General features: G+C 40.1%; 3 protein-coding genes across 3 annotated transcripts; 2 read left to right on the top strand and 1 right to left on the bottom strand.

Moving 5' to 3' along the window:
- Positions 1-31,468: 31,468 nt before the first annotated feature.
- Positions 31,469-33,170, bottom strand: tmem81 (transmembrane protein 81; the record flags this gene model as incomplete). Its single annotated transcript, XM_083895508.1, has 5 exons — positions 31,469-31,546; positions 31,672-31,871; positions 32,126-32,241; positions 32,669-32,814; positions 32,922-33,170. 5 exons carry the CDS (start codon positions 33,168-33,170, stop codon positions 31,469-31,471), a joined length of 789 nt encoding a protein of 262 aa, XP_083751634.1.
- Positions 33,171-36,886: 3,716 nt separating this feature from the next.
- On the top strand, positions 36,887-38,816 carry LOC310932214 (ras-related protein Rab-7L1-like; the record flags this gene model as incomplete). Its single annotated transcript, XM_083895506.1, has 5 exons — positions 36,887-37,004; positions 37,358-37,429; positions 37,518-37,699; positions 38,412-38,533; positions 38,684-38,816. The coding sequence occupies 5 exons, from the start codon at positions 36,887-36,889 to the stop codon at positions 38,814-38,816; spliced, it is 627 nt and encodes a 208-aa protein (XP_083751632.1).
- A 5,280-nt stretch (positions 38,817-44,096) lies between these two features.
- Positions 44,097-65,763, top strand: cry3a (cryptochrome circadian regulator 3a). Its single transcript, XM_083894689.1, has 15 exons — positions 44,097-44,173; positions 46,888-47,051; positions 53,036-53,144; positions 53,370-53,512; positions 54,033-54,217; positions 55,952-56,040; positions 56,156-56,296; positions 56,408-56,719; positions 56,923-57,074; positions 60,873-61,075; positions 61,176-61,280; positions 61,359-61,529; positions 62,658-62,738; positions 63,405-63,532; positions 65,083-65,763. The coding sequence occupies exons 2-15, from the start codon at positions 46,894-46,896 to the stop codon at positions 65,089-65,091; spliced, it is 1,986 nt and encodes a 661-aa protein (XP_083750815.1). The 5' UTR covers positions 44,097-44,173; positions 46,888-46,893; the 3' UTR covers positions 65,092-65,763.
- Positions 65,764-72,089: the final 6,326 nt, after the last annotated feature.

The following is a 72,089-nucleotide window of genomic DNA, read 5'->3' as shown; positions in this document are numbered from 1 at the left end:
CTGCTCCACTGATGATTCTGTGTGGTTCAGTGTTGGCGCGGCAGCTGTTTGGTCGTATCTTTGAAAGATAATAATGGCAGTTAAAACTATTATCTCCAAACAAGGAGGTGCTCTGCCCAGCATGGCGTGTGATATCAAATGGCTCTTCTCTCCCCAGGGGAAAAAAGCACACATTTTCTGCATTAACTAACCAGCTGTTTGGCAGTGTTAGTGGAAACAACTGGGCCACATATGGAGGCTAATATAATTTGGCCAAGGACGTGGTGTTATTTTCACATTAATGTGAACATGTCTCCGTCTCTGGGCTTTCAACACGACTTAGAGACTTGAGACTTTACAGCTGATAATTTGTAGTAGATGTGAAAACTGGGCTTGGGCGAATGTGTGAAGAAGAAAATTGTTTATGTTGTTGCATCTTCAGACGTTATGAGCTCTATCTCACACGGAGGACCCTGTACTATTAGCGTGGGGAGGGGGGGTTGCTGCTGGGGATCAGTTACATGTTGGACACTGTGTGGTGTATGAACAGTGGAAATGGCAATGGAATGGTACCATTGATGCGCAGCTGGAGGAGGACGAGATAAATGCTGAAGCTCATTTGTGAGGGAATGTGAAACTAACATTGCAACCTATACTTTCAGGGTCACAAGGAAATAAATGCAAAAAAAAAAATTTGTAACAGTCAGCTGTCATTTCAGCACTATGGTGACATTGGACAGCTCTTCTGCTCTGTCACACACAGGCGCTGTCCATGGTTCTGATCGCTTCCCTCTCTTCTCTTCTGTTACAGTATAATAACTGATGTAAAATCCACATTGTTGTTTAATATATCAATACATATACTGGATAAAATGCATGTGTGTTTGTTATTAGTAATATTGCATGTACAAGGGCCTGTCATTAAACCGTGCAAAAGCACCAGGTACAGGTGGACCCACTTTTAAGGGAATGACAAGAACATTTCTGTTTGGCTTTTTTGATTTTCCACCCGAAACACACCTTTGAATCAGACATTTCATGAAACCCTTTAGTTCCTTGAGCCCGAGATTATGCACCATGTGACTAGCACGTGCTAATGCAGTAGGGCCACGCACTTTAGACCATTGACTATAGATCATTTAAATAGGGCCCTACAACTCTCTTCAATTAAGTTTCTGTCACTTTGGTTTTACATTACATGAAAAAAACAAAATAGTAAACATATTATATTTATCTTTTTGGTGGGACAAGATCTTTCTCCTTTTGACTACAGCAGATGTGGCTTTTATGTTGACCAACTGACAAAGAAAAAATGCGTACTTCCCAATAAACTTTTCTGAATCTGAAGTTTTAATATTTATGGTCTTCTTTTGCGTGTAACTGAACAATCCACATCAAAACATCAATGTGTGTCTGAATTAATTTTTTCCAGGAGACAAAAGAGGCGTGCGACTAGACACAGCGTGGAGGGTGAACAATGGGGGAAATAGTGAGAGGGCTCAGACACGAGGCAAGAGTTGTTGCCAAGGTAACCGTACAGAAAAAATAAATAAATAAAAGATGCTGCAATGTGATAGAAGGTTGTAAACTGCTATTAACAATGAATGGTTAGCCATGGTTTTGAGTGTGTGTGTGAGTGAGTGAGTGAGAGAGAGTTAAACACAAAGTGAGAAAACATGAGTGAGGGAAGGAGAGTGGAATAGTTTCTCTTCATGGTGAAGTGACTGAAAAAGAGTGTCTAGGTTTAATTGTTTAATCAGCAGACACACAGGGAGAGAGCAAGGCATTTACCACTTATCTTCTGTGACTTTGTCTCCATCACTTCCGAAGAACAATCTGAAGACTGTGAAGGTCAATGCAGATTTCTGATGTGTACACGTGGGCATTCTTTTCATCTTATATCTGTGTGCTGCCGAATTAAATTTTCGCGAAATTGTTTCCCTTCTGTGTGTGTGTGCTGTACTATTCCTGTCAGTTTGAACTCTAGTATGGTCGTATATGTTTTTAGTCATAACCAGTCTAACCCACAGAGTGAAATATGGTGGTTCGTATTTCATTTAATGTTAAGGACAGAGGTTCCAAACGTTCCATGAACCCTGGACTGTGACGGCTGAATTACTTTTTTTTTTACATATTTTGTTTGTCACATCTATGTCTCTGTTTTTACGGAGCCCCTGAAGTGACATGAGAAAAAAAAAAAAAAAAAAATTTAAATCTCGAGTTTCAAAGTCGAGATCTCTTTAAGATCTCAAAAAATCATTTTTACATCAATTTTTTTTTTTTTTTTCAGAATTTTTTGGGAAACTCGAGATCTCGACTTTGAAACTCGAGATTTCACCTTTTTTTTTTTTTCTCCGTACTGTTTTAGTGTTTCAATTATTATCATTATTATTATTATTATTATTATCATTATGTTGTAGATGTTGCTGAGGAAGGTTACAAGCAGCAGCAGACAGCAGACGGATGAATGACTTGTTCAAATGCTCAGTCGTGTTTCTTTTCAGAATATAAAGAGCATATCTTGCCATTGTTTCTTACACGCTACAATGAAGTTTGGCTTAGCTTTTTGAAGTCATGTTTAAGTCATTTTGAATTTCATGTTTACAGTGGCAGTGTGGAAATCTCCCCTATCTGTCACTGCTCTGAACAACTGCCCATTAATTTCTCTATCCATTCAAAGTCTCTGACCTGTTTCTGCACATGTATTACAGCAAATGTGTGAAAATTGCTTGGCCCCACATGGAATGACTGTTTTATGACAATAATTGATGATAAAACAGTCAAAATGACCCAGTACTTCATGTGCACAAGTAAAATCCTTCTTTGTCTATAATTATCAGCTTTGTGCTGTATCCGCGAAACTGTGGTCCCATTATTCATAATGTCTCTATTGATGAGCAGTCAGGAATCTCTGAAGCAATGACAAAGTCAGTTTAATGAAAAAAAGAAAGGCTCTTTTGTGTCTGGGAGGAAAATGATCAAATTATAGAACCAATACCCAGAGGCCAAAGCAGGGATGATGGTTGAATGTTTGAGGGAGGAAGAGAAAGCAGCAATAAAAGTTGGGTTTTTAATACTAGGCAAACTTTTTTAAACAAATGTGAAACAAATGTGGCTGTAACATTTCTAACTCATCCAGCTCCAAACTCTTGTTTTTTTTTTCTGTGAGATGATTTTCCATCATGGCATAAGGGAATGTTGTTGATTTAATGTTTGCTACATGATAACAACACACCACAAGTGTTGAAACATTCTCTTCAAACCTCTACAGCAGGGGTCACCAACGTGGTGCCCGCGGGCACCTGGTAGCCCGCAGGCAGCCAATACGGTGCCCGCGGGCTCACTTCACTTCACCTCACTTGCATGTATCTGTATGATCGCTCAGTAAAATATCTTTGATATTGTTTATAAAAACTGGTAATCGTTAGGAGTAAGCACTGGAATGAATGTGTATGCAGTTAAATGCATAATATTAATCATTTAAATGGTAAAGAAAAAAAAAAAATGTTAATGTGGTAGCCCTCCATATTATTTTTTACCCTTAAGGTAGCTCTCTGTCTCAAAAAGGTTGGTGACCCCTGCTCTACAGCATAAATCCAGAGTAGAAACAGATTCACAATCAAAGGGATTAAAATGTCAAAGTATCTGTGCTGTGGACATCAGCCACAGGAGTGAGATGCCATATCAGTGAATCAATAATGTACATCATCAAACATTAATTGGGCCCCTCCATCTGCTTCTGTTCAGTGTTCACAGGGGGTTTGCAGAATCCCTTTTTCTATTAACTGTTCCATTTTGTTTGCTGTGCAACCCCAAGGTGGCATTCACCACCAACCATCTTACTGTGAGAACCCGTCTCTGGGTAACTGCTGAGTGGGGAAAGACACGCTCCAGACTGTGGTTCCTTCCAGTCCTTCACCACTGAGCTTCACAAGGTTTTTTGGCTTGGTTTCGTCTGGGTTTGCACCATCCAAGGGCTGATGAGTCTGTGTCAGGGAACTCAGGAACTACAGTATTTCAGAGTAATGCTGCCAGGCTAATCTCTGTGGCCTGGCCAGCCATTTTGCCATTGCCCAGTGTAAGCCAGGGCTCACCAGTAGTTTGCGAGATACTGGTGAGTGAGTAAATAAGTAAATTTCATTTCTATACCACTTTCACAGACAAAACCACAAAGTGCTCAAACAATAATATATGGCTGAGATCCCTCATGCACTTACAGACCAAAAATATCAACTTTCCCAAGGTTTTGTTTCTTTGGCTGTCAGGACTGTAGGCAGTAGTGTTGTTTTTCATTGTCATAAACACACTCATACACACACACACGGTATTGTTTTGACTCACATTCATGCCCTGAGGTCTCTTCGGTACACTTCAAACACACGCACGCCATGAGTGTGATAAAAAGCCTGCTGTCAAGAAAGGAGGCATGGTTCAATAAATTGTCCAAACAATTTGTGTGTGCTTGTAGCTTTTCCTTTTGCATGGGCCTCTCTGTGCTGTGTAGCCATGTTGCCTTGAGGCCTATGAGATGAGATGTCATTCTCCATGTCACGTACCAACACGATGAAACCCTATAAATACTAATTATTAACAAAAGTATTTGGCTTAAACTTGTCGTTGTGATGTTGTAGTGCAATCGCTCCAACAACAGGACCATCTGTGATCACATTGTCCCTCGGAGCCTTGTTTACACTTTTCCTCTTGGCCAACTGGATGGAAAACTTGGATGGACTCAATTTACAGCACAGAGTTTGTTATTCTGCACCCAAAGTGCAGTGTCTCGCTAACTACTATTGCTGTCTTTATGACAGTGACCAAACAGGATGTAGGCACATAACAGTTGCTTCCCACCACAGGGTAAAAAAAAAAAGTCCCTGTCAACAACATAGCTCAATAGATCTTCTGTTAGCGCCTCATGAACTCATCACTTATTTGATGGGGTCTGCAAAGGCTCAAATAAACACAACATCCCGTCACTTAATCCTATTTTCCTAGCAGTGCGGAGGTGAACTGTGTCCTTGCTTAGTCACTGTTTCTAATTAAGTCTCATGGATGAATGCACAGCAAGCAACAGTCATCACAGAAACACGAGAACATTTCCTTCCGTGCTTAACTGACCAGTACATCTACCTCAGTAGGTCAAGCCTTAATGGAAATGGTAAAACCAAAGACTGTATGTGCCTAAAGCAGGTTTATATGACTATAGCTAAACATAGGCTAATTGCCTGGTTGTCAAAGCTATCTTTTCATATCATCTGTGATGGTGGGAATAGCCTGTAATTACATATAAATCAGTTTTGTAAACGAATCATTGCTCGAAATGTGCCAGTACTATATAACGTTGTTCAGATAAGAAATGTAAGGGAAAGGGAAACAGACACTGCACCAGTCTGAGTCAATTTCAGTGTGACAAGACTTGAAAGCACTTTGTTGACCTCCGCCAAGAGATATATGTTTTCACCAGAGTTTGTTTGTCTGTTTGTCTGTCTGTCTGTTAGCAACGGAAAAGGACGGATTTGGATGAAATTTTGAGGAAATGTCCGCAATGGGAATAAGTGATTACATTTTAAATCTGTAGAAGCTATCACTATTTGTATCACTATTTTGTGTGGGGCTGAGCTGCCTTGTCGGAGGGCTGTGCTCTCCGAGTGATTTTCTAGTTTTATTTGTATTTGACAGATAAAAAAACAGAACTTGTGATTAAATGAGGTCAATGTGTGCATACTTCTGGGTAACATTTGCAATGTCAGCACAACACGCACACACACACAAATACACTTAAGATTACCTAGTAGAGTCACATTTGTCTTCATTTGGTAGAGGATACCTCAAGGACATTCACAACAAGTCTGCCTATTAAAGTGTATGGCAAGCTGGCTGTGTTTGCCTGTCTCTCTCTGTAGTCAATGTGTCAAGAATGAATTTCCTCTCTTATTTTAAGAGTAAACACAGCAGAAAAGATAGGGGGTGGATTTTAGTGGGACATAAACATTAAAAAAAATATTTTTTTATTCCAAGAGAATAAAATTGAAACTGGTGCGTTGTTATCCATTATGCATATTCTCAAACAAACTTTCACGCATCTGGACTCCCTCTCTTTCTTTCTCTCTCTCTCTCTCTCTTGTTTCTTCATCATTTTTACCCTAAAATAAATCAAACTGTGGCTACATTAAACAAAAATAATAAAATATCTCCAGATGAGCTTTTTAAAACCCAGTCACAAAAGGACAGACTTGAATGCAGCACCATTGTTGGCAGTATAGTCCACAGCTTGGGATCCACGCATGGATTTGTTCATGTCCCATCTGCTCGCATAAAGGAGGTACAGTTTATGATCTACACTGCTGCCATTCAAGGGGAGACAAACAGCAGTAATTTTGGAAATGCAAACATTGCTCATAGACATAAAGACCTGGATGACACATAACTTTTTTTTTTGCAGCCCTAAACACCTTAGGGAAGCTCTACCTGGACATTTAGCACCCTGCATGGATGACATTATGATGGCCTCCAGTTCTGCTCTAAGGAACCTTGGAGTTGTTATTGTCAATAAATAATGCTTGTTAATGTCTTTATTAGATCTGCTGTACTGACTGTAAAGCCTGTCAAGGTGAACTGTGTTTGTGATGTCGGGCTATATAAATACAATTGACTTAACTTTGTAAACGTGTCACTGATCAATCATCATTCATTGCTGCCTCTATTTATAAGTTTAACTGTGTTATTTTGTGCCTTAAGTATTTGAAATAGATTTTTTTAAAGCAAATAACACTGATCTTGTCAATGAATGTCATCTCTTACTGTTACTGATGTTCAGTTACTGATAAAAATCATCAGGTGGTTTGTTCATTATTATTATTTGAAATGATTGGGTTATGTAGTGTCTCGGTCTGGTTGACTGTCACTCACAGAACCTAATAACTTCACTAACGTTAAAGGTCCCATATTATACCTATTTCTCCAAGTTAAACTAGTTCCCTAGTGTCCTAAAAGAAACTTAAGGGACAGGAAATGGCATCAGCCACAGCGGCTACTGGGAGCTAACAGCAGTTAGCATTTGGAAAAGTGATCAATTGCAGGCTCTAGCAGGCACATTGTTGTTATATAACATGTATCCACTGGACAGATAAATCCTCTGAGGCTGGAAGTTGAAGTGTAGCACTCTGTGCTGCACTGTGGAACCAAGAATATAATTTTCGTGGACTTTGCGGACTTCCGGTTTTCGGATGCCATCGCCCTTGTTTTACGGACAAAGCGGAGCTCCATGAGACAACAATTCCAGGAATTAAGAGTCTTGTGACGTCCCAATGAGCGCGGAATTCAACATCGCGTGTTTTATCTCCTGTACTTAGACTGAGGAGGACCACAAAAACATGTGAGTGAGTGACAAAAGACAAAATACCTTGCAGGGACACCACACCCTGCTGTGCCTTCTGTACTGATTTTTTGCAGTCAATCTGTACCCATCATCTGTGCTTAGAAACTGCATGAGTCCCCTGACAGACAAAACATTGATTTTTTTTGTGCGCACACCTACACATGCCCACTCACAGCGCTCAGGACACTGCTTGTAAAACAAAGCATTATCCCGAACCACAACCCTAACCTTAACCAGTTAATGTCTAATCCTAATCTTAACATAACCACAATTAAAATCTCAAGCCTAAAAACCAGTTCCTTGGAAATTAGGTACTGCTTTTGGTCTCCATGAGGACTCCTGACAAGGTTTTTGGTGGAAGAAGAGGTCCAAAAAAGGTAATCGTACACACACACAAACACACACGCATGCGCGAATCACTCAGACCAGCCATTCATACATACATCACAAGCAATCAAAGCGCCCGCACTGACAATGAATTAGCCATGAATAGATTTGATCAGTGGACACAGCACAACTGCATGTAACCCTAATCAAATTTCACTGAAGCAGTGCCTATGTCTAAATGTGAAGATTAATTTCATCTTTCTCTGGGTATTAAAGGGACACTGTGTAGTATTTATGGGTTTATATAACCCAAAATCCACTTTTTTATACATATTATGTGCTCCTGCATTGTCTAGTCGCTGTATAATAGTTTTTGTTTCATTTTCGTAGTGTTTCAAAAAGTCATGTTAAATAACATGGTCGCGGGCCGCGGTTGCATAGCCACTGTTAGCAGTGAGACGCCATGTTTCTACCGGAGCCTGTAAGGACAAACGCGAGAGTACAAATCAAGCGTCTCTTTACTTGTAGCGGAACTCCCGCCTCCTCTCTCTCCGCTTCGTCTGCTACGGCCGCGGTAGCTCGCCCTCTCCCTCGCCTCACAAACCTCATCTGCTGACACGGAGAAAGATGACGAGGACGACATTTGACCAGCTGAGGATACCGTAGCGATCAGGGAAGGGAGGGGGTGAGCAGAGCAGCAGGTCTTTGTTGTAAATTTAAGCCTCTCCTCTAGATGCCACTATAAACTACTTACTTCACCTTTAAATAAATCTGAGGCAAGAAAATTACAATTTCAGGCTTCATTAAACATGTAAGTTGTTTTAATAACAATTTTAGATAGTGGAGAATCACTGCTTAAAATCCTTGGCAATCTGTTGGACAACATGAAAAGAAAACTTTGGCAGCCTTATCTTTAGAGGTTGGGCCACAATCTGCAAAATGGTAACCTTGGTGCAATTAAACAATGTATGTCATGTCTGTATCATTCTACATTGTATTTGTCACACTGAATATGATAGACCCCAGGAAGAATAGCTGCTGCTTTGCAAAAGCTAATGGGGATCTAAATAAAAAAACAAAACAAACAAACTCTAAATATCTATATTAATACTACATGATTGGCTTCTACAAGGGTGAAAAAAGAAAATATTTATCCACACTTTTCATTCAGTAAAAGATGATTTCTTCAATGCAAACAAAAGGCAAAAATCTGTGTTATTTTACAGGGTTTTTGTTATTCAGCATTGGGAGCATTAATCTACTGAATCTCCCTCTCTGGTTATGAAAAAGCCCTGACTTCTCAGTCATCCCTTTTTGCCTGGCCTATATTGGCTTGTCCTCACCCACATACCAGTGCGAAGGTGTTAATTTGAGAGCTCAGTAATTAACATCAAGGGTGATTTAAACAGTCTTTCTTAACTTAACGAGTTCATAAGCCCGATACAACAATGGTACCCTGCTGAGGCTGCCGTCAGACGAAGTTCTGACACTTTCCCGCTGAGAAGAAAATTGTCTTTTTTTTTAATAATAATAATTTTGTAAAGCACTAACAAGTTTAAGGATACTTTACACCTGATACGTGATAAATCTGAATTAGCCATTTCACGATCTTTTGCGAGTTATTGGATAGCTCGTTATGTTCACCACTGGATAGAGGGTTATGTCCTTTCACCGTCCCAATATAACAATTACTGTCACCACACGTTCCCTAGTACAGGCCTATTAGCTCACACTTCCTCTTGTCTCTGAGGACATTATATCACAAATTAAAGCACCCACATACTTGTGCTCTCTTGCTCATACTGTGTCTCATTCTGTGTCTTTCTCTGTACTCTCAAAGATGAAGCTGTTTGATGAATGGACACTACACTTTGGCTGAGCAAAACACACAAAAGTAATATATTATAGTAATAATATAGTAATAATATTTATTACTAGTAATAAATAGTAATAATATTTATATATATAAACCAAAATATTATTGGGCAGGTGGTTTTCATTTTCATTTTTATCACACTCTGCCTACTGATAGGACCTCCAAAGTCCCATATATAAGAATTTAAATGATTAAAAAGTTGATTTTGCATAATAATACCCCTTTAAACTTTTAATCAGTTTCCAATCTATGCATAAGCTTAAAACTAGACTTAAAGGTGAAGTAAGTAATTTATAGTGCCATCTAGAGGAGAGGCTGAAACTTACAACAAAGAACTGCTGCTCTGCTCACCCCCTCCCTTCCCTGAGCGCTACAGTATCAGCAGCTGGTCAAATGTCGTCCTCGTCGTCTTTCTCCGTGTCAGCAGATGAGGTTCGTGAGGTGAGGGAGAGGGCGAGCTACCGCGGCCGTAGCAGACAAAGCGGAGAGAGAGGAGGCGGGACTTCTGCTACAAGTAAAGAGACGCTTGATTTGTTCTCTCGCGTTTGTCCTTACAGGCTCCGGTAGAAACATGGCGTCTCGCTGCTAACAGTGGCTATGCAACCGCGGCCCGCGACCATGTTATTTTACATGACTTTTTGAAACACTACGAAAATGAAACAAAAACTATTATACAGCGACTAGACAATGCAGGAGCACATAATATGTATAAAAAAGTGGATTTTGGGTTATATAAACCCATAAATACTACACATTGTCCCTTTAAACTATCAAGGACAGAAACAACTAAACAAATGCAAGCACATTTTGTCCAAAGACTAAAATCTTGAGTGTTGATTTTAGTTGCTCAATTAGCCATTCTGAGCATTCTTCAGCACAGACTCCAGAATCTATTCATCTAACATTAATGTGTTGTGGATCATGACTTTAAAGTCCTTGTGAAGCATAACACAGAGCGTCTCCTCTTCACACATTATATGTTAGAAAATAGTGGCCAAACACACGTGGGGAAAAAGCGCAACTGTTGAGTAAATAATTAGATTAGATTAGATTAGATTAGATTCAACTTTTTTAACACTGAAAAGTACAGAATTAAAAATGAAATTAAGTTTAGCATTCAATCTGAAGTGTAAATCACAATACAAATGTTTGTATGTAATTATGTATACACAGTGCACATGTTATATAGACAAGGTACTGACAAATGTAAAATGAATGTGAGTGAAGAAGGAAAACTGTTGCTCTCTCGTCTTCTGTTGAGGATTTTTAAGGTGTGTCTAAAATATGAGGACACACCGTGTCCTCTGCCATAGCCGGCACTTTCTCTCTCTTTCTCCCCTTTGCCTCTGCCCTCTGTGTGATTGCAGGAGTGGAGTCAGCTGTGCAGGAGCCAGGTCACCGGCTGACAAGAATCTCAATCAAGCACAGAGCTACAAATACGTGGCTCTCCCCCTCAACATCCTGCCAGGGTGTAGACTGGACTCTGACTTAGAGTTCTGGGCTCACACTGCCTTCCCCCAGCTTAAACTTCTGGCACGCATCTCTGCTCCTGTACTTCCAATTCGGTTCATTCATTACACACACACACACAGGAGGCAGAATTAGCATAACTCAAACCTGCAAGCGCTGTAATAGTTTACACTTGACTGAGTAACTGCACCTGCTCCAACAGGAGACGCTGACAGACGTTGGTCCCCAATGAAGGGAATAGGCCAGCGTGTGTGTGTGTGTGTGTGTGTGTGTGTGTGTGTGTGTGTGTGTGTCAGTGCTTTAGGTGGAAAGCAGAGCTTCTCCAGCAAACACTGACTCACTCACACACACTCACACACGCTTTAGGCAGTGCCAAAGCAGGTGAACGTCATGTGTGTTCAACATGAAGTTTAATAATCATATTCTCTACAAACGCTGATGAACGCAGCGTTGTTCACGGACTTTCAGGTCTCCACTCACACCAGTGTTGTGTGTAAATGAAAGAGAGCAGATAATGTTTTATGAAGTTTGGATCATTTGAAAACTAATTGATAAAAAAAAAAAAAATTCTGCCAAAGAGATATTTTTGTCACTTGCGTTGTGTGTGTGTTGCATTTGATCTTCCTGTCTTAATCTGTCCTCAGTTTTAACGCTTTATTTGCTTTGTTGCTTCATGTGTCAAATATCAAACATGACTTAAGTTTAATTTGATAACAAAATATATGTTTTATCTATAATATAATCTTATTATGTTTCCAAATGAAAGTTTTAATTTGTAGGAGTTAGTTGTATTTCACTATGACATTACACATTGGAATTGTGTTTAAAAACAACCCAAATGAAGAAAAGTATTCCAGCTACAAGAGAGAAGCTGGTGGAGGGATGCAATATTCTTTTTTTTATGTGATTCTATCACAGCCATGGCCTCCGGTTTTTCTCTTGCTCTAAAATGTTCTCCCATCTGTCTCTCTCTGTATGTGTTTATGTGTCTGTGTTGGGGGCGTTGTGCTTCTCTCACGTTTCCCACTGCTCACTGATTGCTGAGCAGACTGCAGGTCTGTAGTCTATCTTCTCATCAACTTATGCAGTAAATCATATCTGGATTTTTGTCCCCACATTGTTGTGTTAGCTGTGTTGTGGATCAAGATCTCAAGCCAGGTCACGCGCATCCTTTTGTCTTTTCACGCTTGTCTCTCTGGCATTCAATCAGCCTTCCAGCTTAGCCCCTCTCTACCCTGCTTATACATCACCCTGCTTCCTGCCGTCTCTTGCCACAGTCCTCAACTTCATCCACTCTTGCTCCCCAAGAAAAGACTTCATCTTTTTTTTTTCTTCCTGAGTTCTGCATGTTCAGCTCCCAGCTGAATGAAACATATTCCCCGCATTTTGTATGTAAAAATATTCCGTTTCTTTGATTATGCTTGAAATATCTTTAGGCTGTGCTCTCATGAATGAGTCACTACATCGTATGTGGACGAGAGCTACCAAGCGGAGACCGAGCAAGTGATGAAAGTTTACAAAAAAACGAGGAGTGGAAATCAAAAGTGATGTCTTCAGTTCTCTCATGCTGAAATGAAAGTCTCCATTTTTTCGAAAAACGTGGGAGTTTCTCGCAGCAAAGTGTCAGTTCACGAAATTGTAAAAAATAATGCTTAAGGAAAAAGTTGCGATGAAGTCAAAGTGAAATACTTTCCGCTTTGCAGTGAAAATCTTTCCTCAACCATCAGTGGATCGTTAGCAATGCATATTTTGATCTTTAGGGCATGATATACAGTATATAGTAAAGACAAGTATTGTATCTGGTGCATGTTAATTTCACTGGAGGGAACAACTTTTTCCAAAGCAATTGTAAATCTTCAAAATTATATCCTGGAGTAGATCAAGATGATAAGTACTTCCAATCGTGAGGGGCATTATCCTCACAAAGCAGACGTTAAAATCACATTTATGGACTATTAGGCCATTATTGAATTTCCTTCTGCAATATTGTATAATTTGATTGCATGAGCAAAGGCCGGCTGTTTAAAGGTCCCATATTATGGAAAATCCACTTTTTAATCATTTAAATCCTTATATTTGTGACTCTGGAGGTTTTACCCTATCAGTCGGCAAAGTGTGAAAAAAGATGACTCACTCGTGTTTCTGTGGTCCTTTTACACGGACGTCATCCAGAGATTTGACCATAGGGGGCTGGCAGGAGATGTTCCTGGAAAATGTCTGGGGAGAAAAATGGCATAACATGTTTGAAAGCAGCTTACATCATACATTCGGTAAATGAAAATTAGCATTTTCATATGCTGCTGTAAGGCTGATTATTTTTTAGTGAGTTCAGTGAGATAAGCAGTGGATGGCTCATAATTCTGGGTGACCGCAGAGGAATAAGATTGTGCAACTTGACAACGTAAATTAAGAGTGCTAATAGATTTTGAAACATGGTTCTTTGATTCCCCTGTTTGTCTTGTTGTAATATTTGCTTATTTTCCGTTGCACTCAATTGTATCTACATTTGATCAATATGCCGGTTATTCCTCTGCCATCAATCATTTTCTTATGTGATATTTCAAGACTTGCATTTCCAACCCCATATTTTATCCACACATACAAAAAAAAAGGCTGATGAAAACTCACCTATTGACAAAAAAACATGAAACATTCATGTTTTTTTGACACAATGAAACATTCAAAAACAATATACAGTACCAGTACCATTTCAATATAATCCCTCTGAAAATGAGTTGGCAACTTCCAGCCTGTCCTCAAATTGCCTCATTTGTTCTGGTCAACATGGGAACTGAAGCAATTGTTCATGGTTGGTAATTAATACACTATGTTTGTGTCGGAAAATATGTATTAGAATTCATCACTCAGTGGGTCCACTCAAAGAAAACAGGTCCCCAGAAAATAGATTTGGACTAAATGTGTCTTTCATAAGGCCATAGCATAAGATGGTAACATCCCAACATCCCCTCAAATAAGAAAATACCATTTGTGTATGAATATATATGGTGGAGCTTCTGAGGCAGTCATGAGGGGAGGTGTGTATTTGTTTTACTGATAAGTTCAAATATCAAGTAAGTAACATCAACATAGATGCATTAGTGCATATCTGACCAAACTATATGTGACTGAGTTGCATTTGGATTACAGAGGTGCAAGGTATTGACAGACACAATTAAACTCACTAACCTAAATATTTAATTAAGTTGCATTTGAGCCCAGAATTAAATCTCTGATCGTTCAACGTTGTGAGATTTCTGCTATTTAACTCCACAATTATTGAATTATTTGTGTACTGACACATTTGTGGGACAGGCTGAAGGTTTAGCCAATATCATGCCGGTTCCCACTCGCTTGTAATCAATGGGCTTCAAAATAAAAATTCCCTCGCTGAAAGTTTGAAAGAAATACTGGCTTCACTAATAACATTGGAGCAGCCAAGATACATTAATAGGTTAATAACACTAACACACACAATGTGACGTGATACGCATGTATATCAAATTTCAGCCATCCAGGCCACACATTAAGTGATGACTGCTTTATTTAAATGTTCTAGTTGGCCACCAATTTTACCAAATGAGATGTATCAGAGGGCCCATGGTTCATGGGGTAGCGGTTAGCGCCCTGGCCTTTGCAGCGAGAAGACGCAGGTTCCCGGGTTTGAGCCCCTGTTGGAACAATTTCGAGCCCTGGGTGAAACAAGGGAGTTTGCATGTTCTCCCCGTGTGTGCGTGGGTTTTTTTCTCCGGGTTTTCAGGCTTCCTCCCACAGTCCAAAAACATGCAATATTGGGATTAGGTGAATTGGTCACTAAATTGACTGTAGGTGTGAGAGTGTGAGTGAATGGTTGTTTGTCTCTATACGTGGCCCTGTGATGGACTGGTGAACTGTCCAGGGTGTACCCCGCCTATCCCCTTATGTCAGCTGAGATAGGCACAGCACCGGTAGATGGATGGATGGATGGATGGAGATGTATCAGGTCAACATACCAGGAGAAGTTTGTTGAATGCAAGTGACAACCATTCGTGATGCCACCCTTATGAATTTCAACTCCATTTCCATTTCATTTTGAAGTCCCAGTATGTTTCCCAACTGGAAGTTCAGAAGTGACAATCAAGCAATCAAGCTCCTATTGTTAATTGTTGTTGTTAAAAGTTTAATTTGATAGTTTATTTGGAAGCGTTTACAGATTTTCGCCAAAGGCCAGTTTCTATCTGTTGTCCCCAAAGACGTTAACAGCTAATGGATGATACCAACTGTCAATCACACTGGTGTCCGTTCATAGATGCCTCGCTTTATCTTTGTCTTTTTTCATTCGTGATTTCATTTTCTATCGTTCTTCTTGTCATAAGGGGACTCCGTGAGTCAAGTGGATTTTCAATATACTCTCATTACCTGGGTGGCTTTTGAGGAGACCTTGAAGACAATGTCTATGTTCAAATACTAAAGCGTGGCATTTGCCTTCATTACCAGGTGGTCCGGTCAGTTTGATTGATTGAATATTGGTCACTGAATTTAGTTTTTTTTTTCCATTACTTAAATAGCTTGGATGTAATTTGGATATCATTCTAATTTGCAGGTTGGATAAGACAATAATAAACAATGACGGCGTTAATGTCAACAATAATTGTTGTAAAAAAAAAAGGTTACCGAGCCAGCTATATCACTTTGTTTCATTAGTTTTATTACCTTATTGGCCTTTAGATTAAAAACAGAAAAGGTAATTTGTTATTAGAAGTGAAATATATTATTGGCTGCCACAGGGCAAAAGAGTATTATTGCTCTAAGTGGACGTTACAATTACAGGCCATTTACATTTTGTCGGGTTAAACTTGTTCTAAAGCGCACAAGAAAACAGCACGTTCTTATATAAGGCTCAACCACAATGAATGTTTAATCCCCTGCCTTTTAAAGTGGTGGTAAAATATTGGAAGGCTTTGACACGTTTAAATGAGACTTGGGAGATGAGAGATTTGGCTCATTCTCTGTCCTCGCCTTCACTTTTAATGATTAGGACTTAGGAGCATGTTGTACACCAGGACACCTCTGTGCCAACACTGATGGTGTCATGGATCATGTCACCATGCATTGTTCTCTGATCAATATCCTGCTGATGAATGAGCGCTGGGCTGCACACAATAACCATCCATCTTTTTTAATAAGCCATGACGGCTCCGTAACAAAGGGAATAATACATGTGAACGTTGTTGCTCTGAACGTGTGGACGGAGGACAGAATGTTCTTTGCTGGGAAAAAGAAAGATGTATGAAAAACGATGTTCTGGAACATGACAGTGACAAAAGAGCAACTTGTAGTTCTTTGCAGTGTGAGGGTTAGATAGTTATCCAGTTCTTGCTTTTTAGTATTTTCATTTAATGGCGGAGATATTAATAATCATTAAAAAATAAATACAAAAAAATTTGCCGGAAGGAGAGTTGTGCATTTGGAATTTCATTTCATATCGCTCACATAATCAAGGGTAAAATATTCCTGTCATCTCTCAAACATCCAGAAGATATAAAGGTTTTCTCATATTCTGAACCGCAACACTCGAAAAGTTCATCCTGCCAAACCATAATTTAGTCAATTTCTTTAAAAAAATGTACACTGATTATGGTTAGTGAGAATGCAAAAATAATCACATTGGCATCATCAAAATTAGCAGATGTGAATAGATGCTACTTGGTACATACAAAGGCAGTAAATGAATTTTTAGTTACAAAGTTACAGATCCATTATCGCTCCTACTGTACGAGTGGTGCAGGTTAGCTGATGTAAAACTGGCGTGACAGTGGCAGAAGCTGCTTATTACAGTGGGATTGTGATGATTTTAATCAAGATTAACCACAGCTATGCTTTGAGAAGTGTCTCGTGAGAAAATCCCATCATCGTAAGAATAAAGCATATTTTTTGCGTCTGGATGTATTTATAAATTGTTTGACCATCACATCACAGGGAGAAGCAGACTGGTTCCAACTGTAAATACTGAGCTTGGAAAATGATGCCGCTCCATCACTTCCATTCAGTTCACTATATTTTTACTTTATTGACTTTTATTTGTGTCTACAATTAAAGAAATTAAGCAATTCATGGTGTGTAGGTACTTTTGTGCCAAATGTAAACCATTGTCACCCATGTTGAGGAGGGACTATGTTTTAAAGGAAAACCAACCAAACCGTGTAGAGCCAAGCCAAGCTGTAGTGGAAAAATGGCATGCGTCAGCCAAGATTGGATCCAACCCCAATCCCCCCATGACCCTAGAGAGAATAAAGTGGTAGACGATCAATAATACGTAAAACAATCACAGATTGTCTAATGTTGATGAGGTGCTTGATCAACTTTAGACAAATTCATTTAATTTGATGAGTAACCACTGCTTCTGGAAGTTAAGCATTCTGGCGTTTTGTCCGGTTAACATGCATCTTTCTTTATCGGTCTCTGGGTGTGCATTTTCAGCTATAAGCACAGGTGAGTTTGTGCATCATGTGTCATGTCGTGTCTTTGTCCACAAGGACAGTACAAATTAAGCCTCTTTTACTCACGCACACTTGTTCCCTATACACTTCCTCTGTTGCAAGCAAAGATCAAGCCATTCAATTATGCGCCTCTCTTGCCTCAAGGCCGGTGCGATCGATGCTTGTGATTAACATGTTGGGATAAATGAGAGCAGCACTCAACGTATGTGAGAAGTGAAGTTGTGTAGCTTTGTCGGAATAAATCATTGAGCTCCGTCAGGGCAGTTGCACTCAAAATTTTAATCATCCCTGTCGCTGTATTTCAGTTCAGTGACTGTGTCGGAGTCTGTGCTCCGGTCATGGAGGAAGTACTGAACTAATCTTTTTAATTAACTGATTATAATGATTCAGAACATCAAAAATCACTGCTTTACAAGTCACTAGTCACTAGTTTGTGTGTTGTATACTGTGCTGAGGAGGTACTCCTGTATATTGTAATGGAAAACCAAGCAAACCGCATAGAGTTGTGCCGGTTCGATGTATTGGAAGATGAGTTCAAGTGCTTGTCCGTAGACTTCTCAAACAACAAAAAGCCATACAGCAATACTTGTGTCAAAAGAAAAGATATAATTATAGTCTTCTAGTTCAGTACCCATAATTTCACCAAAGCCTTTGATATTTGCAAGCTAAATGTGACAGATCAACAGAACGTGATCTGTCACAGGCATCAAAATGGTTGATGGCTCCACTGTTTCGTCTTCTCCACAGATCTGTAATCTTCGCGTCGTTTTCGATCCGACCCTCTCCTTCAGACAACACATTGCTCACAAAACGGCTTCCTTTCACCTGAAAAACTTCATGCCCATCTTCAGCCCTTCAGCTTCTACTCAGTCAGGGGCTACTGTATGTAATTAGTGTGATGGATGGATGTTCACCTGTTCATGCACAAGAAACTTTTCATTGAAAATCATCAAAGCTAAATGAGGAAGGTTCATTATCGTCACGCCAGTAAGGCGCCATCCTCGCCCTGCTGTCCTCCTTGCGGCACACCACTGAGCTCTATAATTTGAACATTGCAACATGAAAATTGAAATGGAGATGCGGTGACAGTGAGAGCAGTAAAATAGCATAGGTGACTCAATTTCAATTCCATAATTGTGGCTTTCAGAGCTTCTATCTGAGTTGAGCTCCAACCGCAGCATGAACACTCTACCCTAGTATCTAATGCTAAATGGAGGCCTAATTACACATGTTGTGTCTTTGTGAGAGATCCTCGGTATGATATGGTCTGAAGTGTTTTTCTGAAAAAAAATATAGTTGGAAAGGATGAGCTATATGAGGCATATCCTACAGCAGTGCAGTCTAACTAATGGAATTGTATTTAGTGCAGAATGCTCCAGCTGAAAAAAATTCAACAAAGAACAGATGTCTGTCTAGAAGCACCAGTGATTACCAAAGTCCCCAAACAGATCTCTGATTAAACTAGTGTTTGTCACACAAAGACGATTAACTGAGCAACTCTTCCATTATTGTGAGTTGTTCTGGTTTTAAAGCAGCTGTACAATTTCTGTTCCATTCAAACCATTGCCGGATGAGTTAACACAATGCCGATTAAGCCCGAAGCTCGACATGCCTTTCTCCGTTTTCTGCCTTTTGTTTCCATGTCAGGTGGTGACGTTCACACGCGGTACACAGAGTGACACATTTCAAATCACGATTGACAGAGTCAAGGCAGAAGCACAATAGCTGCATACTGCAGTGCTTGTAAATCAATACAGCTGCATACAGTGGCACGTGTCTTTCTTATGGGGACAAAATTGAACATAAACGATTACATTTTAAGGTAAAGATATGTTGTATGAGGTTAGGGTTAGGATTAGGGTTAGGGTTAAGCCCAATTTATACTCCTGCGTAAAGTGCTCTGCGTAGGCTACGTAGAGTCCTCTGCGTCGACGCAGAACCTGTCGAAGAGATTCTACGTCGTCTCCGGCAGCACGGAATATTTTTTAAGTGTCCGTCACTCCGTCAAGGGACAACGGAGACGGCAAGAGCTGCGATTGGTCCTCAGGACAGGCCGAGCGAAGCTGCTCTGTGCCGGCTCACAGTGAGCACCGAGCGTCCACAGAGGGCGGAGCTGAATACCGCCAACTTCGTTGCTGCTGAACTCTAAATACGTCATATCTTAACACACACAGCACATGTTTAGACTCTAAATGGCCAATTTCTCGCCTCAAATTCTCTTAAAACTGCGTTCCGGGACACAGAAAAGTGACAAACGGCCACTGTTTCAACAACAACAGTCTTTCTCCCTCGGACACCATTGCTCACTGTAGCCAAAAGCAAACAACCTTGCGCAGCGACCCCTACTGATCGGGCAGGAAATTGCAGCGCCTATCCATCACCATGACGCAGAAGTATAAAGGTTCGAGTGGTCTACGTGGTGACACAGACGGATAACGCATTACGCAGTCGGAGAAGTATAATGTGGCCTTTAGGGTTAGGGTTAGGGTTAGGCCAGCAGTACTTGTGGTTAAGGTTAGACCAAGTCGCCAGGACTATTAAAAAAAATTAAAAACTGATGTCTATGTTAAAATATTTAATGCCTGTACAAGCTACTAGTATTCTTTGGCGTGAGTTGCTTCCCTTTCGAAAGGGCACCTAAGACTGAGTGAGTGTTCCCACACAAAGCAATCATACATGTGCACTTGTAGCTCAGAAATATTGATATTGATGAGTACTTTTCAGAGTGACAGAGAAGACAAAAACCCAAGCTCTTTTTGGGATACAGTGTTGAGGACTCCAAGGGGTTTTAAGTGAAAAATATCACATTGCAGACTGGAGACGACAGATTGAAGTAGCAGATGGTGGAAGCCTGAGGATGACACATAAACACTGCATATCAAACTGAGTTCAGACCAGTATTGTATGTGACAATATGAAACACCAAACGCACATCTAGGATGAACGAGAAGAAAGATGAGACTCTTAATGCTAACTTACTGACAGCAAATATTACTTTAGACACCAAGTGGAAATGAGGAATCAAAATGATTTTGATGCTGTTCTGTGAGGTAAAATAATTGCCTGTTTAAATTACAGGTGTTTAGGTATGGAGTCTTTTTTTTTGGCCCATGAGTGCATTAAGAAACTAACACATCAATGAAAGGTGTCACATCGAGCAAAGTTGGAAAATGAATCGCATATTTATTTTTTTTACAACCCTTAACCCTAACCCTCAAAAAATAAGCTGAGTTCATCTTCACAGTGTTTCCATAAAGCACTAAGCTCATAGCATTATTTCAATATATGTACGCACAAGCATAAAGAGACCATGACTAAACGACGGTTCAAGTACACTTGCATGAGCGCTCTCATGAGAGCACACAAATACTCACAATCACCAAAGGTTCTTGCTTTGTGGTTTTCATACACTGCTGCTCTTGATGTTCAAAAGCAGGTTTAGAGGCTGTACAGTGCACTCAGTCATCGAGTTGGAAATGCCAGTAAATATTTGACAAAGAGTAGTCAAATACAGTCTAACCACCACGTGTTGTTAACACTAGTATTTACAGTCCAGTAAAAATATGATTTTGGTAGAAGTATGGTAATACATTTTGACAGGGAAGTAATTATAATTATTACAATAATACAATTATATGCCAATAGCGATCACCAAGTAATAGCCTGGGCCCAGTTTTTCAAAAGTAATCCTCTCTGATTTTGGATAAGGATTGGATCACAAAAAAAAACGGGTTACGTAATCGGATTAGATCACGTAATCCAATCTTGGTTTTGATCCGGATCAAACCTTTAGTTTGGGTTTTTCAGAACTTTGTAGTAGGATTGGGATCACTTTGATCCAAAAAATCTGGATTAAACTGATCCCATCAGAAGAGTGGATTCAGCATGGATTTCAGGCCCAAAATGTAATGAAACTTTAAAATTGTATCAAATAATGCTCCGATTTGAGCTCTGATTATTCAGATTTGGTGATCCTGAAAAGTTTCTATCCAGATCAGAATGATCCAATCCGATGTTGCTTTGAAAAACCGGCTCAAAAGTAAACATGGATTACGTGATCATGGATAGCAAAAAAAAAAAGGATTACCAAATCGGGATCAATTTTATCCAGATTAAACCTTTTGGAAAACCGGGCACAGGTAATAAGAATAGAAAATACAATTAATTTACTATAATATCACCTCCTTAATACCACACTATTACCATTGTTATTAAAAAAGGTATAAATTGCATTAGAAATTATATTATATAGTATATGTTATCATAATATTATACCCCTGTTCAAAGGTTATTACTATTACCACATTGTACCTGTAAAGTGTTAAAATACGGAAGCAAACTCTCAGTTACAAGACAGGAGCTACAATAATAAGCAAATAGTCAACAGGTTGTTCCCTGTCTTAGCCCTAAAATTCATTCAAAAATAACAAATGTGCATGTGACCTGAACATATAAAGAAAACCTCTTTGATGACATCTTAACCATGACGGGTCATGACGTTAGACATGCGCACTTTTTGAAAACATTGGGGTATTATGTGTTTCTCTTTAGACAACAGATGGATTGCGTGGATTGCGTGGATATCACAATAGTCATTCACCAAACACTGCATCATCATCATCATCCTCCTCTGTGACAGAAGAGAGCACAGAGGAGACAATGACTTCTTGAAAGAAATTATGCAAATAAGTTCTTATACCACAGTGCTTTTAACACAGTCCCCAGACAGTTCTGTCTTAATTACACATCACCTTATTAAGACACGGGGGTGACAGAGTCAAAGGGAGATAAATAGCAGGAAAGGGATAAATTAAATGACGACAAGCGACAAGAGAGACAACAAAATGGAGAGTCCTTGAGCTTATGTTCAGTCATTATAAAAACTAATTTAATGCTAATTGTGAATGCATAACACATCACTTCAGAACACGTCGTAATCATATTCTGTTTTTAACTAAAGGGCTCACGGTGATAGTCATTCATTTATTAAACACACCATAACAAGAGCACTCGGAGAGCGCATGACCTCCACCAAAGCACAAACAACTTTGTCACCTGTGTTTTACATAATGGCGCCTGGATTTTTTTTTACATTTTAATCCACTGGATCCAGAAGACCTTCTGGGTCAGTATAGCACTGTGCTTGTAGCTATTACCATTTGGCCTGATCTGTTTGGATGTTGAATTGCCAGAGAGTACAGGTACGTTGGATTCCTTCCTGTGCAGAGCAAATGTGTACAACACCATAAGGCATCCAGTCAGTAACATTTCCTGCTGCTGCTGAAGTTATAAAACGATTTTAAAAAGTGTCTGCATACACATCATTTGCCAAAAAAAAAATCATGGGTACATACAGTAGAAATATTCACATTGGTCCATCAAAAACAGTAGACAGGAAGTTCTAACATGTACAGATGACCCCACACTGATGATAACATAACCTTCTTGGTGGAGGAAACAAAACGAGGTCATTCCTCTCTTTATTCCAAACTCCCAACACAAGCAAAGAGGCAACACAGGTTGTCTTTCAGTGTTATTTCATTCACATCTGCAAGTATGTTACGCTCAGAGCACGAGCAGACAGCGGCAAGTGTCATTGGGCAAATGAATGAATGGAGGAATTGCGATGACATGAAATCCTTGAGATGACACGGGCACTCTGATAACAGGAGGAACTGAGACGAGGGGGAGTTGCGTGATGGACCAGCTGGTTCCATGTTGTTGTCTGTGGGAGAAATTAACAGTGACTATGATCATACACTTAGACACTGTTGAATAAATATTGTAAATAAAGCCCCATGGTGGAAGTATTAAACCAAATAAAGACAATAAGTCTGGAATCCTTAGGATGTTTTAATGCTGAACACACACACACACACGTTCACTCTCACACTGACGCGAATGGCCAGCTCTCAACAGTGGCTCTCATACATAAATGTCACACCTCAAAATTTTAATTTAATGTGCTCTGTCACTGCAGGACACAGGCACACAGAGACTTCCTGCTGTGACTGTCTCCAATTATGGAGCAATTGCACCAGAGCAGGTCCTTTAGACTTGAGAAAAGGTCATCGTGTGAGTGTTTGTGTGTGCCTTTTGCTGAAGATTACAATCATTTGCACTGTCAGTCATTCTGCATTGATTAGTTGCGGGGAGGGAAGCGGGGGGGGGGGGGGGGGGGGGGCGAGTAAAAACCACCTCAATTGGGCAGCCCCAATCCATATTCGTTATATTTCGGCTTCACCTTTGGTACAGTGAGGAAAAGAAACTTTACAGAGAATAACAAATGCCTCCAGAGCTGTCTACCTCCATCTACAAGAAAAAGAGACACGCTTTTGAGGATGCAGGTGTGCACATTTTAGACAGGTGGTTTCGAAAGAGGAGTGAAGGAAGCCATCAGATGTTATGTCAAAGATGAGAAATAAATTGTTCCTTTGCTTCCATCCCTTCCCACACGATTAAACGATCTCTGGGGACTCTAACAGCTCAGTAGAACATTGTTAGCAGTCTTTCCGGCGCCTGTTGTATAGTGACAGTTTGTGATGCTCCCTGGAGCGGCCTGACACCTGTCGTACTATAGGACAGACTGGAGCTAGAGTCAGCACTGCAAAATACGTCACACAGGTTCAATTCCTGGATGGATAACGCATGAAATGTCTTTGGGAAAAAGAAACTCAACTGCTACGATGACCCGCTCAGAATCGACACCATACAGAGCCCATGTGACTAACAGACTCACTTTGTGATTCACTCAAAAATGGAATCCATTTACATGTATGCTAAATAATGAATGAATTAATTCATCCATTATTCATAATTTATCCTTTTTTGAGGGTTGCAGGGGGAACTGGAGCTAATCCCAGGTGACACTGAGTAAAATCATGTTTTCTTTAGCCTGTATCTATTGTTTTCCTTTTACCTGAGTAATGTCTTTGCACTGTGGTTTATAATTAACTTTAAAAAGTTGTTGAAAAATACACTCAACTTCCAGCTGAATCTAATGCCCAAGGGCATGCTGACATATGGACACAAAGGACTCCTATTGTAGCATTTAGAGCAGCAGGTTAGCCACTGTTTAGAGGTGTTAGTTCCTTTGCTATCTCCACTTCACACAGTCTAATTAAGTCCACCCCATGATTCATACCAGCTCCGTACAAAATGCCAGTTTATGTTGTGCAATCAGCTCTTAATCACAAGTGACATCCTCGCTTTCTGTTTTTCTAGGCACATTTGTTAGAAAATATAAATGTTGCTGTCATCCCACAGAGGAGGAGCAGTGTTGCTCTCAAAAAAGGTCACGGCTGCTCCTGCACTTGGAAACCAGAGAGAAGACGACAGCAGAAAAAAAAACAAATAACAGTGGGTGTGCAGCATCGGAAAAGGTTATGAGTTTGTCAACAAAGATGTGATGTATTTGCTGTTTCTTTTTCGTTTAGAGTCATGTTGCACGTCGGATCAGGATCGTGTGGCTTGTGAGAATATTGATTCCGCATAATTTCATATCGCTGGGAATTTGCATTCAATGCGTCTTCATTTGATGTAGTTTCAAAGAAGAGACAACCCTCTCCCTCCTGTACTATTACTATTGTTATGATTAGGTTTGTCAATATGTAAAATAATTCACAAATGGAATGCATACAAGAATCTGCAAATGTGTATTCCGTGTGTGTGTGTGTGTGTGTGTGTGTGTGTGTGTGTGTGTGTGTGTGTGTGTGTGTGTGTGTGTGTGTGTGTGTTCTTGTACTTGCGGCATACTGAGGACCAGTGAGGGTTTTTAACCAACAAAGTGAGGACATTTTGGCCGGTCCTCACTTTGTTTTCATTGAAATCACTTCCTTAGGTTGCTATAACATGCTATACTCAATTTGTCAAGAAAAAAAATTAATCTAATTTTGGACGACATAGTATAGTATGACTTTTTTGTCAAATTTTGGACCAAATTTTTTTTTCAAATTTTGGACGACATATTATAGTATGACGTTTTTATTAAAATTTTGGACCAAAAATTTTGGGTCAATTTTTTTTTCAAATTTTGGACCAATTTTTTTTTTCAAATTTTGGACCAAATTTTTTTTCAAATTTTGGACCAATTTTTTTTTCAAATTTTGGACCAATTTTTTTTTCAAATTTTGGACCAAATTTTTTTTCAAATTTTGGAAGATTTTTTTTTTTCAAATTTTGGACCAAATTTTTTGTTTCTTATTTGTTTTCAAATTTTGGACGACATATTATAGTATGACGTTTTTGTTAAATTTTGGACCAAAAATGAAAAAGAAAAAATGGTACTGCAACCAGTAGTTCTTTGTAGATGTCATTCATGAAGTAGATATTTGTAATTGTGTTGATTTAAAAAGTGGAAATGCTGGTCCTCACTTTGTCAGCAACCCAGTCCTCAGTATGCAGCAAGTACAAGAATGTGTGTGTGTGTGTGTGTGTGTGTGTGTGTGTGTGTGTGTGTGTGTGTGTGTGTGTGTGTGTGTGTGTGTGTGTGTGTGTGTGTGTGTGTGTGTGTGTGTGTGTGTGTGTGTGTGTGTGTGTGTGCGTCAGAACACACATCTCAGAACAAGACCCTGTAAAGATCTCAGTATGGACTGGAGGTGCCAGGATCAAGATGCCTGCAAAGGTGGTTGAGAACGATAGGGCTAAGCTCTAATGGGACTTCCAGATCCAGGCAGACAAACTGGTGGTGGCCAATCAACATGGACATAGAGGTTGCCGATAACGACAACAACATCAAGAAGAAGGAGTACAAGAAACTTAAGAAATGACAAGGGCTGAGAGAGGAGCTAGAGAAGATGTGGGGAGCAAAAGGCAACTGTGGTCCCAGTGGTGATAGGAACACTGGGAGCTCCACTAGATTCCAGGAACAACATCTGAGATCTCTGTCCAGAAAAAAACTATGCAGAACCCTCAGGCACGTGTGTGTTATTTTGTTTCCCCCAAAACAGCTTTTGTGCAAGGAACCTATTGTTATGTTATCCTTCAGATTATTATTAATATATCTGTGGCTTTCCGGCCATTTTTGAGGGAACGTTAACGTGCATAAAAACTCTTGAAACTTTGCACATAGGACAGGTCTGGCGAAAAATGTGATATTGGCATAGGGCTCGGAACCGTGCTTTACACCAGGGCTCTATAGCGCTACCTAAGGCAAAACATGGATGGAGCAAGCCAGGATTGTTGCAAGTTGCACCGAATTTCACGAAACTTGTTGGGAACTTGTAAAAGCCCAAGACGAACAAGGTAAATAGTGACCGTGGCCTCAACTCTGCCATTTTTAATTGTTATTATAACTTTGTATGAATACTAACATTCACAGTATCCATCCATCCATTATCTACCGCTTGCCTATTTCAGCTGACATAGGGCGATAGGCGGGGTACACCCTGGACAGTTCGCCAGTCCATCGCAGGATACATTGTAAATAAAAATTCTGTTTCTGTAGCCCGACACCACGATCTAGTCATATCCGTTTCTGTTCAGACACGGTGTTAAAATCCATCCTGAGTGATCCTGGACAGCACTATGGACACATTTGAGATGTGATCACTGCGGGACTCAGGTGGCCACACAATCTTGTAGCAGTGTCAACACAACACACATTCATTCCTTCGCAGCTGACATCCTTGGACCTGCTACAGTTTCATAATCAGTCAGAATCATACATTGATTTATTTGACGCCACCATCACAGTGTTAGCAATAACAAATAATAAGTGTTGCTGCATATGTATCTGTCTGTAAGAGTTCCCTCTTGAGATGTTTTCTGAAAGTTGTTGAAAACATTTCCTTGACAACCAAGATACTGAGTCAAAGAGGGAAGGTTGGAGATTGTTTGACAGCTGACATGTCTGTTTTCACTCAAAAATTAAAATGCTATTTTTCTTACATATGACTTTCACCTGCAGTGATGAATGAATGTATTATTATAGTTTAACAAATACTCAGTAACTGTTTTTCTTCTTTTTTTTTTTAAACAGGCTCCCTCTGGAGACAGTACACATTTATGTGGAGGGAATCATATATTTGACAGTGTAATGTGTTTTATGATGCTACCGTGGAGCCGTAATTAAATTGTTCGTGCAGTTAGCATTGGTAAAACAATTATATTTGTCAAAATGGATGTTGCAAATAAGCACATAAACAGAAATGACATTGTTTCAGGGCTTTGTGGGACAACCTCCACAAGGAAATAAATGAATTTCAGTGAGCACATCATCGTAATTTCATTCCAGTTTCTTCCCCCTGGAGTCCCTATTTGCCTAAGCTCCTCCCAAAAATCACACAAACACTCGTTCTCATCAGCAAAGATGTGCAACATCTCTTTTGTCATTCCCCACCTCTCCTGTCTGCCGCTACTCTGAGGATGTTGACAACATAATGTTGTTGTTGTGAAAGCGGAAACACAGCAAGAGGGAAAATACCTGATAACAGCAAAATGTAGCAAAAGCAGCGTTATTTTTTCATGGGAATCACTGATTCTTTCATTCTTTTATTCACTGTTCACATTGGAGTTTAATACACTGTTGACGTCTCCGGGTGCACGGAATATTTTGTAGTGTCCGTCACTCCGTCAAGGGACAACGGAGACGGCAAGAGCTGCGATTGGTCCTCAGGACAGGCCGAGCGAAGCTGCTCTGTGCCGGCTCACAGTGAGCAGCGAGCGTCCACAGAGGGCGGAGCTTAACACCGCCGACTTTGTCGCTGCCGAACTATAAATACGTCATATCTTAACACACCAAGCACATGTTTAGACTCTAAATGGCCAATTTCCCGTCTCAAATTATCTTAAAACTGCGTTCCGGGACACAGAAAAGTGGCCGCTGTTTCAACAACAACAGTCTTTCTACCTCGGACGCCATTGCTCACTGTAGCCAAAAGCACAACAACCTTGCGCAGCGACCCCTACTGATCGGGCGGGAAATTGCAGCGCCTATCCGTCACCACGACGCAGAAGTATAAAGGCTCGAGTGGTCTACGTGGTGACGCAGACGGATAACGCATTACGCAGTCGGAGAAGTATAATGTGGCCTTTAGTCACTGAGCTCTAACTTAAAAGGAGTGAGTCTCGATCATATTTCACATGGAGCTCCTGAAGCCTTAAAGGGGACATATTATGCAGAATCAACTTTTTAATAATTTAAATCACTTTATTTGAGACTCTGGAAATCCTGTCAGTATTAAAAAGATGACTCACTCATGTTATCGTGGTCCTCCTCAGTCTAAGTACAGGAGATAAAACACGCAATGTTGACTTCCGCGCTCATTGGGACATCACAAAGCGCTAAATTCCTGGAATTGTTGTCTCACGGAGCTCCGCTTTGTCCCTAAAAAACGCGAGAGTGCTGGCAAGGGCAATAGTAGCTGAAAACCGGAAGTCCGCGAAAAGTTCTATTCTTGGCTCCACAGTGCAGCACAGAGTGCTACACAAACTTCCAGCCTCAGAGGATTTATCTGTCCAGTGTATACATGTTATACTATATGACAGCAATGTGCCTGCAAATGATCACTTTTCCAAATGCTAACTGCTGTTAGCTCCCAGTAGCCTCAGTTTTGGCAGGGTGATTGAATTGCTGTGGTGCTTCATTCTTATGGTATTTTGACCAAAGCATGTCACAGACATGTTCATTAGGACACCAGGGAACTGGTTGGAGAAATAGGGAATGTGTATAGTTTTCTTGCACCAGGGTGTTTGAAATGGATAACAGCTATTTCATATTTTCTTTCAAAGGGGACAACTCTTATTTCTTAGAGATTGAGATAATAAATAAAAGTTTCAAAAAGGTGTCACGTCCAATGTGTTTAAACAGTCTCCCATACAACCCCACAACAAAGGCTTGTAGTGGGTTTTTGTTTCTCTCCACTTAAGAGTTTGGGGTTTTCCTTTGTTATGATAGATAAAAACAGCAGTCAACTGTGTTTTTTTGTGGTTTAATTTAATTCATTAATCAATAGGTTTTGTGGCTCTAGGTGAGTTTTCTTTTTGATGGTAGGAGGCAAAAGTTTGATAGCAAACGTTGCTTATGTAAAATGTGATGCATATTAACGAATGTGCTCCGCACCAAAAGACAGGAAGTACCACTGCTGCAGGGTGAGCTCATCTCAATAATATATGTGTAACATGTTTTGCATAGAGCTTGAACATACTTTACTTTTTTTTCTTTCAAGCTTCTCCCTCCGTAGGAGTCACCACAGCTGATGATCCACATAATATTTGATTGGGCAGTTTAATTTGTTATAATTCATTGCTTTAACTTGTGCTTTAAACATAACAGATTCAAACAGACAGATGACAAACCCTCAGGGGGAAACCAGAATATCTGACTATTATGACTATTAATAAGCTCTAATAGACTTTATACTTAATAAATCTAGATATCTCATATCTCAATTCAGTCATTCAACCCAAAACGATGCTAATGAGTGGTAAAGATCTGAACCTGTATCTCCAAGTTTCTTTTCCATCCAGCAGGTCTATGCATCAACACTTTGAAGCATCATGTTGTTTCCTATAGGATCAATTTCTTCCTCTCACTCTTGATTGGGTTGCATCCACCGTGGCAGCTGATTCCCAGTATGCAGTGAAGCGCCAAATGCTCCTCATCAACTCCAAACCCAGCCCATAGTGTCTTTCAAAACCTTTATCTGAAGCAACACTGCCATCTGCTGGCCCACTATCATAACAAACTCACTCATCTTTCATCATGCTCTTTAATTTGGTTTGTGCTGACACACCTATTGAACCACATCTAAAGCTGTTTTCACACATTCTAATTGGTTTAATTACACATCATCCACTGTGTGGGTCTGGACTAGACAAATTATAAATCATTTCTGATGAGTAAATTGAGAAATTGAGTTAGGGAGACAGAGGAGCTTGAACTGAAAACATGTAAGTATTGGCAGGTAAACTGTGGAGTTTACACTCAACTGATGGACAGGTTGACAGACGAGGTCAGGGAGGAGTCTCCGTGGACTTTGTTGTTTGCAGATGACGTTGTATAATCTGTAGTGAGAGCAGGGGACAAGTGGTAGAGAGTCTGGAGGTATGCACTTGAGAGAAGAGGAATGAAGGTTAGCAGGCGCAAGACAGAATGCCTGTGTGTGAAAGACAGTGACACAGGTGGTACGGTACGGTAAAGATGCACGTAGAGGTAGATAACGTGGATGAGTTTAAATACACGGGGTCAACCATCCAAAGCAATGGGCAGTGCACAACAGAGGTGAAGAAGAGAAGGTGAAGACAAGCGTCAGGGGTAATGTATAACGTAAGGATAGCAGTGAAAGGGAAGGTCTACAAGATGGTAGTGAGACATGCTACGATGTTTGGCTCGGAGACAGAGGCACTGTCTGTAAGACATGAGAAGGAGCTGGAGGTGTCAGAGCTGAAGATGCTGTGATTTTTGATGGGAGTGACCAGGACGGACAAGATCAGAAATGAGCGTATTAGAGGGACAGATCTGAACAGTGTGGAGATAAAGTAAGAGAGTTAAGGTTGAGATGGTTTGGTCACATGCACAAATAAACGATGTTTAAGATGGAGTTGCCAGAGGAAGACCACAGAGAAGGTTCATGGATGTTGTGAAGGCGGACATGAGGACAGTTGGTGAAACAGAAGAGGAAACAAGGGATAGGGCAAGATGACCCCTAAACCCTTAAAGGAGAATCTGAAAGAAATATAAAACCAGTGTTTGTCCGACTATTTAATGTTGATAAATATCTGCGGTGAATTTCAAGATTATTCAAGACATGCTTAAACTCACAGCTTGCTAATACAGTGTACAAAACCAACTTTCAGTCACATCATTTGAGTCCAATGAAACAGATATAAAAGCAACAAAGCTGAAGATGTCTTGTATTTTGGCATCGTGCAGATAGCACACAATGTGGGGCACACATTAAACTGCAATACAAAAGCAGCTACTCCCGAGCTATAGCCCTACTACTCCCCTCTTCTCCCTCGTCATCTCCTCCTCACTGCCCAGCAGAGACCCAGAATGAGTCCCGCAACAGCACCTGCGAGGCTCGGTGGGATCAGCACCTGTGTGTGAGATACAACAGACACGCAGCTGATGAGTAATGGTCAATGTTTTTGCATTAACAATAAAACGAACATGGAGTGAGTGTGTTATTTTAGTGTGTATAATAATAATCATAAACATGCACCATGTAAAGGATCAGCCGCTGGTCATGCGGGTAAGACACAGTCTGGTTCTGCTGGTTTTGCTGGTTTGGAGTCAAATCCCACTGGGAGAGAGTGCCTTCATAGTCCAGATTGAGCACCCCAGTGGGTAAAACCCGGATGCCCCAGTAGACCCTCTTTACCTGGCGGAATTTGGCGTTTTGCACCATACAGCGGTAAGTACCTGAAAGTGACACGGGAGGAATGCAGCTGATACCGAGGCAGTGCCATTTGTGTCTTTGTATTATAGAATAGTGGAACAGAAAAACAAATATGTAATTTTTAAGGTACAGTGTGTGAAATGTATTTTTATGTGACGTTGTATGCTGCAGCTGAATATCGCTCACCTCACCCTTCACTTCACAAGTGTCTTCCATGTTTACCCAAAGCAGGTTTGGGTAAACATGGCTGCATGTGCCTTCTTGTGTCTGTGTTTACCTGCGTCCTCCTCTCTGACCGGGTCCAGAATCACTTTGTCCAGCTTGGGAGCTTTCCAGCGGGCAAACAGAGAGTCATCAGAGGTGATGATTCCATGTGCGTAACGCCACATCACCCTAAACCATGAGCCAAAAGAATACATTCATATGAGAATGTGACTTTCTAATCACTGCAATTACAAAAACAATGACTTAGTACACTTTTTGCTAATAGTGTTAGAAATTATGCACATGTTGAGGCAATGTTGGAGTAGAAACTGAGCAAAGTTTGACCATCTGGGGGGCACATGATTAACTGGCTTCACTTCTTCTCAATTACTGCTTTAATATCATGAAAATGAAATTGAGATGATGATGATGCATCTCAAGGGTTTTTTCCTAATAAACAATTTCACTGAGTGTGTCGATTTAGCCGTGAGCTAAACTCTGCAACACCCATCATTGCAAAATTGTACCCTTTTTTTTAAACAGTAGACATTTTGTTTTAGTCTCTCGTTGTTTTCAGTCAAGAGAATGAGAAGAAAACCTGCCCTCCCCCTCTTACCTCCAGGAGAAACTCCCCATCGCCTCCATGACTTCTCCTAGACAATCAAGCTCCACTCTCTCTCCTGAAGTCACAGTCATCGTCCTGAGGCCGCACTGCCAAGACTCCAAACACTTCACCTTGCGGACACGGCACACCTTTGACACCTTTTAATTTCCACAATATTCTCATTACAGTATGAACTTTTCCCCCCCCTCGTGACGTTCATCAGACATTTAGTTTTACATGTTTATGACATCTCTGTGATACAGACCTCTGTGTGTGTCCTGTTTTGTCTCACCACACTTTCCTCCACGTCTCTCTTACTGTCATTCAGCAAACACATGGTCTGAGTGGTAAGCCCCACCCCACAGGTGGCGCTGCAGGGGGAGCTGTTGACAACCACCTCCAGTTGCACTTCATCCTCGTCCTCCGACTCAGCTGAGCTCAGAGGCTGGATAAGGAGGAGGAGGAGGAGGAGGAGGAGGAGAGGAAGGCAAACCCCCACTGATGTATGTTGCATTTCAAAGTCAGATGATAAAGCTGTAGAAAAGAAGAGCATGTTTTTTGTTAATCCAAAAAGTATTAGTTTGGTAATGATGACAGAAAAAATATGCGGGACTTAAAGAAGGATTAATGTCATTTTTAAATCATAAATATATTGATGTGAGGAGGATTTATAGTGGTCTGTGGTCACTCTCATTACCAAGTTTTAACTGGATAATACTTTAAAAATAACACATTACCATTGTTATGACCTAAATGGAAAATGTATTAGAAATAAGATGGAATTACCATATTTTCCTATTACATAATTGCCATTATACTATAACCATGTCATTACTGGCCTGTAATGTAAAGTGTTGCCACTTTGGTATTTGTTAACTTATAGTTTTACATAAATGTAATGAGATTTATATTATATCCGTAATGAGATATTCTATTCTTTCTATTCTATCATACATTTTGTTCTTCAGTAACACTGAAATGTACAACAAAGATCACTTTCAACATTTCTTTTTAAGGAGAATTCTTCAGCTATTCTACTATACTATATACACTTTTGGAAATGTGGTTGACTTTGTAAAGTTGCTAATAGTATGCTGAATATTTGCATAACAAGCAGTGACTTCACTCACTGATTTGTTCCCCATTTACTTTTGAAGAAAAAAAAAAAGTACTGTAAAAGCAAAATACTGTGCTGAAACTCACTTAGAACCTCCTGGTTAATGAGACTGGCTGTTCAGCTTGAAAAAATGGTCCTTATGTCTAAACAATAACACCTTTCACATGTTTTACTATACTGACCTGAATCCTGTGCAGTGCTGCTAAGCTGCCTCTGTGTTTTAAAGGACAAGTTCCAAACTGATGCGTCCGGCAGATGTGATTATTTCATGACATGGGAATACTGAGTTAGCATTTCCAACTATAGTGTTCCTGTTTAAAAGTGTATTCTGTGTCATGACAGTCCAACACTCCAGACAGGAGGTTTCCTCATTCTGTGAGTTAAAAGGTGAACATTTTGTTTTAAAACAAATAAGGAAAATGCAATAAAGTTTCTGATAAGATTTGCATTTCTATCTAAAATGCTGTGTGAGTATCTGCCCGAGTTTGCCTTTGATGCATGCAGACTGCATTGCACATATCAAAGGCAGCTCAAACTCTCCACCATGGTTGCCGAGGCAACCCATGTTTAGATCAGTCGTGGATGACGTTCTCATCTCGTTCATTTTCAATGGGGTTAAATGTGTCATTCCACTGTTAGTAATGCATTTACACTAATGATGTTGGTTTTGTGAACATTTGTTTAAACATTAAAAAAAAAATGTATTCCCACAAACTGTGTTCTGTTGTACTGTGCACCTGTTATTGATGTTGCAGTTCATAACACAACCACTAGATGTAAGACGTAACACTTAGTGGCAAAGCAATAACCATTTACTCTGTAGCGGCTCCATCTAGCTTTGAAGAAAAACTATTCATGTTTTTCACACTTTTTTGTCAAGATAAAGGCATAAATAAAAATGTTTTGATATATTATCGGTCACATCCAGTTGTAAAACCTCCCCCAAAAGCTATTAAAGTACTAGATGAAATTGTTTTATTTTATTTTAAAGCTGTTTACCTACACTTTACAGGCTGGGTATCAACTTGCAACAAACTGCTGTCCTTTAAATAGAGTATGTATTTATGTAACTTTACATTTTATCTTCATTTTAAGGATCAAATAGGTTTTGCGGCTCCAGATTAATTTTATTTGGGTGGAGAGGAAGAAAATGGCTCTTTTCATTCTAAAGGTTGCAGACCCCTGATTTAGTGGATATTAAATAAAAAAATATATATAATTATTTATTATTCAGACAAATCTGATTGAAGTGTGTCATTTTTTGTTCAAACATAATGTTCAGATACAAATGAACTGCAGTACTGAACAGGCATTGGAGCGGAACACTAAACGCATGAGAGAGCGTGTAAAGATGAGTTATTCTGCATTTATGGACACATGAGTCATACTGCAACTGTTCACTTAGGAAGCCAACATCACACAAACACAAAAACAGGGCTATTTAAGCATGGAGTGACACAAAGATGAGTCAGAGTCAGTGTGGGAGGATTTACATTTGTCCAGTAGCCAGAAACAGTGGCCCAGTTGGCAGAGCTGGAGATGGTCAACAACACCACATGTCTCAGCATGTGTGTGTTTGGAGAGAGAGAGAGAGAAATTAACAATGAGGATGAGGAGGTGGGATGAAACACAAGAGGGTATATGACGTGGTGGAGGAGGTAGGATAATTATTCTAGAATGGAGTAGGTCAGAGAGAGGAAGAGGAGGAGGGGCCACTTAGCTCAAAGGAGAATTATTGACATCCGTTTTTGACAAATTTGTGCCGTCAGTGCCAGCACAAAGCTGCGATGCATCACGTATAAGAGAATCATTATTCAACTTTTATCAAGAGGGGGATTGTTGTGTATGAACCTGTAGTTAGTTAGGGTATTTGCATTGCAGCCTTTTACTTTACAAATGTGATCCTTAGCAGTCTACACAGGTATTATGACTTGAAGACATCAAGTCATAATGTACTAATGAATATTGGAGTACTCTTAGGTCGATCGGTTAACTCTTTTAATGAATACAAATGTACTTGTATTTATCAGCAAGAGAAATAGAACTGTTTGGACACACTGCAAAATACTGCACAGACATCGTACAAGATGAAATAGTACTTTAATCATCTGAATTGATGAACATATAATCATAATTTAAAACACAACCATCCCTCTATTAACTCCTGGTGGCTGACTGCAATGTAAGCACCATTGCTTCCATGTTAACAGATGGAACACGGGGCCTAAAAGGTCCATGGGCTAACATTTGTATGATAATTTTGGTTTTAATCGATGGTCGTAATAAAAATAAACAGTGCATCTCCGTTTCCTTCCACACCCCATAGTCATTGCATCAAATCACAAATCCAAACTTCTCGCCTGAACATACGTCATTGTGATAAGCTCTAAAAAGCAAATGTCAAAGGATTTATTTGACATGAAGCTCTGACTGTGACTGAATGACCCATACCGCAGCCAGCCACCAGGCGGTGATCAAATGATATTAGGGAGCTGCCATGTCATCTGACTCTGGTGCAAAATACATACATTCAGCAGCTGCAGGTGTGAATTTTTCATATACTGACTCTAAAGATTATATATAGTAAGTATTGGTAAGTAAGTATTTGTGGTGTGCTCAAATGTACAAGGAGAAAGGGCTATAATAGTATTCCCTCCATTGAGGCCAATTTTGTAATACAATAACCATCAAAAGCAAGAGATCGATGGCATAGATAAGGTTAAACGGCAGCACAGCATGAAGGTGTGGCTGATGTCAATGAACTTTTTATAGTCTGTGGTAACACGTCCACCGCAAGTCAAACATGTAAAGGAAAATATCTTTGATTTTGGCACAACAAGAGAGGAGCTTACATGTAAAGAAAAGTACACTGAGTTAAGAATGGAATCCTAAATGATCAGGATCAAGGAAAAACAAAGAAATACTCTGGTGAAGTAAATTCCCGGTGAGTTTATTTGGTTGTTTGGTTGCAGGAAACAGTTTTGCTCGTGTGCCTCATATACCATTTCCTGACAACAGGTTTGAACTTTGAGCTGTTGTTGCTATACTGTTTTTTTTTTTGTTTTTTTTCAACTGAAACGTCTCACGTGCTGAGGCATCTCGACGGAAAAGCAATGACGGAGCACCTGCTGAAAATACTGATCATTGGTGATGGAAATGTTGGGAAATCGTCCTTTGTGCACCGCTTCGTCAGTGGACAGTTCAACAAGGCATATAAGATGACCGTGGGAGGTTAGGCTTCTCTGTGACATGCATATGATGCTTAGTGTGATGTGTTTGTGTTTGAATGTGTTCGTGCTGTCAAGTCATTTAGATTTTGTTTGCAATTGTTCTGTATAAGTTGAAGAATAGGGTTGGAGCCTGAAAAACTTCACCCAAGGTTGGTATTTTTGATTTCCAGGGAGTCCACATTAAATCTTGTTTAATGATTTACTATATCGATATAACCAACAACATGTTCAACCATCCTTCAATACTTTGATTATTCTGTATACAAATAGATGGGTGTCTTCACTTCTGTTTTTTCTCTCTCTTTCACTTCTCTTTCTTAGTTGCTAATAAATCTCTTTCTTTACTTCTTAAAGTGGATTTTTCTTTGAAGCTGCTTCACTGGTCCACGAATGAAAAAGTCAGACTACATCTGTGGGATGTTGCAGGTAATCAATGCTTTAGCGTGGATGGATGGATGGATGGATGGATGGATGGATGGATGGATGGATGGATAACTTTGTGTCCTCACATCAGGCCAGGAGCGTTTCACATCCATGACCAGGAGTTATTATAAAGGCGCACAAGGCTGTGTCGTGATGTTTGATGTCACCAACTCGTCCAGCTTCCTCGGCTGTCACCTCTGGAAACAGGACCTTGACAACAAGGTCATGCTTCCCAACGGAGACCCCATCCCGTGTATATTGCTGGCCAACAAGGTGAGAGAGGCAAAAACAATGTAAGAAAGACACCAGCAGTTGAGAGTAAACTCATAGGCAGTGTCACATAATTATAAGTAATATTACTGTGTTTTAAATGTGACACCAAAAGCTTAAACAGAGTTAGGAATTAGCCATTTACATTTAGATTTATTTTTGAGTCTTATCGTGTCATTTCTACGGATCCCCGGAAGTTACATGAGAAAAAAAAAATGACGAAAAAAAAAAAATTTAAATCTCGAGTTTCAAAGTCGAGATCTCGAGTTTCCAAAAAAAATTTTTAAAAAAGATGAGAAAAAAAAATCAACATTTTTCGGAAAGTCGTGATCTCGAGTTTCTGAAAAAATTATGATTTTTTTTTTTTCTTTTCCATATTTTCTTTTTTTTTCTTTTTTTTGGAAACTCGAGATTTCAAGAAAAAAAATGTTTTTCGTCATTTTTTTGTTTTTTTGTCATGTCCCTTCGGGGGCTCCATACAATTCTTTTCAAAACAAACTAGAAACTGCAACAAAGGTAATTTTCTTTGTACATTGTGCAGTTTTTTGAATGCTGCATATTTGTAACTACGTTATTGGATTTGTATGTGTGCGACATGCTGTTCTTTTCTTTAAAATCACATTGTTAACTGAGCGGGAGAGAGGAAAAGGTCCAAACCATTAGTAACCAATCATCACACTGTCCTGCTGGCCCTGTGTCTCCTGTCTCACTACAGTGTGACCTCACTCAGCGGGGTGTGTCAGCAAACAGCATAGACAAGTTCAGTAAGGCCAATGGCTTCATGACGTGGATGGAGACTTCAGTCAAAGAAAACAAGAACATTGAAGAGGCGATGAGGTAACTCGGGAACGAGACATGACAAACAGAGCATATGATACAGAATGACTGATTTTCAAAAGGGAATATGACGAAAAAGCCAACCGGGGATGTTTTTGTTACATATACTGTATATATATCGATCAATGACGTGAATCTGTCGTTACTCAGGAAACTGGTAAAGAAGATCCTCTCGGTTCAGTCAAGTCTTTACTTGATCCATCCTAGACCTCAGGACTGCACTGATCCTCAGCTGAACTCTGAGCACAGCTACAGTCGAGGAGCCGGATGCTGCCGATACTAAATCAAGCAATCAAGACAAAGAACCTGCAGCAGCTAGAAGCATTCTGGATGTTCGCGCAAGGGTCGATTGTATCGTGTGATCATCTCGTGACTTCAATCTACAGATAGAAATGGCCAAGAATCACAATGTCTCACAAATATAATGTCTATTCAATTTTAAAATAAATGTTGTGCTTCTTTACCTTGTCTTTGCAAGTTTTACCATTACAGACCAGAGCTAATTTTATAGTCCAGCCTGACACCTATTATGTTCTTTACTATTACATGAAACAATTATCAAAATAAAGGTTTACAGACTAACTCGGAAACTGAGTATTTACAAATGTATTGATATTTTCATGTTATTTTCCTGTGAATGAATGTCATTTTTTTTATCTGCCAGAATATAGAGATCTATTTAACCTGCATTACCCAGTGAGAGTAAACCTCACACTCCTTATTGACAGGTAATCTCTGGAAGAATAACTTTTCTTGTTAACATTTGAGTGACAGTGAAGCAGACACTGAGGACAAAGAGGCATGGCGAGCAGAAGGAGCAGGGGAAGGTGTGCGTTGGGTTGTTTAAGGGAAGGCCTCAGTGTGAGAACGAGGTGTGGAGCGTGATCAGTGCGGTCGCCAAGGCCAGGCAGTGACACAATCAGGCACATGGTGTCCCTGTGCTTTCAGTCAGGCGTGGTGTGTGTTGTTTGTGTGCATCTGCTGTGTATCTCAGTAAGGCAAATGGCGTGCAGGAGCCGTTTGTCTGTGTGCATCAGAGACATGTGCATGTGCATGTGCCTTGTAGAAATCACACATGCACAAACACATGCTTTGCGTCTGATTTGTCAACATGCACATTTGACAGCAGAGCAAGAAAAGTCGAAACTTATCATGACTGATATTAGCGACGTAACGTAAACCATTTTCAAGTCGGGGGTTCTTTTTCGTCACCAAGTTCTGAGTTGGTGTGATATTTAATACTGTTATAACAGCAGTTTGATTAATTGAGACAAACGACAACTTCACTAGACAGAATTTCACATCCATTGAGTCGTCATAAAAAGAGATCCATGCAGGGACACGGAACTCCATGATGTGTTCTACATACATTATATGGAGGCCTGATTTTGTCAAATTACAACAATAAAACATAATTATTTGAATGGAATAAAATGCATATTGTATTATTTGGTGCATCATATACTGCTTCTTTTAAGAAAAATGTGTTCAACCTTTTTTGTTCATGTGTTTCTAAACCTCCCTGTGTCGGGAGTTGTGGTTACTGTAAGATTGTTGTGCAGTAACATTATAGTGCCGTTATTAATCAACCTGTGGAGCAAATAGTGCAAGTGCTGTGATGTTCTCAACATAGACCAGAGCGGCAACATTTCCCACAAACATTAGAGGACACAGAAGAGATGAGGAAGAATGAAGAATCAGCTAAATAACTCATTTATTTGTTGAGCAAATGTAACAAAGCGATTTGAAGATGAATCGGTAGATCAATTTTGTTTGTATCTCTGTGGGTTTTCTGTCTCTGTGTGCAATGTGTAGGTTTCTATTTTTGTCAGAGTGTTGGAGGAAGGCAAGCGTCCCATTGGCTGTGACTCAGCCATCTACACGCACTAAAACCCCTGAAAAAAATGACTAAAAGTTTGCTGCCTGGAGCTTTTGTTACTCTATTTGTCAAAGTTACCACACAATAAGTGTGAGACTGTGCCTCACTCGTCATTTCAGCTTACTGTGCATGTGTAAGAGGTACAAGTGGCACATCACTTTTGAATAATGTCAGCCCTGTTCCAATTATTTGCCGGAGAGGACTGAATAATTTGGATTTTTAAGTTTTTACAATATAACAAACTGGGATAGACATTGAAAAATCAAGGCATGATAGATAAAATCTACTTCCTACATCACTAAACTACCTTATAAGACAGAAGACATGTTCACCAAAGTTCACTCGGCTCCATCTTGCAGCCGTTTTGAGGCTCTAGTGTTGGTTTAAATGTTTAAACATTAAACCAGACAGGTCTCATTTTGCCCGGGGAAACATTAGCATAGACAGGAAATGCTTGAAATTGCATGTGGTTTACTATGGCCGAATGACCTTCCCCATGTGTTTGGGCCTTAATAGCTTCCAACAGAATGGCTGATGACAGTGTGGCCTGGCAGGAAGATGAGTCTGTCTCTATTCCCAGCCTTGATTCTAACCATCCGTGACGTTTGAAAGCAGCAGCGTAGGAGGCCTCCCACCAGTGCAGGGGCAGGCTGACTGAGTCTATTTCTAAGAGTGTAGGGATGCATATTATTGTTGTTGTTGTTGTTGTTGTTGTTGTTGTTGTTGTTGTTGTTGTTGTTGTTGTTGTTGTTGTTGTTGTTGTTGTTGTTGTTGTTGTTGTTGTAATGCCAGTATCCCACTTGAGGTAACACTTTTCTATAACCAACTAAAAATTAAACAACTGATGTGTGTAAAATGTGGTCAGTATTTGCCTGTCCATCAACAAATGTGGTCACAAGAAGCTGATTTACTATAAACACCTGAGATGTGAGCAAAGTGACCAGGGTAGATCTAATTAAATGCTATCCATCCATCCATCCATCCATTTTCTATCACTTTATCGTCCACCAGAGGCTCTTAGAAATAAAAGTGCTAAATAGAACAATATAAGGTTCTTCGGCTTGTCCTCATAGGAGAAACCTATGTGTTACCAAGAACCCTTTTAAAACCCTTTATTCGGGAAAGGGGTTTTAAAGGTTTCTTTCTCTCACTTTTACTTTTAAAAAAAAAATAATATTTAAAAAAAATAAAAAAACTACCCTGCAGGTGGAGTAAAACGTTCATCACAGACGTAAATTACAACACTTCGTCATAAAATAATACCTTGCATATTCAACCCAGCCCAGTCTGACGAAAGAAGTTGCTGTTTTGGCAGAAGTAATCTCACAAGTCCTTGAGACAAGACGTCAGCCTCTCCGGCAGCACCTTCAGGGGTCGATCAAAAATGAACTGTTCCTGCTCGACACCTCTGCATTTCCCGCTTGAGTAACGTAAGTAAACAAAAATCACTGAACTGAATGACAGAAAATGTAGTATCTAGGTCGCTCTGAATGTACTTTGGTGAAGGCCGCAGGAGTTAATGCTTATCTTCCTAATGGAAGGGAAACGAGACAGTGGAGCACATGCTGTTGTCTATTTTGCTTCAACAAACATTTTTATTTTTAACTTCATTATTAACTTTATTCGCTAATTTATTTGTTTTTATCTGTAAATGTACCCTAGCAGCATCTGCTCGCATTTGCTTTTTTTTTTTTGTGGACGAGTGACGAAATGCATCAAATATGATGAAAAGTCTGATGATTATAGGGTTGGCGAGACTCTTCATGGAGATGGTTTCTCAGGATCTTCAGCAATCTGCTTACAGGGTGTCACTTGCCAAAAATATTTATAGATATGAATACTTTGACAGGATATGACGACACCATTGTCTGTGGATTTATCCTCCACATGAAGCAAGCAGGGGGGGCTGGAGCCAATCCCAGCTGACATAGGGCGAACGGTGGGTTACGTCCTGGACAGGCCACCAGTCCATCGCAGGGCAAACAAATAAGAAACAACCGTTCTCTCTAAAATTCACATCTATGCTCCATTTAGTGTTCAATTAACCTAATAACCAAGTGTTTTTGGACTGTGGAAGGAGGGAAGCTGGGTGTCTATCTCAGACGCACAGCCCTCTAATCAATTTCAAGTTATTTCTGTACTTTTTTTAATTAATAGATTCATTTTGCATCATAAATATGTGGTTTGAGCCGCCAAGTTGGACTCATTTTTACTTGAGCAGCCCCCTACTGACCAGACTAAATGCTCAATGGCCCCCGGGTCATTTCAGTTGGAGACCTCCGCTCTTTAGGGTTGTTTTTCAGCGATATGTAACACAGTGTCTGCACACCACCCTCAGAAGAACACACAAAATTATATAAAAATTCCAAACCTTGGGTAATTGTACCCCAGGGTATGACAGTATAGTAGCATGAGTAAAATGCTATTAAATTATATTAAATTGTAAGTTGTTTTTTTTTGGTTTTTTAAGATGAAACTCTAAGGAAATAATGTAAAAACATATGAAGATACATGTATAAAAAATGACTGTGGTTATTAACTGGTGAAGTAAAAAAAAGAAAGAAACGTAGTTAAGAGAAGAGAGGACAATGGAGACGGGCCTTCTTTGTTGCCATTGAGAGTTCCTGCAGGTTGTGATATCACAGTATATTATGTGTTATACAGCATTCCCCTAACACCCTCATCCCACATTTTTCCATCCTACTTGACCTTAGGATCATACACTTGACTTGTGCCACCCTCAGTATGTCACAAATTCATGGTGAACTCTTATATAGTCTAATTCTGTAATACTGTAACTGTAAGTCATAGTATCGGTGGTCATTGTCTGATACATTTATAGAGAAATAATGTAATTTTTGATTTAAAACATGAATGAAACGTGGGAAAAAAAATATAATACTTTGAGTGAAAACTCGACAATTTGTTCTAGACATTTTTTTTTTCTGTAAAGATAACATAAACTAAAACCTCCCAATGCTTTTCATACTGTGTTGCTGTCACTGTGTTTACTGTGTGAATGAAACTTCCGCATCTCCATGCTTCTTAAACGTGACCCGGCATCGTACATGTGAAGATACAGCGACCAATGGGAACAGCGGAGTGGAAGTACGTCACCGTCCATGTCCAAATCGAGACCGGTGTTACATTCACTGTCCGTGGTAATGTAGAATAATATGCTTTTAACTAACGCATGGCTGCGTTTAAAGGGGGCAGTCGACTGGAAAATGCAACCACTCCACCCACGTTTTTGACGTGGGTCATGTCTGCAGTGCCATCGCAGACAAATGCGTTTAAAAATCACACAGAATTGTGAGATAAATCGACAAAAAGTGTCAAAAGACTGACGCTATTTGGATATATACAGTCTACGTGTTGCGTTAAAATAATATCAAACGCAGTAAGTGTTGTCTTTAGTGGTATTAAAGACATTACAGCCTACTACGGCGTGGGCCGTGGGAATGTGTTTGTCCAGAGAATAATCAGTCGATTTAGACCGGTAAAAAAAAAAACATCCCACTGTGTCATGAACGCACCATGACACGAAAATGAAGCCGACGCATGCGCAGTGAGTCAAAATCTTATGAAACAGTTGAGCAGCAGCAGCCGAAAGCAGGTACAGTAAGACAAGGAGGTCTCAGGCTCAAACCGCTGCACTCAACCGCTAGGCACACGACACATCCCAAGACCTATATCGGACGGAAGAAATGCTTCTTTTTTTGGGTTTGACATAGATATCGCCTCCGTGGTGCAAGCGCAAGGTATGTTGGGTCTTTTCGCCGCATTTGGGGCATTTGTTGTAACGTTAAAGTGGCTTTTTCCATATGAACAGCGCCGCCACTTACATAAGTATTACTGTGGTGACCCCGATTTGGTTCCACGGAGATGTTGTTTCTTTGCCCAGAGACTTCAACTACTTGACACTTTGTGTTTTTCCGTCGAGTTTGTCTTGTTCACTTGCTTTGCATTGCTGTGCAATTCTGTGTTATTTGTGAGTGAGGGTTTGAATGGGGGGTGAATGGAGTTATCAGCTTCCATTCAGAATGGACAGCGTGACCTAATTTCCATTTCGAGAAGTCAGACAAGCCTTCGCTGTGACTGTACTCTTATTTACACATGTCGTTCCCCTAACACTGAGGCTCAGGGCCAAAACTACAACTTAATACATGATTTTAAAAATGCAGTAAATAGCTCTTCTTCTTATAATAAAAAACAATGCTGGGAATTAAATGATTATGATTCAGTAATAGGGTTGCAACTAACTATTTCATTATTGACTAGTCTATGGTTCATGAAATGTTTAACACATTATTGTTTAATTTACCCATAATCTGACAATAAAGTCCTCAAATGTCGTGTTTTACTCACAAAACAAAATATATTCTGGTGTCATACAGGAGCATGGAACAGAAATATCATAACAAGATTAACCAGATAACCTTTTATTTTATTATAAAATACTTGAACCAGTTATGACAAGTATTCCAAGTAATCCTCAATTAGCAATTTTATAATTAGTAGTTGATAACTTAATTACTTAATAATTAATAATTGCAGCCCTTTTTACACTGTCCTAATTACATACTTGTAAGCCTTGGTTTATGTAAACCCTCCATCTTCACCCATTCATCATCAACCCCTGCACCTTCAATGTAATCAGTGAATGGCAAACACTGTGAGTGTGGAGGCTTATTTCATGTGCACTGTGAGTTATTTCGTTCATCTGTATGGACCTGAAAGAAAATTGCTTTGCACGTTCTGGTGCTGCCTTCAAACATAGCTTGCTTGAGCATTTTGGTGTATAAAAGGCTAAAGAAGTAAAAATGACGGCAAAATAGATATTTTGGACTTGGCTGTGGCTCAGATGAGCGCACACCTCTGCCAAAGATGTTGAGTCAGGATTAGGCATGTTATTCGGGCCAGGGGAAACAGGTGGTGGAGCAGCTACTCGGAGCTGGTCCTGACCTCTTGGGGGGTGGCTGTAAGTAAAATTATGCTTAGGAGACCCATCTACCTGACTATGTAAATTATTTCACATTGCCACACAGTCAAAGTACCCCACTGTACTAAAATACTCCTCATTTAATGCATGATGAACAGAACTCGGATAAGCAAAACTGATTGATTGACTGATTGTTTTGACCATATTACCCACTTTGTGAATTCTTAATAAGCATGAGCATTGTTCATTATCTTTGATGTGTTGTTGTAGGAAGTTGTTTGGCTGTTGTTATCACAGCAATCATTGTTCAGACTACTTGAATTGTAGATTTAATTGTAATGATCTATTCACAACTAATAATAATAAAAAAAAAACATCATATAACACATCAAATAAATATGTACATTGGAGTGCTGTCAAAATAGAGTGGATTCATTTGGATTCATTTTTTTAACATACAAGTGGCAGTGGATTCCCAGTGGAGAGCAGAACAATCCTGGAGCACATGTCAGAAAAAAGGTTTAAGTTCATAAGTCGGGAACCTCAGTTGATTTGTTGAATTTGCATCCAGTCAAAAGTCACTTAGACTTCCAAATAGTTAGTCATTTTTAAAGCTATGTCTTTCATTTAATGATTCATTCATTCATTCATTCATTCATCCGTTGTGTGGTTCTTCCACTGCCCTCTAGTGTTCAGTTAACTAACCAGCTGCTGAGATCCACAATTCTCCTCAAACTGACATGAAAGTGCATGGTAGTTTTGTCGGGGTAAAACTCCACAGTAAAAACTATGCAGTCAGTGGTTGGGGACTAGTATGTGGTGTCTTTTCTATACATATAGAGGACTTTTCAGTTTGCATCTGTTTGTCCTGCAAATATTTCACAATAAACCTTGTTGGAAAAAAAAAAAAATGAATTCACGTAACAGGAAAACAAACATGCTTTTACTTTAAAACTGGTACAGAACATTTGTGATGAATGTGGTAGATATAGATGTTTAAACTGCACTAAGATATTATTTGTTATTTATCACTGTCTTTTCCCCAGACACAGATGACTGAATATGTGTTTGTGCATGAAAACAAAGCTTTGTCACTGATCCTTAGTTTGAAGAATTTTCTGTGATTTAGTGTTTATAGGATACAGTAGAAAGACAGGAACAAGTGGAACAGTTTGATCACAGTAGGTGATATGCAACTGTTGGTCTGTTTGATCAAAGGCCTGATGCCTAAAAATGGCTTGGTATTAAAAAAAATATTTGTCCATTGAGAAGTTCTGTGGTTCCCTGTTGAGGTATTTCTATTCTTGAAACATCCCACGCTATTGACAAATGAAAAGTCTTGGATGTTTCAGTTACCACTGCTGTTGGAAGACATTCAGCTTTGTACTTGTGGTTGGTGAAATGACAGCATTGTTCTGTGCGTACAGACATACTAATTCTGTTCAGTAAAAGGAGTGGTTAGTCACTTCCATTTCCTCACAGATCTGTCTTATTCTCCTGCTTTACCCCCTTTTATCACTTTTCTTTTATCAGCAAAACATGGCCCGAAATTCCATCCACTGGTTCCGGAAGGGCCTCCGTCTCCATGACAACCCTGCTCTACAAGAGGCATTGCGTGGGGCGGACACAGTGCGCTGCGTTTACTTCCTGGACCCATGGTTTGCGGGCTCCTCCAATGTCGGGGTTAACCGGTGGAGGTAAGAAGAATTGTGTTGTTGCTTTCTTTTTTGGTCTGTTACTTGCATTAGAATATTTTACTGTTTCTTAAAGGTCCAATGTGTAACATTTAGAAGGCTTTATTTGCTAAATTTAATATGCTGCCCATATGTTTGTGTATTATTATTGTATTTGTAAGTGTTTATGTGCTTTAGGCAATGGTCACACTTTAATCAAGTCTGCCATGTAATTACAGCAGCCCGAAGAGTACTTCAAGTACAACACTTGGAATCTTGCATGAATATTAATTAAGGTTTCAAATATACCTCTTCAGCTGATAGATAGAATGGGCAGTCTCACATTTAGATGTCAGTGATTCTTACACTCTGGACCTTTTAGTAGTAATATTTAGACCAAACCAAATCATACTTCTGACTGAGACCAACACAGGCTAATGAGATGAGATGATTAACGGGATATAAGAAAATCTAATTTATGGGACACATAATTGTGTTGTTGTTGTTGTTTGGTCAGAATTTTTTTTTTATGAATAAGTTGACCTGAACTAGGTTGAATTTTTTGGGGAGGCTTTTCGGAGGTTCATGACTCCGACAAGGTTTTTTAATTTCCAAATTGTAATTTTAATTGGGTTAGGGTTAGAGTTGCCTTTTGGTTAAACTTTATAGTTTCCCCACATATGCTCTCCAAATAGTCAAAAGTTTGGTCTGAATAAGACAAATATTTAATCTCTACTGGAAACTGACTTCAACTGCAGATTTGCTGGGAGAAGTAGCAGAGCTGCAGTACTTCGACAGGCAGCACGGTGTCAGCATTTCTTATTTCTTATTTTGAAGTTGTGTTGGTAGTGTCTAAACCAAGTAGAGTTTTAAATGGTTGGATTGGTGGTGATTGACTTGTCTTTATTGTATGGCAAACCCCCAAATGCTTCTGTTTTGTGGTGTGATTTGAAGTGAGTATTTATTTATTTTTTAATCTTCTTTAGTCAGTCAGTCACGTTGAGATCAATATCTCGAATAAAACTCAACATCTCTGACCTGGTTGCACTTTCTCAGTTGGTTTCACGCCACAGGGTGTCCGTTTGTGTCACCACCATGTAATACCCATTATAGAGGTCAGTTGGATGGTAGAATAAATAGGGCTCAATGACTTGACGAATATACTGTACCATCTGTAAAAGAACAGGCAGCAAGAAGATGAGGGGGGTCTCTTCATGGGTTGGCTCTTAGAAAAGGTGTTCAAGCTTCCAGGACAACTTATTAGTGCAGACTAGGGAGTTCACGTGAAGGTTGAATTTGTAAACCCTCGTGTCTGCTCCACAGGGGATGAGACTCGGTATCACTTGAATGCTTATTGCTCATTGGTCCATTTTTTTGTTTTGTTTTGTGCTATTAGTAGTCCCCACCTAGGGAGGGTCAGTTATGAAGTTAGTGATCCAGTAATATCCAGCTGATTGTGATACTAAAAATGCGACGGGGTGCTGGTGGTGGCATACAGGCCGGAAAGGCACATCAGTGATGCACATCTTATTCGCTGGTCTCAGATTCCAAAACCTAATTTCAGTTTCACCATTTAACCAAATGCACTTTGTTTTTGTCAGCTTTACTTTATTTGAAAAAACAGGCTATGACTCTCTTCAAATTCTTGCATTTTTGCTTTCATTCGCACCATCGTAACCAATTACAGGATTGAAGATTAATTCATTTATGTGATTTCACAGGCCTGTATTTCCCTTGAAATAGCTTCCCGCATCCACTTAATGTAAAATATAGATCAGTTAATTCATAGCCATTCTACGCCTACAACATGTTGCATGCAGAAAAAGAAGCAATCTCACTGATCTTTGCACAAATGCGCACAAACAATACGTGTAATAGTTTTATATTTGTATGTGTTTAAAACTATGTGAGACAACTGTGTGGGCTTATCTCATACAGTATATATACATGCAATGAGGATTTAAAGGTAGCCCTTAACAGATGTCCACAGCACTAATAACCACCAGGGACATTAACACCTCTCCAGCTGTACTGACACATGCAGGTCTGTCTAAGGCAGATCATCATCCAATTACCACTGGTATTTTTACCTAAATCTGGGGCTTAAAAAGTCTCGTAGGTCTTTTGTGCGTGGATTAAAGCATTAGCCAAGTTTCTCAGGAAGCACAATAAGTTATTATTATGTATTACTCTTTAAATAATTACTTGACTTATTCCTTGATATCAAATCAAAAATGATATTGCTGTGTTTTTTCTTTTGTAAATGCAATGAAAAAGTGATGTACTGAAGTATCTTTTGAAGCTGAGTCCTTTTTATTGAAACGATAATTAGCAGGTAAAACACAGAACTGCAAACACGCTCCTAACTTTTAGTGTTTTCTGCATATTTCATCTAATATGACCTGCCGCACGTTCACTTCATCATCCAAGAATCTTACCAGGGGTCTGCCTCTTTTGGTGTAGCTCTTTCATTCACTAGAATTCAGTTCTTCCTGTGCAAATAGGACATAAATCCCACTTTACCAATGACGGATATCTTTACTGATCCACAGTTGTTGTAAATAACGTCATCAGGTGTTATTTCTATACTATATACTAAACCACTGAGAATAAAATTGGCCTGAGGATCTAGTTTCCACCAAAAGAGCAAGTCTGTCACACCAAAAATTTAAAGAATCAACAGGATAACTAGTGAGGTCTAGGTTAGTTGTTCTAGGACATTGTACGAGTTACATCCATGCCAGAAATCCAAAGATTAAAACCTTGCTGGGGTGAAAACACAGGTGTGTCATCCATTACATGTATGTAAATAATACAGATGTGATGGATTGTATTCTGAAGACGATGCCGCTTTGTTGTTTTTGACCCATTTCCTCAGTGTTTTGAAGCATCTCATGTAAAAGGTCAGACATGGCTTAAAATTATGTTAAGGATGTGCTGGATAACCATATGCTCTTAATTTAAAAGAGAATGCCTCAAATGTAGGTTTGGCTTACATGCATGGAAAACAAGATCTAATCTTATTTGATGACCCAACTAACATCATCTTACTGACGCAAGAAAAAAAAAAGAGACTGAACCAGAAAGAAAAGCTCAGTTCCTTGTCCTATTTAATGTGTTAACAACCATCATTTAAATAAAAACACAACCTCAGTTCATGCAACTTTTATTTACTGTAAAATCCCCAAGGCTTTATTTCACTCTGTTTCCCTTCATTTTCTCCATCTGATAGCAGTGACTTGTTAACTCTACACAAATTCAGGCCTTTAAATCCACTGTCTTCTGACCAACATTTAGCGTGAACACTGAACGGCAGTCAATACATTCATAAAATGAGGATCTAGAATTGTTTAGGGAAAAATGTGAGATGTAGGTTAGTGTGCCGGAAGCATGAAACTTTTGAGCGGTTATGTGATCCTGACCTACTTGTGAGGAGGCATGGCCTGTTGCCCAACAGATGGTGGCGGAAAACACTGGAGGTAAATAAATACCAGTGGGCACATCTGTTTGAAACCAAAAACAAAGCATAATTTATTATCTGCTAGAAAATGCAAAATCAGATGTAACACTTCACCAGATTTTTTCTTTTTTTTTTTAAAGATAACCAAGGTTATCAACTGCTGTATCACATGCTCTCTGTGTGTTGAATCCACATCATTTTAAGCTTCTTGTGATGAGTAATCTGCACAGTTCATCGGTCAATAATCATAACTGCAAAGGAATGCAGTCTCTGCAAACTCTTTTACCCTTATTTCAGTAGTATCAGTTATATGACTTGAAATAAAGCACAAATGTAATTGTTGTGTTGGGCATCACTGTGCTGGCACCAAATATGAGGGAGGAATCCAGAGTTAACCCACATACGCACAGGGAGAGCATGCAAACTCCATGCAGAAGAGCTCTTGTTCATGAACCTGGGACTTTTTGCTGGCAACAGTGCTAGCCACAATTTCCACAGTGTGGCCCTTCGAGACATCCATCCATCTATTATCTACCGCTTTATCCTCCACCGGAGGCGAGGGTGCTGTGCCTATCTCAGCTGACATAAGGAGATACACGCTGGACAGTTCACCAGTCCGTCGCAGGGCCACACATAGAGACAAACAACCATTCACTCACACTTTCACACCTGCGGTCAATTTAGAGTGACCAATTCACCTCATCCCCAAATCTGCAAAAAACCCATGCACACAGGGGGAAAACATGCAAACTCCATGCAGAAAGGCCCTTGTTCCAACCAGGGCTTGAACCCAGGTCTTCTTGCTGCAAAGGCAAGAGCGCTAACCACTACGTCAACCGTGTGGCCCTCTTCAAGGCATCATATGCTGAAACACAACTCAAGTGAATGAATGAAGCCAGCAATGAGGTTACTGGGCTAAGAAATTGTGTTGTTGTGTGTGTGGTTAAAACTGAGTGTGTCTGTTGAGACAGAAGTAGGCCAGGGCAGTTATGTAAGGAGCGATGACTGATAAGGTAGCCAACTGATGCATACACACACACACACACACACACACACACACACACACAGAGGCAAAAGGAAGTGGTTAACCTAGTAACACACACAGCGAGAGCAACAACCAGCCTTCCCAATTGTGTAGAACACACTCATGCACACACACTTATTCATTCCTAATAGGTGTGCACTGCACACACATGCATGTGTAACTTCACTTGTGTAGTGCTTTTAGTTCAGTGAGTTTGAAGGAGGTCAGTGGAGATGTGTTACATTTTTGGACCAACTGTTGTTAACAGTGTGACTAAAGGTAAAGGAGTACACTTAATGCCCATTTTGCTTTTAGCGAAAATTGTTTCCATGGTGTTGGCTGGCATCAAAAAAACGAGCTGAACGGCTTAATTTCCTTTTCACATAACGACTGTTTTTTCCTGGCTGCAGGTAGAGCTGAGTTTACATTCTGTAGTTCATACATTTGTGTTTGTTTCGGAGTGTAATTGATGTCCTCTCTTTGCACACAATGACTCACAATAACCCTAACACTCCTCACCCATCATTAACAGACCTATAAAACATAAGTGTTAAATCCAATTTTCCCTTGTTCATTTCAAGTCTGAACCATGTGGTTATAGGGAAATAAACTATTACACTTATACTATGCTGCTACATTTGTTTATTTGTGTTGTTCATAACTTTTTACTTCTTTATTGAAGTTTATTCTAAAACCCCAAATAAAAAAAACAGCAACTCAGGAGGTCTAATGAGGTATGAAAGCTCCTCTCGTAGGTTATATCTCTGTCTGCCTCATGCATCAGTCGGCACGTGCCTTAAGAGTGTGCAACATTGACACTTGGCTCTGCCCGTCTGTGTGCGGATTTAGAGCAACTGAGGCTTTGCCTGAGAGTGAGCCCTCCCCTGCCTCACTGATCAGGCCAGACAGAAGGGAACTCAACTGAGAGGAAATATTGTCTGGCTGCCTGGGTGTCTGCTCAGCTTGTCGGCTGCCTGCCTAGTCTGTGAATCACGCCTGATTCTGCTAATGATCAGGACTGCAGGTCAGACCCAATAACAATAGACTTTGTTGATCCCACACTGAGGAAATTCACTTGTTGTGATTAGTCATCAGACTTTCTCTTGAGACAAAACACTGCATGGACATACTGCAAGTCCAGGTGTTTCCAGCTTAGGTTGAGCCATTGTAGCTTTAAACATGCGTTGCTTTTCACTGGGAGGTCAAGTGAGTCATGCAGTCTAAACCACAGACACACAAACACACACTTTTAACATTCACTGACTGTTCCCTTCAAAACAAATTGGTTTTCTATTATTGTTTGACGTCAAGGAGAGACATTCAACTCGACCCTGAAAATCCTAGGTAAACAACTGCAGAGGAGTCGTGCAGCACAGTGAAGGATCTGAGCTTAAAAAACTATGATCTTTAGTTTTTAATTCACATTTTGTTATTATTTATGAACAAAAAAAGATCATCAAGATCCCTTTGTAGTCGTTAAATATTGATCATGAATTTGTTGTTTTCTTTCTTTAACTTCTTCAGGTTTCTCCTCCAGTGTTTGGAAGATCTGGACGCCAGCCTCCGGAAGCTCAACTCCCGTCTGTTCGTCATCAGGGGCCAACCAGCCAATGTGTTCCCACGTCTGTTTAAGGTCAACATCTACTGAAAATAGATAACATTTCTGAGGATTTTGAAATCTCATTTATACAATATCAGTAAAGAAAAAATACTCTCACTGTTTTGTGTCACCGTAAAGTGACTTGCGACGGTTTTTTGTACAATTTGAGGAAAACTTGAAATTTTACAAAAACCGTCGCATAGTCCTTTGGTTGAATGTGCAGTTGTAAAATAATACCTTCCTCTGTGTCCGTATCAGGAGTGGAAGATCTCTCGGCTGACCTTTGAGTACGACTCGGAGCCTTTTGGGAAGGAGAGAGATGCAGCCATCAAGAAGCTGGCCATGGAGGCAGGGGTGGAGGTCAATGTCAAGATATCACACACCCTCTACGACCTGGACAAGTGAGGAAAAGACAAAACCCACACACACTTATACGGTTGTAAAGATGCACAGTGCATGGGCTTAGATTGTTGTGGCGCAACATTAGTGTAGCTGCGCACAGTACTCATCAGTCTAAATGAAACTATCCAAAAGTGAAAAGCTAAAACAGTGCTTTTTGCCTCTTTTTTCAACCCATACAGTAAAGATATGCCTCCATGCTGGCAATAGTCATGGCCAGAGACATTAAGTTTTATGCTTTTCTGTCCATAAATGTGTATGTTTCGTTATTGAACACAGTATGAACACAGTAACTCATGAATGTTTTGAGGGAATTAACCACAGATGAGAAGCGGTAGGCTACAGTCCCCGTCAGTCTCACTACTGCCATCTTGTGTCCGTATATGCAAATAATAATCCACCTGTACCTGTGTAATGGAGAGGGGATAGATGGATGGATGTGGAAACAGTTTTTTATTTATGATGGAGGCTGCTGAGACAAAATGTATCCTCTATCTAATCCTCTTTTCTGCCACTCACTAGGATCATAGAGCTGAATGGTGGGCAGCCTCCTCTCACTTATAAGCGTTTCCAGACGCTGATCAGTCGACTGGATCCTCCTGAAATGCCTGCGGAGACGCTGTCCGACACCACTATGGGTCGCTGCGTTACCCCCGTCTCAGATGACCATGGAGACAAGTATGGCGTCCCATCACTGGAGGAGCTAGGTGAGAAAACAAACAGGCTCGCCTGAACTTTGATACGTGTACTGGACTTTCTTTGCCTGTTTCTAAGGGAAAATGCAAGTGGGTTTTCTTCATGTTCAATGTGTCATTCATATTTGAGTGGGGTGACGAATTTAATCACATACATTATGCTGCCTCTGACAAAGTTTAAAGGTACTGTTTGCTTCCCAAATCACACACGCCTGCTGCTTATACCGACAGATATACACTTCTGGACAAATGCTCCACCTGGTGGTCAAATGCAAAAACTGCATGCATGCACATTGTCAAATATGAAACTCAACTCCAACAAATTATATTATTTAGCAGCTAAAAGTGCTTCAATCTTCCATTCTGTGAAGGGCAGGGTAATACAGTGATATGATGCAGACACTAAGAAGGATTTTAATATGAATGGCGTGGACATAAGGAACATTTGTTGCAGTACACTGATGCTGATCTATGTTAATGCTAAAATGATGTGTTTTGCCCCTGTGCTGCTGCTGTATACACACAAACACTCCCTCAGTCACGTCCTAGATCCCATTTTCAAATGAATGATGCAGCGTACAAATAATATAAAAAATGTTGTTCATTGAAACCAAATGGAGACAGAAAAATACCAACAACAACAACAGTAATCACCAGAAGTCATTCACTAAAGTTTCAAAATGATTTTAACCAGAATAAATGCATTAGGTCATCATTAAAAAGCTACCTAATATTAAAAAATAGGTTTGCGATTTGTTTGTCATGCAAATCCCTTCTATAATTCACACTGTATTCTCAGTATCCCTCATCCAATGTCTCTATTTGAAGGCACAGCTCCTCTAAGCCCTCACTATTGGATTAATTAAGTGGCACACTCACTGTTTCTGTCCAGATTTTTGCTTTCCATTCACAGATGGTGACTGTCCATTCATACACTCTGCATCCCTGTAGCCATCTGTTGCTAACACCCGTGTAACTGTTCCCCTAATAGATAAAGATATTTAAAGTCTTAATCCTCTAGTACTGTCAGGGCAGGTGACTGACTTTTCTCTTTAAAGGTTTGTTCTACACAGGTAACATCCTATAACCCTCTTACGCTCAGTCAGTTCAGTTGTCTGGTTTCCATTCACAGAAGTCCACACTGTTCATTCACAACCTGACAGTGCCGCCTACATCTGCTGCTCACATGTGTACCCTCTGTCCTCAGTCAACCCTCTTAAGACGAGTGAATAAAGAAATACAGGATATTTAAGATAGATTCTTGTAGTAATATAAATTAACCATTGTCAATTTGAATGACTGCATAAATATAACTTTTATTTTAAGTGTTTAGTTCAACTCTTTTTCCCTGGACCTGATACATAAGAAATTCAACTGTGACGGTTATACAGAATATGTATATGTGTCACATTTATATTTTCCTTTGTATCACACATCTCTTGTCGACACAAGAGAATATGGTTTATTTTTAACGGCGTGTGGGAGAGTGTTATCATGTCATCCCACTGTTCCTCTATTAAAGGACCGGAGACACAAGTGGGTGTGCAGATGGACACATCAGTTATTCAAGCTTTTGTTTTGTGCGTAACTGAATAATATTCTAATACTCCTGGTACAATGGTTGCAGTAAACATGTCTTCAAATGTGGAAATGTTCTTAACGTGTATGCAGTATATGTTTATGGTTTTGTTTATGTATTCCACGCATGAGTCCAACACTGTTGTTAAATCATACAAATATTTTCAGGTTTTGACATCGAGGGCCTGCCCACTGCAGTGTGGCCTGGAGGAGAAACGGAGGCTCTGACGAGGATTGAGCGCCATCTTGAGAGAAAAGTTAGTATTGCTTCTCCTGTATTTAGATATTCAAATTTTTTTTTTTTAGTATCAACATCTATATTTGTCTTATCCTGAAAATTTAGTTTAACAAAATATTATTCTCTTTTTCCAGGCATGGGTGGCTAATTTTGAGCGCCCCAGGATGAACGCCAACTCGTTGCTGGCCAGCCCAACAGGCCTCAGCCCATACCTGCGCTTCGGCTGCCTCTCCTGTCGCCTTTTCTACTTCAAACTCACTGACCTCTACCGCAAGGTACTGCACATTATGTACACACATTAAATGCTCAGCAATTACATTTTGCACTTCTTTGCATGAAATGTCTTGATTATTAAAGTCTTTGCATGCTCAATTATTTCTTTCTAGGTGAAAAAGAACAGTTCCCCTCCACTCTCTCTGTATGGCCAGTTACTGTGGCGCGAGTTCTTCTACACCGCGGCGACCAACAACCCACGCTTTGACAAGATGGAGGGCAATCCCATCTGTGTCCGCATTCCATGGGACAAAAATCCAGAGGCGCTTGCCAAGTGGGCTGAGGCCAAGACTGGCTTTCCCTGGATTGATGCCATCATGACCCAGCTGAGGCAGGAGGGCTGGATCCATCACCTGGCCAGACATGCGGTGGCCTGCTTCCTCACCAGGGGCGACCTTTGGATCAGCTGGGAGGAAGGAATGAAGGTGGGGCTTCAGAGAAATGCAACATTGATTTTTTTTTATGATTATATAAAGGTGTACATGTATTCAAGACTGGATCATTGCAATCGTATTATTGTCTTACAAAGTGTATCCAGTGTGTAATAAACTAATGCGCATAGATACAGAACAGTTCATCTTAGATTTCTGAAAGCGCCTGACTTTAAAAAAAATATCTGTCTCTGCAGGTCTTTGAGGAGTTGCTTCTCGATGCAGACTGGAGCGTGAACGCAGGCAGCTGGATGTGGCTGTCCTGCAGTTCATTTTTCCAGCAGTTTTTCCACTGCTACTGCCCCGTGGGCTTCGGCAGGCGCACCGACCCCAACGGAGACTTCATCAGGTGGGTACCTTTCCTGGCATCGCCCCTTGGTGCCAACAGCTGACCCAGCCACATTAATGGCACTCTTCTTCCCTCTGTCTCTCTGGACTGCACACAGAAAAGAAAACATAGGAGCACTGAGAGACCTCATAAAGGCTGCAAACATATGCACATGCTAAATGAAAGCAGGTTGAGTTTGTGAAAGGAGATTTCAAAATTAAGATTTAGAAGATGTACATTATTTTGAGTAAAAAAAGGTTATAGGTTGTTACAGTTATTATTAACTTCTGTTTCAGTAGGGATTGCTTTTGGCACCTGGTTATTTATTATGATTATTGATATTAATAATCATAATAATAAAAAGAACCTTGTCCTTGTTCTCAGAGTTAATCAAGAGAACGCTCGCAACACAGACACATTCAGTTTGTACACAATAACAGGTGAACAAATAGGGATAAATAGAGATAGAGGGATCAAGGGAGAGCTCCAGATCGTTGGGTAAGTGAATGAATGACAAACAACATCCTTCCCTCCTCTCCCGTTTTATTTTCGCCCATTGTTTCATTTTTTTTCTGTTCAAATTTCAGCACTTTAGTTTAAAAATCAGGCATGTTATTTGTAATAAGTTTAGTGTCCACGGTGTCCTTCTTGGCGTGTCTTTTTAATTGTTTGTGAATATCTGTTTGGTGATTGTGTACGCGTGTGCGTATCTCTAGTTAATATAATTGTTGCCAGATGATTTTTTTTTTTATTGCCAAGGTGTAGATGAATTCCTCTCTCTCTCTCTCGATGTGGCTCTGTGTTTGTGTCTTGGCTCATCTGTTTTTTGGGGGGGATTGGGGGAAAAGTTCAGCTATCCCTCTTCCCTTTGGAGATTGTAACTGATTGCTTTTAAGATGATTGGCCGTTCTCACACCCCTCCACCCAGGTGTAGCCGGGCTTCCAGCCTGGGCTGCCTTGGATGGACGTTGGGGATTGAGTTGAGACTTTGGTAGCCGTTTGTTTTTTACTTGCCTGTGCAACCCTGAGGGACGGGACTTTGCTCACGCCCCAGCAGCACCCTCTGGGCAGGTTTGTAACTCGGTAGCGTCTCATTCCGTCAAAAGGGATTCTGACCGTTCGGTAGGGAAATGCCAACGCCTTGTCTGCATTCGTTAGGTAGAGGATTATGAAGCATTTCCCAGAGGGTAGTGAGGAGAGGCATTGGAGCTCTGCCATCGAAGTGATGCACAGCCACGCGAGCTGGTACACTGTCCAGGCGCTGGGCAAAGCCCCTCATCCAACCCCTTGTGAAATGTTCAGTGGTGCTCTGCTTGTGTGAATGTAGCCCTGTCGGTTCAGGTGGATCTGGAGCAGTGGCTGGCTAACATAGCACTGAAAAAGACGCATCAACGTACCCACTCACAGAGAAAAACACACTTATTGTCTTAGTGCAAATTTAGTAGCATTTTTTGTTATCAAATATTTTAAATCTAATGAAAAAAATAGATTTAATATTTAAATGCATTAAATAAATAACCTGATTAACCTATTTTTTAGAAAGTTCGGAGCCACACATACACTACCGTTCAAAAGTGTGGGGTCACCTATACAATTTTTTGGTGCTTTCCATTAAAAGTCACACTTATATTCATCAAAAGAGTTGCAAAGTGAATAGAAAATATAGTCAAGACATTGACAAGATAACCAGGGTGTACCCTGTCTATCGCCCTATGTCAGCCGGCAACCCCCGCGACCCTCCAGTGAAGGATAAAGTGGTAGATAATGGATGGATGGAAGGATTTTTATTCAAAATAATAATTTTGCCCTTCAAACTGTGCTAACATCATTGCACAAGGGTTTTCAAGGATTTTCTAATCATCCAATAGCCTTCTAACCTCGATTAGTAAACTAAATGTACCATTAGAACACTGGAGAGATAGTCGTCTACCACATTAACAATGTATAGAGTGTATTTCTGATTCATTTAATGTTATATTCATTGAAAAAAAGAGATTTTCCTTCAAAAAATAAGGACATTTCCCCAAACTTTTGAACAGTAGTGTACATTATAAATAATATGTGTTACAGTTAATTTTCCATTGAATCCTTAAACACCACTTTATACACTCTGCATCACAAACAGCACGCTCACACTCCTCCTGTAATTGCCACCTGCTGTCTCCTTAGGGCCGCTTGTTACTGGCAGGTTGCAGGTCTTCCTGGCAAAAGGGTTGTGGTCCCTTTTGGTGAAATGAGGGAGCCCCCTAGTGGGCCAGCCTAGAGCGTGGTGCTGTGGCTGTGGGAGGGGACAGTCAGCAGGGAGGCTTTGGGCCTGCTGACCACTTAAAAGACAACCACCACAGTCTGAGGGACAGGGGGAGAAGGCATGAGCTCTTTTCTCAGTCCACCACTGTCTGATCATGGGTGGGGGAGATGGGGGGGAGGGTGGCCGAGCTGTGAGGTATAATGGAAGACTTCTGTCATCGACTAAGAGCTTTCAGTACTATATAGCTTTAGCAAATGCTTTTAGTGACTTTCAAAGAGAATTCAACCATAAATATTTATGAATGGGGATTTTTCTCGTGACGAGTGACTGTATATTTTAGAAGATATGTATATATATATATATTATATATAGATGTATGTATATATTTTTTTATTTTTGGTGTAAATGTAAGAACAGTCAATTTCTCAATGGCAGAACTTTACCACTATACACCTGCTCTGGTCAGGATTGGGTGGTGTGGGCGGGTGGAGGGCTGCGGGTGGGTGGGATCAATGCACTCTGCTTTCTAACCGCGTGTTACAGTAGACGTCTCCTAGCATCATCAATCCAATCTGCAGTGATCACTCTAGCGATGGGGCGATCTCCGTAAGCAACCGGAGCGCTGTCCATCCTGTGGGTGTGTGTGTGTGGGGGCGTGGGTGGCGGGTCCTCAGGGCCGCACCACCCCTGCCCACACCACTCTCTCTGCCTATCAGCGCTGCACTGTGCCGCTTCCCACAGTTCCACTCGCCCCCCTCCTCTGTCCTGTCTGTCTCCCCTCCTCGGATTTGGTAAGGTTGGACCAAGTGCAGTAGGTAGGTTTCTTTTTTTTGTCACATGGAGCAAATCCACGACAGTCCAAGGAAACACAAATCTAACAAAACTTCAGCGGGTTGGAATGGTATTGTGAGCTCTTTGCTATGTTGTAGGCAGTGTCTTTATTGGCTTCATTTTCTGGATGGTCACACTTTTTGTCAGTGATGTGGCTGCTATCATACCAACTTTTCAGTAAAAGTGGTTTGGGACCACAGCCCCTTGTTTTTATTTTTCTGAACTGTAGTCCTCACTGTGCACTGTGACAGTAACTGACTTCAGTGCCACAATCTCTAAAAGTTCATACAGTAGTGTCAGATTTGCAGAGCATTGTTACGCATACTCTCATCTACCGTAGTCATACTGTGCAGTGTTGTGGTTGTTTGTAGCTTTCATTTTGAAGACCAGCATGCTGTTATTCTTTATAGTAGATAAGTGGGCTGTAAAAATGACACATAAGTGACACTTATCATAGCATAATTATTACTTTTAATTTTCTCAGTGAGAACAAACCTACAAAATTCCATTGAATATGTGCATGATCATTGCAAATTAGATGTACTACATTTTAAATGTGTCACAGTTATGTGTAAATATTACATTTTTAAGGGGGGTGGGGGAGCTTTTATAACATTTTTAAAGAATGATTTGTTCAATCCCTGCCTCAGTCCTGCCCCTGATTTACTCCATATCAAGGTGTAACCCTGTACATCCTGTTGACACAAGCAGGCGTATCTAATTTCTCCCTGTGCTTTCAGGCGTTACTTACCTATCCTCCGAGGTTTCCCCGCAAAGTACATCTATGACCCGTGGAACGCTCCAGAGTCCGTCCAGGCGGCGGCCAAGTGTATAATCGGCGTCCATTACCCGAAACCCATGGTCCATCATGCTGAGGCAAGCCGACTCAACATCGAGAGGATGAAGCAGATCTACCAGCAGCTTAGCAGATATAGGGGACTCGGTAAGTGATGGACAAGCCTTGCTTTTTGAATGGCAAAAATGAAAACATGTCTTTGTACTCATTTTAATAAAACAACTCCATTTTCGTTTTTGTTCCCCAGGCCTGCTGGCGTCAGTGCCGTCTACAAACGGCAATGGAAATGGAGGAATGATGGCCTACTCTCCCGGAGAGCAGCAGCCGGGGACCAACAATAACAACTCACAATGTAGGTCAATTCTCTTCACATAATGATGTGAATAATGTTTTGCCATGAAAGGGTTGGTGACATGTCATCTTCTTCCAGTGCCTGGAGTGTCGGGGAGCTCTGTCGCAAAGGGCAAAGGCAGCGGGAGCATTCTACTGAACTTTGACAGTGAAGAACGGACGGGTCCTAGAAGTGTTGGACAACAGCAGCAGCGACTGCAACCACTGCCCCAGCAACAACAGGAGCCACAGCAACAACAACAAAAGCATGGTAGGCCAGAACTCATAAAGTCAGTAATTGTTTTTAAAATTCAGTTATATTACAACAGGGTGTCCGCAGTGTCTTAAAAAGTGTTAAAAAGTCTTAATCGTGATTTCACAAGATATTAAAGGTCCCATATTACGCAAAATCAACCTGTTATAATAATCATTTTAATACTTGTATTTGGGACTCTGGAGGCCCTATCAGTCGGCAAAGTGTGAAAAAGGATAACTCACTCATGTTTTTGTGGTCCTCCTCAGTCTAAGTACAGTATATAAAACATGCAATGTTGACTTCCACGTTCACTGGGACGTCATAATACCCAAAATTTCTGGAATTGTTGTCTCACAGAGCTCCGCTTTGTCCGTAAAACACGCGAGGGTGCTGGGCAACAGTTTCCAAAAACCAGAAGTCCACGAAAAGTTATATTCCTGTCTCTGCAGTGCAGCACAGAGTCCTACACAAACTTCCAGCCTCAGAGGATTTATCTGTCCACTGGATACATTATATATGTATTATATATGATGGCAATGTGCCTGCTAGAGCCTGCAAATTATCATTTTTCCAAATGCTCTGCGTCTGTAGCAATGACAGCAGGTAAACAAACTATTATAGAACTGGTAACTTAAAAGTGCTAGGTGATATCAGTCCGCCGCTGCCATAGCCTAATATGAAGTATGACACCCTGCTGCTGCTGCTGAGACATAAATCCTTCAAATTTGCAAGGTTGGTTTTATTTCAAACATTCTACCAACATAGATATGTTACAATATCTACAATTGATTTGCCTCGGGTGCACTGTGGAGTGTTTCTAATGCCATGCTAACTTGTACCATTGACTTGCGCTAGCCATCTAGCACCAGCGAACTCAGCAACTAGAAGAACTGAATGACATTTCTTGAAAACGTCTCCAGACGTCTCCATCACACCGGCTGAGTTGAAAAATAGGTCTTATGTCCAAAATTCCGAACTATCCCTTTAATTTCAAACTAAAACTGTTTTGTAAGTTAAGTATGTGCTGCTGATTACAGCTTGAAGTGGCGATAAGGTCTTAACATATGGTCAGTGTAAGGTCTTGGAAAAAGTCTAGGATTCCTGCGTACGATGCTTAATTTTGATGATTCTGCTTTGATGCAGGATACCACTCAGTGCCAGACATCAGCCAGACCATAACCAGCAGCCGACCCTACCATGAGTTTGCTGTGCCTCAACATCCAGGTAGGAAACTGGCCATATCTGATGTTGATGCTATCTTTTCCTGTGCCACATTAATCATGGACTTCCAAGAAATGTCATGACTTTTGAGCTCTAGTGCTTTCATGATAGATTTGCACTACAAAGGTGTCTTTGTTTCAACAAGAAATGTCATTTGTAGGACTGTTACAGTGACTGTAATAATGAAATAATGTTGTTGATAATGACAAGCTACCACCACAACTGCACACGTCACCTTGTATTCAGAGTGATTCAATGGCTACTGTAGTTATCAATCCGGCTGGACATGCATTTTGTTTTGATTCGTCACAGCCCTCGTTTCATTTAGAGAGCACTCACATCTCAGGGTGAAGTCAAAAACAACTGTGACGAAATAAACCTACAGCCACTGTTGCACAATCGTACTGAAGAGAAGACGAGGAGGGTGTTAAAAACAGGGTAGATTTCCACAGCCCTAGTATTATTTTTAGAATGTCATTTTTGTCTAGTGTAGAGGAAAACCTCCACAAAAGGGTGACTCTTCCTCCACATCAATTGTCATTTTTATCAGGTCCATGTTGCATCAAATCATACCTTACTTTACCTTATGTACTAATCGTATAGCCCACTGTATCACCAACATCCTTTCCAATCACGTTAACGTTTTGTTCTTCTCGATGACCCCCTCAGGAATCTTCCTGCACAGCAGAGGAGGCAGCATCACAGGAAAACGGGAACGGGAGTCGGAACGTGAAGGGTCAGGGGAGGAAAACCATACCTCTTGCTCTGTGCATAAAATTCAGAGGCAGAGTGCAGAGGTGAGCCAGCTTTTTCGTTACTGTGTTACTTGAATGTCACTGATGGTTCAAATTTGATAGAAATTTACCATACAGACATACGCATGGAAACTGGAATGTACCAATTGAGAAATTGAAGAAAGAGAAACTATCTGTGGGCCACTTAAAAAACGCCTTCTCACCTGGCATACATAATAAAAAAAAATTGAATTGTTTAACTTCTTTCCAAATGGGTGAACTATTTTTCCCATGGTGGAGTCCATTTATTTCCTTGTTCCACTTAAGTTGAGCTGCAGTTGCAGCTCATTCTTTCAATGGAATACACAGGGTTGTAGAATGGTGTCTGGTTACCATGGCTACCGTTCGCGTGCGACTGCGATTCTCATGGGAAAAATAAATAAATAATATTTATTTATTTTTCCCATTTTGTCGAGCAAACCACATATAGTCAGCAGCGAGGGTGTCATGGGACGATGCAAGTTTTCTGAGGGCTGGCTTCATGAAGAAAAATATAAACAATGGTTGATAAAGGATACAAAGTGGGAAAATAAAGCTAAACCATTGATTTCCACAATAAGCATCTAACAAGTGGTATTCAGATGTTGATGGAATTTTGAAATGAAGATGTGTAGGAACTCTGAAAACAGCCTTTTTCAAGTATACAAACACTAGGAGGGAATTAATTCAGCTTGTTGATATTAGTTTCCAGTTACATCACAGACCAAAACAGCTTTAGCTGGCGGCTAGTTGTTGGCATGTTAAATGCCCTTCCGTGTCTTCCTACCATCCATGAACTTAAAAATACTTGATTATTTAAGCTGGCAGACCATAAATAATGTATAATGTATTTCTGGGTCTTTTTTTCTGTGCACCAGCTTCCTCTGTTGTTTCTGGGTGTACACGCAGTAGTATTTTGACTTATTTTGAGCACAGTGTGAATTCTGACACACACCAGAGCCCAAGTGATATCAACTATACATAGCCTACAGTGTGAAAGAGATGATATCACATACCACTGGCACATTGATACAAGTTAAGAAAAAAAAAAAAAAAAAAAAAAAAGATCTATCTACGTGGAAAAAATTATCGTTGTGAGCTGCAGAGCAAAACACTTATGATAATTACTTCTTATATCAATATTGGGAACTGGTTTGGTTCATTAGGAAACTGTGGAGGGCAGAAGCAGGCCATTATAACCCCCACAGTCTAGATTAATACTATGAGGCACTACCATGTTGTTATAGCAACATACACATGGGGTTTGTTATTCTGCTTTTACTTACCATCAGTCTCGGAAAACATTAAGAATGTAGGCGTTCATTTGCATCACTTTATTGGCTTGACAGGAGTCATCCAGGTAAATGCCAGCATGTCATAAGATTCCCGTGCTCAAAATAAAAAATACAAAACAGATGCAAACAATGCGAACCATGATAGAGACACAGCAGGAAAAACATGTCGTATTTCCATTCTGGATGTTTCTTTAACATTCCCTCTCATCTATTACAGAAAAAGATGTACAATAATTCATCTTCTTAACCAACACTGTCTCTTTTGGTTCCTCTCTGCAGACCACCTAGAGCAGGAGGAGATGACGTCATCCAAATCTACATTAGAGTCACCACCAGGGCAGCAGAAAGAGGAAATCCAAAGGTCACTACTACCTGTTCTCCAAACAAACACAGGTTCAGACACGACCCACTGCCACCTCCACCTCAAACAATGAACACCTGAACCGCTCTCTGCCTTCACAGTCAGAAACTCTCTCCCCGGGTTGTAAACACAAAGATGAAAATGTGACTCTTTGACGGTTACATCATGATACAAGAATGTGTAAAGAAATGCCTCAAACATACAGCGTGATGAATTATCTGCGATACATAAATTAAGAATATAAAGGTACACTTCTGTCTTAAAACTGCTGTTATAGCAGCCAGGATATACTGTAGAAACGCTGACACAGCTACAAAAGTGTTTTGTTTTCTAAAGCCGCAAAGACTCAAACTGTCAAAACGGATCGTCTGCCATTTCATACGCAAACATAACTCGTTTTTGTTGTTGTTTTGTTTTCGTCGTTAGCATCCCCGTGTGCTACATCCTCTAGCGGTCATTAATACTCATTAATGTTATAATATTTGTCACAGATGGAACTTACTCATTATAGTGATAATATATGTGGATGTTTCTCATGAAATGCTTGTACAAAGGCTAATTGGGTTTTTTTCTAGTATAACATTTCCCAAAAAACAATAATCTGGATGTCCAACAAACAAGGACAAAGTTTAAAATGTTATATTACTTTCTATTATTACCATTATTATTATTATTATTATTATTTTCAATATGTTATTAGGCCTGATGGATATTCACATGTATAGCCTTGCAGGTCATATCAGGGACTAGCATCACTAGTCCCTGAGTAGTGATACACATGTATACAGCTCTTCAGGTACTGAGGTTAAACAGGCGAGTGAACATGACATCATTCAACTTAACACACATTAGTCATTGTTATTTCCATGGTAATGCATAACGTGCGATCTTTTGATTGATATTGGCAGCTCAAAAATTCTGCCGGTGATTCATGCAATCCCTCAGAGGGTTTTATGGAAGATGGTGCGTTATTTTAGATAAGACGGGGGATTCACTAGTTTTTGCACATGCTCATTAACAAATTCCACAATTTGCATTGACAACAGACAAATATGAGGAGGCTCTGTTGTGTATAGTTATCAAGAATTACAATTATGGGGTTTAAATTGTTGCTTTTGTCAACTATGAACTGTTTCTTACAGTATTGTGTCATGCATTGTCATCGTGTCATGACAATGAATGTGTCATTCATTTTTCAAATTAACAAGAGAAGAGAAGAAAATTTTATTTTTAGCTCACAGCTGGTCAGCTGTCCAATAGTAATAATTGCACTTCACCATTCAGGAAGTCGGTCACATTTTGGTCACATTTTCATCACCTTTGTGTTTCCCCATACAACTACAGTCATTGTCTCAAGGGAAGGTGACAAATAAAAGAAGAAGAGACAAAAGACCTGATCCCGTTTACATCGCTCTGGGATTTTTCCGTTGCTTTGTTTGTTTGCGGTCTTACAACCAAAACCTGTGTCAGTTAATGTCGGACAGGGCACATTTTAGAGATAGCAACAACCAATACAGTTGGTTCTAGTCTCATCTCAAATGTGTCAGGTCTTTTTTTTTTCCTTTTTTTTTAAGATTTCCTATTAAAAAAAAACACCAAAAAAAATAGCAAAAAGGAAGGAGGAAAATAAAAAGTGTGTCGAGTCAACAAAGTTGGGATCTGATTTAAATGAGCCTAATTCTGTCTGTGAAACAGAAACCAACATTCCTCAGAAACAAGTAAATCCTCCTAATGGAGGATTGATTTCTACTGTCTGTACAAGGAGCTTTAATATGTACATGTCTGATTATTTGCAACATTTGTGACCTGGGTGTCTTTAAACCTGAAATCTGACTAACCTCGAATGCATCGAACATCCCAGCAGATAAAACAATGATGAACTGTACTAAAAATTCAGTTGGTTGTAAAGAAATAGGAAGGGTCTCAAAATGGCTGCTGTGAAGTTATCTGTGGGAGGATTTGTGCGAGATCACGAGGAAGATTTTTAAGGTTCCGCCCAACCTCCACTATCACCTTTACTCCTGCTGCGAAGACTGCAGTCGATTAAAAGCGGAATGTTCAAATTCCCTGTTAAACCGCCCTACTTCACACATTACATTATTACACATTATTCTTAGTGACATACATATTTCATTCCCTGGCCCCTTTCTCCAACCCTAACCATCATAACTAAATGCCTCACCTTGAACTTAACCTTAACCCAATTCTAACCCTAACCAGAAAAAAACAACCCTCAAAAAGCCCTTTAAAAATTGCAAGGAGCAGGCAAAACGACCTCACAAGGTCAAAACTACGAATATAAAACTACTCGAGTGCCCGAAACAACAAGAGGCACCAGTTCATTAATTCAACTTTGCTGTATTTTCAGCTTATCAAGCCTTTCTTGGTGAAAGTCAATTCTTCCTGTTTCAGTTTCAAAATAAAAGCTCTCCTCAAAGCAAAGCTATATATACTGAAAGGAGAATTAAAGTGGAACTTTGCAAGTCTGGTCTCCTTTTTCTCTATGGAGCGCCGGTCTGACTTTTACTTGTGTGTGTGTGTGGCCCCTTGATCGGTCAGACAGAAGTTTCCTTCCCTTCACTTCCTCTGTCAACTGTCTATTATGATGATTGTCTTAAACAATGCTCTCACTGCCTTGATCTTATAGCTGGTACCTGGCTGGGAGGCGTGCGTGTGTGTGTGTGTGCGTGTGTGTGTGTGTGTGTGAGTGATTTCGGGTTGGCTGCCACTATCTTGCAAGGCTGGTTTTCTGCTAAAAGACCCTTAAACTCCCCTTAAACTCCCCCGCAACAAGACATTTAACCTTCACAATGACTCCGAAGCTGAAGTCCTGCATAGTTCCGCTTTAACATCTCTCCAATTTTAAAGGGGTTGTTCTATCTTTGGGAATTGATCATTCATATATTTTAACTCCTTAAACACCGTTACATGCCACTGCAACAAAATATTCAACACACTGAAATGGATATTTAAATAAACGTTTAGTGGCCCTTAAATTATATAATCATTAAAGTACTTGGAATGAAAATGTAGGCTCTTAATTTGAAAGCCTCTCCAGACTGGGGTTGTCGATATAAGTTCTGGTTCCAGTGGCGTGTGATGACTCTGTGTACAAAAGTCTATTTGTTCATTTTGTGATTTCAGGAGTAATGTAGAGTGTGGGGGGTGGGGTCGGGGTTCGAAATGTTGCATTGTTTTTGTATCATAATTCTATACTTTCCCCAAGAGGATTGCAAGTATTTTATAGCTCTTACCACCATGGGAAAACAAGTTTTTGTTCTTGCTTTATTCTTCTGTATTGTTTGTTTTTTGTTCTCTCTTCTGTGACATGAAGGCGAAAACTGAAGCCGTTTATCATCTCTGTAATGTTGTGCTTTTTTTCCTGTGTCTCTCCTCGTGTTGTGAAAGGCTTTTTTCCTTGTGCTTGATCGGGTTCATGGCAGGAAATTAAAATTGTTACAACTTGACACCCTTTTTTTGTTTTACCTCCTTCATTGGCACAAACTCGATCACTTGACCGTTCACATACTGTGGATCTCGCTATACCATTAAACGTGGATGGAAACATGGACAGCACTCGAGGCAACAGTCCTAGAATGGTACTTGGAGGTGCAGTTATTTTATGACGTGTGGAGTACCTCAGGGCTCGATTCTTGGACCCCTTCTGTTTAGCCCAAATATTCTGCCTTTGGGTCGAGAGACACCTAATTTTGACCATCATAGTGATGCAGATGACACACAGAAATATCTCGCACTGTCCCTAGATGACTGCAGTCCATCAGTCATTGAATTAGAATTGATGTCTTTATTGACATTGCACACATCGAAAATGGTCTGCAGTCCTCGCAGTGTGTACATAATTAAACAACTACAAAATACAAACGTGTCATGTTTAGCCATACGATGCATACAGACATAAACTCGCCCCCCTCCTCCATACCCACTCTCACATACTCTCACTCTCTTGGTTTGTGCAGGCATGCTACGTTCACTGATACAGTCCTGATGCAGTAGTGCAAAATGTGTTTTTAACCCTTTTACACCAAAGCCTCAGAATGTCCCTCTGGACTTTTTTTGCTTATTTTAACCATAAAATGTCTAGTGAGTAAGTTCTTTTGCCCATTTTTCCAGAGTAACTTTCAATATCTGGCAGTTATTCACAACTTAAAGTGGACCTAGACCGGAAGTTCCAATTAACGCTGTTTTTTAGTGTGTATCTGTGTCATTACCTTGTTTAAGAAGCCCTGAAGGTTCAAAACAAACAGTTCAGCCATTGCTGAGAACGCTGTGTTTTATTGTAATCTCGGACTCAGTGAGATCTCTGAAAAAACCCCGGTCCGGTTACGTAAACACCGGTTCTCCTGAACAGCAGATCGTCCTGCTCCGGGCACTAGTCCGGGCACATCCGGTTGTGTACATTGAACCGCAGAAGAAAAATAACGTCCGTTGTGGAGGTGTTTCACGAGCGACAGTGTCTTCTGACTCTGGGTCTGACTCCGGGTCAAAGTCATAAAAGGGACTGAGGCGGGGCGTCGTGAAGAAGCTATTTTTAAACACTGTTAAAACAATGTTTTGATAATGAGTAGCAGTGCATCCACCGTTCCAGAGGGGGGAGCTGCGCTTCTGAGAGCGGTCGTGCTGTATATGTCACTTCCCGGTACTGGCCAATCACAAGACTCTGTCTTTTGGGTGAGAGAGTTGAGTCTCAAATCTCGCGGCTGGGAAACGCCGTCAGAAAAGAGGATTTCTATCGGCTCGTTTACAGCAACTAGGAGGTTTTTGACCATAAAAACAAGTTAATGTATGTAAGCAGACCTCCATAACTAACATGTATGTGCAACAGGACCACTCTATGTGAGCTTTAATGCATGTTAAATTAGTGTATTATCAATTTAAAATGAAGAAAACACACATTTGAAGTATTGAACATATTTAAAATAACATTTGTTTGAGTTTTTTGTCCCTATGGAGACGATGTACAGGTGCTTTTCCAACTCTTGCCTTTCGTGACAAAGACGTTGATTCACCGGCTTTCTGGGAAATGACAGGTAGAACCATGTTGATGCTTTGTCTTGCAACCTCTCAGCTGACAGAAGTAGTTGCAATTGTCCTCTGCGTGATGTACGCTTGCTGTTCAAGGATTTTAAAGAGACAGTGGTCAATTTATGTATTGCGGTGGGGGAGAAACTCATTGCTATTAATAAACCACACTGTATATTCTGCATTTTACTGTGGCATTATCACCAAGTTATTATTTATAATACCAGTATGTGTCCCCTTATTGTCATGTTATCATGATTTCATCATGATTTTTTTTGGTGTTTATTAAAGATGTTTTACCAAATGCCTTGAAGAGATGCCAAAGTGGTTGCCACGAACGAATGACAGTTGCCCAATCTTTTGTCTTTGTCATAAGCAGTTGGTGTATGTTATTATTCTACTTAAAGGCTTTTCTAAGAATGCAAAAAAAAAAAATATGTAAAGGAATTTATTTTTTGCATGTCATTATACAACCAAAATTGCACAACGAAATGTTGAGGTCAGATGCAGGGCACCACCACGAGGGACCAACCTAACGAATGTACGTTTTGATACTGAACTTCTCTATATGTGTATATGTGTGTATATATATATATATATATATATATTAGGGCCCTATGAAATCCGTTTTATTTTTTTCCAAATTCCGTTTTATTTTTTTCCAAATTCCGTTTTTTCCGTTTTAATTTTTTAGAATTCCGTTTTTTCCGTTTTATTTTTTTTATTCTGTTTTTTTTTTACCTATTATACTTACTTTACCACCATAGAATGTGTGCTTTTTGTGTCAGTGAAAAAAATGTCCACTGAAATGCAACTTTCTTCTTGAATCCACTGACTTCTCAATTGTTCAATTGTTTTTGCTTAGGTTAAATCCTAATTAAGTAAATGCCAGTGAATCTTAAAACAAGCCATGCAATGCTGGTCACATTAAAAAGTAAAATAATTAACATAAATAAAAATGTGGTAGTGCCCCCTGGTGCAGACGGATTTCTGCGCACCGCCCCTGCGCTGTACTGTTCTCCCTCTCCTGCTCCGTGCGCTTCTCCGTATCCGTCTGGATCATTTCTCTACACGCAATATTACCCCTACAACTCTGCAATTAAGGGAATAACAGATGCATCAGATGAGCTGATGTCTTTAGTTAACTGTTCAAAGAGAGAGAATGTTCTCCGGTGTGAAGTGAAAGTCGCGGGGAGTTCATAAGTTTCACTTTTGCGCAGAGACTTTCCAGCATTTAACAGGCGATGTTCCACAGTTTACTCGCCGTGTTTCGGCCGCCGAATTATCGGCGCATTCCTAAATATAACATCTTTATTGACAATAAAAATATAACCGTAATAATCGCGTATTTGATGGTGTGACTTGAGTTTCAATCGGCACCTGGACAAGGGGACGCTCGCCGGTTACATGCGAGCGCATCGCGCTTGTTCCGCGGTTTAGAAAAAAAAGTGTATATAAAGTAAATAAACAAGCAACACGCACTGGGGGAAAACCTGACCGGGTGAGTGTTTGTGAGGAGATGCACGGGTGGTGCCACGAATGAGCGTTCCCCGGAACATTTCTCCAGACAAACGTTCCTTCTCCTCACGATGACAGCATTTCAGTCAAATTATGTCAATTTCCGCGATATTCCGCGTTTAACATTAGATTCCGTTTTTATTGGCCAATTCCGCGATTCCGGGCTACCATGTAATATCCTTGTGGTATTTTTACACAAAGGTGATGGAGTTTTTTGAAAATGAGCAGCTTGGTCCGTATATGCTTTTTGAACTGGTTTACTGGGTGTTGAGTTCCTGTCCAAACTTGACAACGCTCTTAGAAATAAGGGTTCCAAAATGGTCCTTCTACAAGGGCTGAGGTTCTACCTGGAACCATTTGCTTCTGT

The sequence above is a fragment of the Microchirus variegatus genome, assembly GCF_963457635.1.
Source record: "Microchirus variegatus genome assembly, chromosome: 9".
Classification (NCBI taxonomy): domain Eukaryota; kingdom Metazoa; phylum Chordata; class Actinopteri; order Pleuronectiformes; family Soleidae; genus Microchirus; species Microchirus variegatus.
The sequence above is the reverse complement of the archived record's forward strand: the minus strand, read 5'-3'. Positions and strand labels throughout refer to the sequence as shown.

Bases quoted from the DNA above. Each gene is read 5' to 3' on its own strand.
- cry3a (XM_083894689.1), top strand. From the start codon at position 46,894: ATGGCCCGAAATTCCATCCACTGGTTCCGGAAGGGCCTCCGTCTCCAT. The intron at 53,513-54,032 runs GTGAGGAAAAGA...GCCACTCACTAG, and splicing joins ACCCTCTACGACCTGGACAA to GATCATAGAGCTGAATGGTG. The intron at 62,739-63,404 runs GTAGGAAACTGG...TGACCCCCTCAG, and splicing joins TGCTGTGCCTCAACATCCAG to GAATCTTCCTGCACAGCAGA.